This window comes from Cryptomeria japonica, chromosome 2, assembly GCF_030272615.1.
Source record: "Cryptomeria japonica chromosome 2, Sugi_1.0, whole genome shotgun sequence".
Taxonomy (NCBI): Eukaryota; Viridiplantae; Streptophyta; class Pinopsida; order Cupressales; family Cupressaceae; genus Cryptomeria; species Cryptomeria japonica.
The window spans coordinates 171,467,074-171,539,162 of NC_081406.1; the positions used below are offsets into that span (position 1 = coordinate 171,467,074).

The 72,089-nt window shown below is 35.4% G+C and overlaps 1 protein-coding gene across 1 annotated transcript; it reads left to right on the forward strand.

The window, feature by feature from the left end:
• Nucleotides 1-24,798: 24,798 nt before the first annotated feature.
• LOC131065939 (ankyrin repeat-containing protein ITN1) lies at nucleotides 24,799-37,976 on the forward strand. Its single transcript, XM_058000539.2, has 3 exons — nucleotides 24,799-25,619; nucleotides 34,263-34,675; nucleotides 37,048-37,976. Exons 1-3 carry the CDS (start codon nucleotides 25,088-25,090, stop codon nucleotides 37,930-37,932), a joined length of 1,830 nt encoding a protein of 609 aa, XP_057856522.2. The 5' UTR covers nucleotides 24,799-25,087; the 3' UTR covers nucleotides 37,933-37,976.
• Nucleotides 37,977-72,089: the final 34,113 nt, after the last annotated feature.

The following is a 72,089-nucleotide window of genomic DNA, read 5'->3' on the forward strand; positions in this document are numbered from 1 at the left end:
ATAATAAAAAGGAGGAAAATATTTATATAATTTTGTGGTGATAAAAGACATGATATCTATAATTCTTCCAAATTGAATAGCTCTATAATAACATGTTGGCACCAATGATTAGACAATGAATAATTTTCTAGTCGAAATGTAACCTATGATGCTAAAGAAGGTATGAATAACTAAAATAGAGGAGAAAACAAATCAAATATAGAAAGTGAATGTAGAAAAGGAGAATCCTCATTGACAAAAGGAAATTTAAAATTAATACAAAGGAGAAAAAAAAAAAAAAAAAGGGAAAACTCAAGAAAAATAGAGAAAGATAACTTCAGTAGAACGTTACTAGGGTTGGATTAATAGAAACATATCCTAGGAGAACCTTATGAAGGTGAAGATGAAAAAATAATATTTAGTTAAAGGGGGGACATGATTCGGTGATAAGGAATTCCAAAGAGATAATTAATAAAAATAGGTTTGTATACTAAAAAGAATTGGTGAAATTTGTAGAATAAGAAGAGGTTGGGGTTCAATGGTTGGATAGGATGAAGTTGGATAATATTCAAAGAAACTCATGAAAGATAGAACTAAGTATTTTTTTAACAAAGAGGAGTAATGAAAATTTAATTAGTTTAGTCAATTCTAGGCTTGGATTAAGGAGAAAACTTGAAGGTATTAATGTTCTTTGTAGAATTATGTGTTTCCTAAGAAGTGGCCATTGTCAAAAAATAGAGGCATCAAGGTTAAAAAGATTACATTAAAGTGATCTATCACCTATAACACAAGGCGGTAGAAAGTGTTATAAAAGTTGGATATTTATGCAAGATATTTTGATAGCAAAGCTTTGGAAAATATTCATAATAGATACCCTCTTGATATTACAATTAAAAAGAACATAAGAGATATATGATAGAGGGCATTAATAATAGAAGATAAAATCCAAAACATCCTCATTTATGCCTTGATTATAGTACATCGTTGATGAAATTGACCTACAATCCTATATTGACTTGAATGTGTTCCATGAAAAGATAAGTGAGATAAAGAAAGAAACCCATATAATAGGTAGCTAAAGAGTAGAAACATTTTAAGATTTTTTCATTAATGAAGTAGGGAAAGGATTAGCTATAAATTGAACATCAAAGTAGTACTTAATGCACATTGATCTATAAAGGATTGAATGTGTATGTTAGGATCACTTATGTAATTAAATACATACATATGTCAATGTTTAGCATGATGAAATACAACTCTTGTGGATGATTTATTATGGCCTAATATATTATTTTGTGGAGTAGGTTTAAGGTTCCATCCCCCAAGGTATAAGATAGTGAGATAATAGATAATTAGCATTAAAATTATTAGCATTTATTGAACTAGATGGTAAATGATAGATATAGGGGATAGGCTAGGAATATGAGGGTAAGAGACGTTATTTATTTTGTTATATGATAAAAGTATGTCAAGGGTAGGATAGGATGAAGGGTGACAATAGAGGGTGACAATAGTGGAAAGAGAGAATGAAGCAAGACAAGTGAAGGGTAAGGGTTAAGAGGATGACACATAGGGGTAGGAGATAAAGTGGTTTCTTAAAAGAATAGGATCATAGTTAAATGGAGAGAGAGAGAGAGAGAGAGAGAGAGAGAGAGAGAGAGAGAGAGAGAGAGAGAGAGAGAGAGAGAGAGAGAGAGAGAGAGAGAGAGAGAGAGAGAGAGAGAGAGAGAGAGCATAGGTTGGATGAGTAGACATGAAAATTTAGGTGGAGGAATATTGAGTGACAAGAAAAATAAAAGACGTTGGGTAGAAGAGAGGGATGAAGGTATGAGAACTATATTGTAAAGGGACATGAGTGTGGATTTAATATGTACGATATATCTTAAAGTGATGATGATATTTGTTAAGGAGTGTGCAAGTAGTCTAATTTTGATATAATGATGTTAGCACACCTGTAGATTATAACCATGCCTAGTTTTATAGGCATTATTTGTTAAGGAGTGTGCAAGTAGTCTAGTTTTGATATAAGGATGTTGGTACACCTGTAGATTGCAACCATGCCTATATTACCTACATTATTTTAGGAAAAAGGTAGAATAGATAACAACAATCAAAGAATGCTAAAAATTTAAAAGAAATAAAGAATAGAATAAGGATGGATAATTCCTTGTAAATGGATAATTCACATCCCTTGTCTATGCTTCCACATTTTGCATAAATGTCTATTAGGGTAGTTCTAACCACAACATCTAATATTGATCTATCCTTTATGATTTGAAGGATTTCTATATCATGATGTCCTAAAGCTCCAATTTTGGTACAAGCTATGAGGATGCTAGAAAAGGTTGCAAAGTTTGGCTTTACACCTACCAATTACATTTTCTTGAATGTTCCTAAAGAATGTTGAAAATTTGATTTTGTGTATAATATTCAATGGGTGCATTCCATGAGTACACTTTTATTTTAGACATTCTATCAAATATTTTCACATAATTTTGCATATCATGTGATCATGGTATTCCATGAGACCACATTTCTTCGAGGTATTTTATCAAATAGTTTATGTTTCTTGTTTATGCTTCCCAATTATCCATATATGTCTATTAGAGAATTTCAAATGATAATATTTGACAAATATCTGGGCACTTTCTTTAAGCTTTTATGGATGTTCATACATATGATAAAGTCTCTCTAACTTTTATCTTTTGATTGATTGCATACCTTGTTCCAAAGCTCCATTTTGGCATAGGAAGGGAGGATGTTGGAAAAGGTTTTGGATTATGTGTTTACACCTACCAATTGCATTTTCTTGAAATTTTTTGAATCCTATTCAACAAATCCCTTTTGTGTATATCCTATAATCATGACATTCCATGAGATCACATTTATTTGAGGTATCCTAGATAGAATAGTTTGTGTGGATATATATGCACTAAACTTATCACAAACAATGTCTTATATACGCTACAATAATCATATTTGATAAGAGGCTATCCCATTTTTTATGTGATCAAACACCTTATTACAATAGCGCGGGAACAATGACAAGTTTGAATTTGAACATGAGTTTCCTTATGCCTAGGAATTGCTTGCTAATTGGGTGACTCTAATGGCAACTATTTAGGAGGAGTGACTCTATATTCTAGGTTGCATATGCAAAGGGGAAGTCCATACCATTAAGTATTTGTGATTGCAATTTTTTTTACCAAACCCTAGGAGGAGAGTATTCTCCAAGTAGAGTAAGAAGTGAGTGAGCAATGAATTTTATGAAAATTAAAACTTCGGCCAAAGTGTCGTATTTGTCACTCTTTAATGTATGGTTGTGGAATCTTTAATAGCCATGTGGACCCGTGAGCTACGAATCCAATGCATCATTACTTTGTTACATTAGCAATATATTTCATCTCATCAATTGCTAAGGTATGCTCATGAGAGATAATAGTAGGTATAAAAAATAACACTTGAGAATATTGAAGAGGTTTAACTAGGTGTTTAATATAAGAGGTCAGTTGAAGCCCCTGTTCTTTTAGCTTATGCTTGGTCTAATTTCTTATTCATTTTACAAATGATGGAAGTAATGATAGATAGAGTATTCTCAATTTATAATTGTCTTATCTATACTCCCAAATTAACCTTCAACACTTGATAATCAGATGGTCGGAGATCTCTAAATCTTTATCCACAATTAGAGTACCAATTTTTTTATCCTTGACTATGGTGTATTAGTATAAATTAATAAATAACTATATTTTTATTTTCTTGAGGTGGTTTATATAACATTGTTGAAATTGTTTGCAAATCCATTACTAAAGATTTAGAAACCTTCTTTATTTTCTTGGTAGTGATATTAGGCCATGTTAAAAATTCAGCAAGAGATGAATCGACTTCTTTTGACTCTTTCCCCTATTCTTGGCATCTTGAACATATTGCACATAAGTTTGTAGGGGAGTAGAAGAAATATGTGGGAGCTATATGCAAACATTAGAAATTAGATGAACCAATTTCCTAACTTTGCAATTGTAGTTGTATCCTCTAGAGATAGACATTTCTTTATATTTTCTCTATCAATTTGATCAAATAGAACATAACATTTTTATCATTTTTTAAAATGTTTTTGTCTTGCCTAGTTAAGGATAGGATTCATAAACCTTTTTTTTCTTAGGGCAATAATTCCAACTTTAACTAGTCCAAGGTAAGGAGCTTTCCTTGTTATAAGATAAACTAGATATGAAGTCATATAGAAATTTTGGCATCTTGAACTTGCAACAATGTCTTATGTAAGGTGTCACTAATCAGATTTTCCTAATTATTTATTTCTTTATTTTCAAGGATGATAGTCACAAATTTGAACATCCAAAGTTAAAAATTTCTTAACATATTTAAAATGGATTGAAAATTGTTAATTTATGTTTGAAAATTAATCTTGATTGGCAACCTTAAATCATAAGTTAGGATCCAAGTTAAGTCTAGGTGCCTTCAACAATAGTTAGTGCATTATACTTTGCATGATGAGAAATTTGAAATGTCTCCTCAATCCACTCTTGCATGATATCTAGGAACACTTACAGACCATCTTTAAAGTAAAGATTTAAGGTTTTCAAACATTTGGTCTGTTTTTACAGACCATCCTTGGATATTTTTGCAATCCGTGAAGATAACCCAAACTCCATTTTGTTAATAGCATGCAATCAAGAGCGTTCAGATGAGAACACATTTCTTTGAGGCATTCTGTCAATCAATTCGCGTGCCTTATCTAAGCTTTAAATGGATACCCATACCCTGTTTCAAAGCTCCCATTTTAGCACAGGCAGAGAGTACGTTGGCAAATAAGACTGATCGGAATGGAAGCCTGTTTGCTGCATTGACTGCGTTGTGAGAATGCCCATCTCTTCTGTCCGCTGCATAAAGAAGGAAAGGCTGTGAAAATATCACAATGACGAGGTACTCCATGACAGCTGCGAGGTAGATGAGAGTGCTCTCTCCGTTCGCTTTATTCTATGCAATGAAGCACGCGGGAACAGTGTTCAAATTCAAAATTCAAAATCTTAACAGTGATTGTTTCCTAAACGGAAACGGATGGAAATGAACTGTCAGGGCTAAGCAGTCAAAGCTTAGTGTGTGTTGTTTAAGGGTGGCCGTTCCAAAGCTCCCACACAGCCGCACGGGGCTGGAAAACATGGTGGTTAGCTTAACATCAGACAATTTGCATTTGTTTGACAATTGCAAATCGACGTGAGATCACATTCCGTTAGGCATTCTGTCAAACAGTTCACATGTCATGTCTATGCTTCCACATTTTGCCACCAAAACCAAAAGAGTCAGCTCAAATATATGCTGGAAAAGAATGATATAAATTAGAGAAAGGCTTGTGGCTTGATCTTTGACCTAGATAAATTTCCACTTCCAGACATATTTTCTGGTGCAAGCGTTGCAATAACCCAACGAGAGCGTAGATATTTAAGAGGTTTGGGCACTGACTCAAAGTTAAGAATCCAACAAAAACTAAAAAACATTAAAAATTTGTTAAAAATAAAGTAAAAGTCTTTTTGGATGACGTGGAAATCAAAATTTGTTAAAAATAAACTGAAAGTCTTCTGGGTGATGTCCATTGGGTGAATTTTTTTGCTGATTTTTAAAGGATTTCTGAAGAACATGTTGAAGTATCTGGATTTCAAATATATTGGAGTAGTATTGAGGATTTTATTTTCAAATTAGCATTTCTGCCCAATGTGTTTAGGAAACATATATTTCTTATATATGAGTGAATTTATTTTCAATTTTAAAAGTTTTTTTTCAAGAAAACAGTGAAATTTCTATAGTAATTTTTTTTAGAGAAATTAGAGTAGAATAAAATAATTAATTATAAACATAGGGTTTTCAACAAATTTATTTTGGAGATTATAAATAAGCTAATTTCTTGGATATTTTTCTTGGTAATTGTAGTCTAATTTTTGGTAAGTTGCAATAAATTTTTTAAGTGATTTAAATTTATTTGTGTGATTTATTACAGAATTGTTGTTTTAGAATTTCACAACAAAAAGTAGCACAAAAATAAAGAAAATAAAAATAACAAGAAGTAGAAGAGCAAGAACAAGAGAAAGAAAGAAACAAGAACACAAAGAAGAAGAACAAGAGAAAAGAACAATACCAAAAAAGAGCAAGAACAAGAAGCAACAAAAGAAGAAGAAGAAATGGAAGAAGAAAAAAGAGATTAAGAAGAAGAAAAAGAAATTTAACCTAGCATTGAGGACATTTTGCTTTTGTAAAGAGGGGATAATGGTATGCCCCTAATCCTATAGTGTGTATTGTGTTATGAGTAGTCGCTTTGTGGCTACCTTAACTCTTAAATAAGTTACATAAGCATTATTATAATTATATATATATATATATATATATATATATATATATATATATATATATATATATATGTTACCCTAGGAGTTATATATAAGTATCTAATTCAACCTAGGTGACATCCAAGGCATGAGTATGGTATATATAAGAGGTATAGGTTAGTTGTTATCATAATGTTGAGTATTGTGTTCTTGGTGAAGTGTTGGTGTAAATAAATATTCATTTTGGATATTATTACACTTACTTAAGTTAACTTAGGATAATGCATCTTTTCGTAGTTTGGATTTGAGACACTTAGGGAAGTGTGCACATAGGGATAGAGCTTGTAGGAGAAATTCCACCTTTTGTGGTCTTATTTTGTTGTTACACTCCACATTCGGTGGGTCATCCACCTCTTGTGGAATATTATATTATTTCTCCTACCTACCCTTAGTATTTCTTACCTACCCTTGTTTCTCATTGAGCCACATGTCATATTTGTGTGCTCATACATCCATATGGCCTTGTCTATATAAGCAGGCCTATATTCATTGTATTGGTTAATCTAGTTGATCATTTGTATATTGATGAGAATACAGGTTTTTTCTTGTCATTCTATTGTCTCTTTTATGCTTTTCATTGTGCCCTTGATCTTGGCAAAATCCTACATGGTATCAGAACTATTGGGGCTTCATTGATCGATTTTTGGAGACATCGTGGAAGGCTTCTATTTTCAGATTTGGGGATCTTCATTTTTTGGGGGCGTCATACAGCAATTTGGACATCACCGTTGAATCCGGGAGGCCATTTCCATAAATTTTGACTATACAGTCGACCTATTTTGGTGAGAAAATTTGTTTTCCCCATTTTGGCAATTATCGTACGGATTTCAAAAAAAAAATTCGAAATTTTGAAAAAATCATCAAAAAAATTAAAAATTAAATTTAAAAAAAAAGGTTTTTTTGCTGGTTTTTGGGAGCTCCGCAGACCCCCCGTACCCCATACCCGCGTGTCCTGCGTTGCAGGGCCGTACTCTGTCGTCTGCAGGTCCACGTCGCCCGCACCAGTACCCATCGGTCTCTGCTCGCTGCCGCCGCCACCTCCGACGTCCTTAGCTCCGACCCCATCCTCCCGTCGGCCGCCTCGGCTGCCGTCCTCTCGTCGGCCACGTCACCTGCCGCCGCCGCCTCCCGCCGGTCTCTACACGCTGCCGGCTTCCCTCAACTTCCGGCTCGCCTCCGGCAACCTCGGCCCGCCGGCGTTACTAAAATCGACGAATCCGCGTCCGCCACGTGGCAAGCGGCCACTAGCCCACGATCAACCTCCGTAAACATGGGTCATCACACATGTCAACAAATCCGTACGGTACGGCCTGCACAGTCATCTGCCCAGTCAGCAGTCTGTACAGTACGGACGCCCAGTCAATAGAGAGGTGAAGTTTTTGCGACGGTCATACGACCGTCAAATTTAACACAGTGAATTGCTGACGTCAGCACCACATCAGCATTTTTTGAAAATTTTTTGACCCCTCTCCATTGGGCTTTTCAGTTTTGCAGTCCAACTTTGAAAGGCCATATCTTACTCATTTTTGCTCCTTTTTGGTGCAATTTTTTTTTAAATGGGCTAAAATTTCGTGATCTTCGCAGTGGTGTGGTTATTTTCTGATTTTGGTGCATAGGTTTTTCAGAATTTTCATATTCTCTCAGCTATACCTGTCTAATCTTCAATTTTGCAACTTCAAAGGCCTCATTTGAGCTCATACGACCTCCTTTTCAGGTGCCATTTTTTTTTCAAGTGCTTATTTTTTCGTCTACTTTCATAATCTATGATCAGATTTCAGAGATTTTGAGTGGAAATTGTACTTTCAGATATTGGTCTTATTTGGCCTATTAGGTACTTGTAAATTGTTTGGATCTTAGTTAGATCTCTTGCATTATCAGTTTGAGACTCTTTTGGCCTTATTGAAGCAGTTGTAAAATTGTAATCAAAAGTCCACTTTGCCATTTTTTGCAAGTGGCCCATTGTATACGCACTACTTATAAAGTGCCAAATCATCACTTTTGGGGGGGGTTCTTTGATTGAATGAATTTGGGGGGGTGTCTTGTGTGATTGTGCCTCTCTTTGTGCTCTTTCCATTTTTGTTGTAATGAGTCCTAATAAATTTCCACCTTTAACTCCACATAATTATGCATCCTGGAAAATTAAAGTATGGAGTAAATTAATGGAAAAGGGTCTCACACACTACATAGATGGAACAATAATAGCACCACCTGATCCTAAGGCTAATCCAATTGCTCAATTAGAATGGCTCACAAAGAATTGCATGGCTCTTGGAACCTTATGCAAGTATGTATCAGATGACCTCATTTTTCACATTGAGAAGTGTAAAACAATCAAAGAGGCTTGGGATATGTTTCAGAAATTGTATGGACAAGTTGATGAAATCAGAGGCTATCAGATTGACAATGAGCTCACCAACTTGGATCCCAAGAGTTTTGATACAATCCAAGATTATGTCACCAAAGCAAATGAGCTAAGAGTAAAGCTTAAAGATTGTGGAATTGACAAAAAAGATGCTCAATTGATATTCAACTTGTTGGATAAGCTTGCACTAGAATATGCAACATTTATGTCTAGCTTCCAAACTCATCGTTTGATAGTGGGGAGTTCTTATGTTATGCCTTCATTTGATGCTTTCACAGAAATGTTGATATTGGAACAATCTAAGTTGTTGAACATGGGGTTTCTCAAGTCTTCAAAGTCCAAGGCTTTGGTGGCTAATCAAGGGAATCAAGGAAGTCAAGGCAAAGATTCCAACAAGAAGAAGAAGCGATCTAAGTCTAAGCCACACCAGGAAAAAGGACAATCATCCTCTCCATCATAAGGCGATTTTTCATCCTCTTCCAAGAAGGGGACAACACCTAAGAAGGATAAACCAACTTGTGCATATTGCAAGAAGTATGGTCATGATGAGCATCGATGCCACACAAAGCAAGTTGATGAGTTAACCAATCTTCTCACGAAAAACAACATCAACTTGCCATCCGCCTACACAAAGAAGGATTCATCTCCTTCCTCTTCCTCACAGTCTAAGGGAAAAGGGCAAGCATTTGTGGCTACAACAGGTTCTTCACAGCAATGGATACTTGACTCGGGTGCCTCATATCACATGGGTTCTACAAAGGAGCAGTTTTCTTCATTGGAGCCATCTAAGGTACCTCACATTTACATAGGTGATGATACACAGGTAGAGGTTGAAGGGAAAGGTTCAGTTGACATGGATGATGGAACATTTGAAAATGTTCTCTATGTTCCTAACTTGTCTACCAACCTTCTCTCCATCTACCAAATCACTCACTATGGGAATGGGAAAAAGGTTGAGTTTACACCAGATTTAGTTGTGGTAAAGGAACTTGATGATGATGCATTGGTAGCAGTGGGACAAGTCAATGACAACTCAAGGCTTTATTCATTCTCCCACTTTGTGCCAAGTTCACCTTCTAGGGCCTTGCTTACTCATTCAAATTCAGAAAGTAAGCTATGGCATGAGCGGTTTGGTCACCTCAACTACCGCTATCTTCAACAGCTAAGCACTAAAGACATGGTCACAGGTCTACCTCGAATCAGTTTTTCAGAGGGTGTATGTTCAGGTTGTTCCATGGGCAAGCATCCCGAAGGGAAGTTTGATAAAGGGAAAGGTTGGAGAGCTTTGGAAGTTCTTCAACTTGTTCACAGCGATGTAGCAGGTCCATTTCCAGCACCTTTATTTAGTAAGGCCCGCTATATTCTTACCTTCATTGATGACTACTCCTGCTTCACTTAGGTCTACTTTCTCATTCATAAGAGTGAAGTATTTGACAGATTTCAGGACTTCAAGACTCGTGTGGAGAAGCAATCAGGGAAAGTGGTCAAGATTCTATTGAAATGTGGCAACCGATCAGCAAAGTACTGTACACTCAACACGTATCCTCGTCGGGGTCCGGGCCGCCCCCGAGAAAAAAAAAATTGTCGTTTTTTGTTGATGAAAACCGACATTGTAATAAAACCCTAAAAAGGCCAACTTTGTTTGTTGCCCTAAAAATGCATGTTATAAGCGGCTGGGATGCTTAAGGCATTGTAAGGTTGATGTACTGTTTTTGCTGGATAATAAGAAAGATTGGACGGCTGTGTATTGTGGACATAACCCATTATGGGTGAACCACATTAAATCTCTGTGTTATCTGTGTCTTGTTTTATTTCTTTATCTTTTGTATTTAAATCTGCATATAATTGTTAGTTCATATTTGCTTCGGATCTGATTGAAACCCTAACAATTGGTATCAGAGCGAGGTTTTCTATAAATTGGTAGGACTTTCAGATTTGAGTGGGAGCAATGGAGGATTCCAAATTCAAGGTCAAAAAGTTTAAGGACCAGAATTATTAGTTATGGAAAATGCAGATGGAGGATTACCTGTATCAAAAGGATTTGTGGCGGCCATTGGAAGAAAAGGCAAAGAAACCGACCACAATATCAAATGAAAATTGGGACATTTTAGATAGAAAGGCACTGGGATCCATTCGATTGTGCCTTGCGTCATTTGTAGCATTCAATATAACAGAAGCAAAAATGACTGTAGATTTGATGGCATCATTGGCTAAGTTGTATGAGAAACCCTCGACTTCGAATAAGGTATTTCTTATGAAACATTTGTTTAATTTGAAAATGAGTGAAGGAGGATCTGTAGCAGAGCACTTAAATGAATTTAATACAATTACCAGTCAATTGTCTTCGGTAAAAACTACCTTTGCAGAAGAGGTTAGGGCTCTCTTGATTTTATGTTCTTTGCCAGAAAGCTGGAATAGCTTGGTTATGGCTGTAAGTAACTCTGTCTCTGGTAAAAATACTTTGGTATTTGATGATATTGTTGGTGTTATCCTAAGCGAGGAAATGCAAAGGAAAAGCACAGGTGAGACTCCAACATCATCGGGTAGTGTTTTGAATGTGGAGAACAGAGGAAGATCAAAGGAAAGAGGAAAAGGCCCTGGGAATGAGAAGTCACGAGGGAAGTCAAAGAAAGGACGCTCTCAATCTAGAGGAAAGAAAGATTGCTAGTACTACGGAAAGCCTGGTCATCTAAAGAAAGACTGTTGGTCTTGGAAAAACAAAGAAGGAGACAAAAATGAAAATGACAGTAAGGAAGTTAATATTGCAAGTAATACTTTACAAGATGCTTTAATCTTATGTTTGGATAATGTTAATGATTCCTGGGTAATAGATTATGGGGCTTCATTTCATGCTACACCCCATAGAAAATATTTTCTAGATTATGTTCAAGGTGATTTTGGACAGGTATATTTGGGTGATGATGAGCCATGTCAATTGTTGGAAAAGGAAAGATAAAGATCAAGTTACAAAATGGTAATAACTGGTTTCTGCAGGAGGTAAGACATGTTCCTAATTTAAGAAGAAATTTAATTTCTACAGGGCAACTAGGTAGTGAAGGTTGCATAGTTACCTTCTCAGACAGTATGTGGAAGGTCACTAAAGGATCATTAGTAGTAGCTAAAGGTGCGAAAGTAGGCACATTATATCTATGTACTGGTAACACTTACTCTACCTTAGCTGCTACAGATAAAGTTACTGCAAAGACAACAACAATAAATGTTGCAAGAACAGATTCGATAATGTGGCACCATAGGCTTAGGCACATGAGTGAGAAAGGGATGAAAATCCTTCACTCCAAAAATCTATTGCCAGGACTAAAGAAGATTGATTTAGAGTTCTGTGAAAACTGTGTTTATGGTAAACAGAAAAGAGTCAGATTTCTCAAGGTTGGGAAAGAGAAAAAGAGTGAGAAGTTAGAGCTTGTACATTCAGATGTATGGGGATCGGCTCAGGTATCATCTCTTGGTAGCTCTTGTTATTATGTTATTTTTATTGATGACTCAACTAGAAAAACATGGGTATATTTCCTAAAACAAAAATCAGATGTTTTTTAAACTTTTAAGAAATAGAAATCTTTGGTTGAGAATGAGACAGGAAAAAAGTTGAAGTGTCTCAAATCGGATAATGGAGGTGAGTATTGCAGCAAAGCATTTGAAGATTATTGTTCCTTAAATGGGATTCGAAAGCAGAAGATAGTTCCAGGAACTCCATAGGAAAATGGTGTGTCAGAGAGAATGAATAGGACCATCATGGAATGTGCGAGGAGCATGAGATTGCATGTTGGATTGCCCTTACATTTTTGGGTAGATGTTGTACATACTGTTGTCTATTTAATAAATAGAGGACCTTCAACCCCTTTGGATGGTGGTATTCTAGAGGAGGCATGGACTGGTAAAAAGGTAAATTATTCTTTTCTAAAAACTTTTGGTTGCGAAGCTCTTGTCCATGTTGATAAAGAAAACATAACCAAGCTTGATGCTAAATCTCAGAAATGTACCTTCATTGGATATGGGATAGATGAATATGGCTATCGGTTATGGGATTTTGAAAATAAGAAAATAATTAGAAGTAGAGATGTTTTATTCAATGAGAAGGTTATGTATAAAGAACAGATGCAGGAAAAGAAGCATGAACAGGACAAACAAGAATATGTGGTGTTGGATGAGATTCCTAAAAATGAAATGCCACAGGTACTTGATGCTCAGCAACAACAGATTGTCCCACAAATTCCTGCAAGTTTTAGATGTTCTATGAGGACAAGTAGACCCCCTGAAAGATTTTCTCCTTCTTTATATTCTATTTTATTAATGAATTCTGGTGAACTAGAAGAATATGAAGAAGCAATGCAGGTGGATGCCAAACAACAGTGGCAGCTAGGCATAAAAGAGGAGATGGACTCCTTGATGAAAAATAAGACTTGGGACTTAGTCCCTTTACCTACAGAAAAAAGAGCCTTGCCCAACAAATGGGTTTATTGGCTGAAGGAGGAGGAAGGAGGTCAGAAAAGATATAAGGCCAGACTTGTGGTAAAAGGTTTTGCACAGAAAAAGGGTATAGATTATGATGAAATATTTTCTCCAGTTGTAAAAATGACTTCAATTAGAACTATACTTAGTCTCGTGGCTGCAGATGATTTACATCTTGAACAATTAGATGTCAAAATAGCTTTTCTCCATGGAGATTTGGAGGAGGAAATTTACATGTTGCAACCATAGGGATATGAGGTCAAAGGTAAGGAGAACTTGGTGTGCAGGTTGAAGAAAAGTCTGTATGGCCTAAAGCAAGCACCCCGACAATGGTATTTAAAATTTGATAGTTTCATGGTTGAACACGGTTATCATAGATGTCATTCTGATCATTGTGTATATTTTAAGAGATTTGATAATGGCAGTTATATTATCCTGTTGCTTTATGTTGATGACATGCTCGTTGCTGGATCTAACATGCAACATATAAATGATCTTAAACAAAAATTAGCCAAGTCATTTGCTATGAAGGATTTGGGTGCAGCTAAGCAAATTCTCGGTATGAGGATTACACGGGACAGGAAAAATAGAACCTTGAATTTGTCCCAAAGTGAGTATATAAAGAAGGTGTTGAAAAGATTTAACATGCAGGATGCAAAAGCAGTTAGTACACCTTGGCTAGCCATTTCAAATTGACTAAGGAGATGTGCCCAAAGGCACAGGAAGAGGTTAATAAAATGTCTAACATCTCGTATTCATCAGTTGTTGGCAGTCTGATGTATGCAATGGTATGCACAAGGCCAGATATTGCACATGTAGTGGGAGTTGTGAGCAGGTTTATGAGTAATCCGGGTATGAAACATTGGAATTCTGTGAAATGGATTCTTTGGTATTTGAAAGGAACTACTACGAAGGCATTATGTTTCAAAGGATCTAATGCTGCTCTAAGTGGATTTATTGACTCTGATCTGGCGGGTGATATTGATTCACAGAGAAGTACTACAAGGTATGTTTTTACTATAGGGGGAACTGCAGTCAGTTGGATTTCTAGGCTGCAAAAGGTTGTTGCACTTTCAACCACTGAAGGTGAGTATGTTGCTGCTACAAAAGCCAGCAAAGAGATGATTTGGTTGCAATGTTTTCTAAAGGAATTGGGTCAGACACAAGAGGATAGCCCATTGTATACTGATAGCCAGAGTTCCATTCATCTTGCAAAGAACTATATTTTTCATTCAAGGACAAAGCACATTCAGCTCAAGTACCACTTCATCCGAACTATTTTGGAGGAGGGTCAGTTACGGCTTGAGAAGATTCACACAAGTGAGAATCCTGTTGATATGTTCACAAAGGCAATTCCACAGGAGAAGCTGATTTCTTCATCAGTTTCTGTTGGTCTTCTTGATTGATAATTGTGGAATTTATACCAGTCAAGTCCTAGTGTTTTATCCAGCGAATGTTGCATGTACAGTGGTGTCGTGTAGTATCAGTCTCCAAGTGGGAGATTGTTCGGTGTGGACCCTGATCAGTCTCCAAGTGGGAGATTGTTGAAATGTGGCGACTGATCAGCAAAGTACTGTGCACTCAGCACGTATCCTCACCGGGGTCCGGGGCCGGGCAGGGGTTCGGGGGCGGTAGCCCCCGAGAAAAGCGAGGGTTCGAGGGCGGTAGCCCCCGAGAAATTTTTTTTGCCGTTTTTCGTTGATGAAAACCGACATTGTAATAAAACCCTAAAAAGGCCGACTTTGTTTGTTGCCCTAAAAACGCATGTTATAAGCGGTTGGGATGCTTAAGGCATTGTAAGGTTGATATACTGTTTTTGCTAGATAATAAGAAAGATTGGACGACTGTGTATGGTGGACGTAACCCATTCTGGGTGAACCACATTAAATCTCTGTGTTATCTGTGTCTTGTTTTATTTCTTTATCTTTTGTATCTAAATCTGCATGTAATTGTTAGTTCATATTTGCTTCGGATCTGATTGAAACCCTAACAGATTCTTCACACAGATAATGGAAGGGAATATTTGAACAAAAGACTTGAGGATTTTTGTATATTTGAGGGGATTGATCTTCAGCATTCTGTTGCATACACTCCACAGCAGAACAGGGTTGCAGAATGCAAGAATAGAACTCTCAAAGAAATGGCTAGCTGTATGATACATGCATGTTCTCTTGATCCCGCCTTTTGGGCAGAGGCTATCAGTTGTGCCACACACATCCAGAATCGGGTTCCTCCAAAAGCTTTGCAAGGTATTACTCCTTTTGAAGCTTGGGCTGGTAGGAAACCGATTGTGAGACATTTCAAAGTCCTTGGGTGTTTAGCATGGGCTTGCATACCTCCGCAGAAACGCAAGGCATTAGAACCTTAGAGTCGGCCTTGCATATTTGTTGGATATCGTGAGGGTGTTAAGGCATACAGATTGATGGATCCAGAGACACATGAGGTATTCATTGAGAGGAGTGTTCACTTTGAGGAAAGCTCTCCTAGCTTAGCCTCTCTACCTCCTCCACCTTCCTCCATTGTGGATAGTGATGTTAGTGATTCAGATGATGAGACTCCCTCAACTCCGACTCATAGGGTTACACCTCTGCAAGGTCCACTTGCAGTTGAGGAGCCTCGTTCTCCACCTCCACCTAGACCTCGTTGGGCTCGACAGACACTTAAGTCCGCGGGTTCTCTTGTTGGGGATCCTTTAGATACACAGAGAACTCGATCACAACATCAGGATCTTCCACATGCATTCATTGCTACCGCTTCCGATCCATAGACATTTAGGGAAGCATCAGGGGTTCCTAAATGGGACCAAGCTATGGAGGAAGAATATAGTTCCTTGATTAGGAACAACACATGGGATCTAGTCCATCTCCCTAAGGGGAGAAAGATGGTTCGATGTAAGTGGATCTATCGGACCAAGTTTGTAGCGGATGGTAGTGTGGATAAGTATAAGGCTCGGCTTGTTGCAAAAGGTTTTTCTCAGGTTGCAGGTGTTGACTATACTGAGACCTTTGCACCTGTAGCCAAGATGAACTCCATTCGTTTGACACTTGCTATTGTTACAGCTCATGGTTGGGTTGTACATCAGATGGATGTGAAGAGTGCTTTTCTTCATGGTGATCTTGATGAGGATATTTATATGGAACAGCCACAGGGTTTCATCCAAGATACTTCCTTGGTTTACAGACTAAAGAAATCTCTCTATGGCCTTGCCTTAAGCAGGCCCCCAGGGCTTGGTACGCCAAGATGGATTCCTTTCTTCTCTCCGCAGGGTTCACCAGGTGTCATTCCGATCCGAATGTCTACATTTTGCGACAGGATGACTCTCACTTGATACTTGTGCTCTATGTTGATGACTTGATCATTACAGGGAGTACTTCATCCATCATTAGCAGGGTCAAATCTGCTTTGCATGACAGATTTGCTACGACTGACTTGGGTCTTTTGCACTACTTTCTCGGGATAGAGATTTCACAGTCACCTTCCGGGATTACTCTATCGCAGCCCAAGTATGCTCTTGATCTACTTGCACGCTTTCATATGGTTGATTGTAAGCCTGCCCCGACTCCCTTTCTTTTAGGAGTCAAGCTTGAGGCTCAGTGTTCTTCTCCACCCATTGATGCCACTTTGTATCGTCAGCTTGTGGGTAGTCTCATCTACTTGACTCATACACACCTTGATATTTCATTTGTCGTTGGCATGGTTTCCTGCTTCATGCAAGAACCATATGAGCTTCATTAGAAAGCCGCCAAACGCATCCTTCATTACATCCAGGGTACACATCACTATGGGATTCACTATGCAGCAGGCACAGGACTTCGCTTGGTTGGTTACATAGACTCCGATTGGGTTGGCGATCTTGTTGATCGTAAGTCTACTTCTAGTTACAATTTTCACCTTGGTTCGGGCCCCATTTGTTGGCAGAGCAAGAAGCAACATGCTATTGCTCTCTCTTCGACTGAGGCTAAGTATCGAGGCGCTGTTAATGCAGCGACTAAGACCATTTGGCTCCAGCAGATTCTCACAGAGTTTGGATTCACCACTCCACGATCAACAGTTCTACATTGCGACAATCAGAGTGCTATTGCAATCTTGAAGAACCCGGTCCAGCACCAGTGGACCAAACACATCAAGATTCATATGCACTATATCTGAGAGCTCATCCAAGAGCAGGTCATTGATTTGCAGTATTGTCCTACAACAGAGTAGGTTGCTGACATATGCACCAAACCTTTCACCGAGAGTAAGTTCCAACAGTTGCGAGCTCTCTTGGGGGTGCGGGATGTGTCATTAGGGGGGGTCACCTGACTTCTCCTTCCTCTCTTATGGGGGGGACTTTTTCCTCCTTGAGGTTTTGTCCTTCTTCTTTGAAAGTCTTTTGTACATTCATCTCTCTTTTGGGGGGGAGTTTTTTCCCTTTGGGTTTTCTCCCTTTCTCCGTTTGTGAGAGATTGCATTGCATAGTTTTGCTTGCATTTGCATATTGTACATGGGTACCTATCATGGCCTAGTAGTCGGGACCCATCTTGCATTGTTGACTTGAGTCTTCATTCCCCTAAGTTGCACTTAAGGGGGGGTGTTGGTGTAAATAAATATTCATTTTGGATATTATTACACTTACTTAAGTTAACTTAGGATAATGCATCTCTTTGTAGTTTGGATTTGAGACACTTAGGGAAGTGTGCACATAGGGATAGAGCTTATAGGAGAAATTCCACCTTTTGTGGTCTTATTTTGCTGTTACACTCCACATTCGGTGGGTCATCCACCTCTTGTGGAATATTATATTATTTCTCCTGCCTACCCTTAGTATTTCTTACCTACCCTTGTTTCTCATTGAGCCACATATCATATTTGTGTGCTCATACATCCATATGGCCTTGCCTATATAAGCAAGCCTATATTCATTGTACTGGTTAATCCAGTTGATCATTTGTATATTGATGAGAATACAGTTTTGTTCTTGTCATTCTATTGTCTCTTTTATGCTTTTTATTGTGCCCTTGATCTTGGCAAAATCCTACATGAAGACTATTGGAGATATCCTCCTTAAAGTGGATTAAGGAGGTTGCCCCCTTGAAGTGACATATTATTAAGTATTTGCAACATATTTCCTATTATATTCTTCTTGTGCAAGTGATTTGGTTGCACATTGGGAAAGTGCTGACTAGTTACATGTGCACCATCATCATGATTGTTTGGAGGTTGGAAGTAACTTCATTAGATTGGTGCTTTGTGGTCCCTAAATACAAAGTCGTTCTTTCAAAAGGAGGTATATTATGGTGTTCATTTTTCATTGCTCTCAAGTTGTCACAAAGGTTGTCTTCTACATGCATTAGAGTAATGGGTGGAAAAGATAGTCCAAAATATGCAACTTCTTCTATTTTTAGGGAATGCTAGGGAATTGTTCATTGATAGTTTGTGTTGTTATCTATTGGTTGTAGTCAATGATGTTTTTGGTGATGGTCTTAAATGATTGTAGCAAATTCTTTCTAACCAATTTCTTTATCATATTTTACATATTTGATTAATAACTTGATATACAACTTATTTCAAATAATAGAAAATTCTATAATACCTTACTATTATCTCTAAAATATTATTGTATTATCAATTATATAAAACCAACTAAATAACTTTTTTAAATAAATTAATATATCTTAATCAATAACAAATAACTTTTATCATATTTTACATAATTGATTAATAACTTGATATACAACTTATTTCAAATAATAGAAAATTCGATAAAACCTCACTATTATCTCTAAAATATTATTGTATAACAATTATATTAACAATTATATAAAACCAACTAAATTACTTTTTCAAATAAATTAATATATCTTAATCAATAACAAATAACAAATATTAACTGCTACATAACACTTGTTATTAATTAAGTCTTTCTTAAAGATTGTTCAAGCTTTTCTTTGTTCTCTATGAACTAAATTATTAAATAAATTAAAAAAAAATAAAAATAGTACTTATAATTAAAAGGAAAAGACGGGTGGTCTAATGCATTCCCCCTATCACGAAAGCACATTAGTTGCAAATAAAAAATAAAAATTATAAAATTATAAAACCTAGGCAATCATATTATACCATAATAACAATGATAAGTTTAATAATTACAGTGTGCATTATAGACCAATTATTATTAATTTAATGCTTCCCGTTTACCGATACGACAAACATGCTAACGTGGCATGATACTCCAACGTGGCGTGTGTTTAAAGAGCACTCTACAACATGACCTCTTACTTTTTAAAGAAATAAAGAAAAGCATCATAGAACATGGTAGCCCTTCTATAATGTCTGATAAAGCTCCCAATTTTGTCGGATATGCCGAAAGCCCACCACAAACACTCAACCCCCATTCAGTCAAACAACCACAAAGAGTAAACACTTACATACGTAAAACGTAATTCCACGTGGCTTCCGTCATCAATATAGACCAGACTTTCGTAGAAGCTGCGGGGCTGCAGCTGGAGCCCTCGGCGACGTCATATGTCCTTGGGCTCTCATTAAATTCCAAAATCTCTACTTAAATTATTGCACGCACAATCTACCATAAAATAGTATTTTATTCATTTATGGGAACAATATTCGTTGCGGCACTTCCATTAAGTGCAGTGCGAAGCCGCTGGGAAGGTGCGTGCTTAGAATATTTGGGGCATTCGTCCAAACAATGACAACGCACGTGGAAGATCTTTCAGTGTGGGTCCTGCTTTGACCGGCGTGGCCCGTCAGTTGGAAACTGGAAGACGGCTCAAGCTGAGAAGACGAGTAAACATTTGCAATCTCTGTTAGGTATGTGATTTTTACGGAATATTTGTCTTTGACCTGCAAGCTGCTGACTTGTGGTGTAACATTTTCCTAATTTATGGCTTTTAATTAAATTCTCCTATTTTATAGCTTTGGAAAACAATCAATGTCGCGAAAGTTATTAAGTAGGTATACATTTCTGGTATTGACTTAAATTCGGTAAAAATAATAGGTTGAAGTATACGAGATTATATATGGAAGTTGTGCAATAATAAACACGTTTAAATAGACAGGTAAGGAGTAGAGAAAATTAGAGCATGCGTAATTAAAATAGAGATATAATGTAGGATATATAGCATGATTGCTAGTTGAAATGATCAATAAAGTTTTTTTAAGTTGTTATTTTTGTAAAGTTGAATGTAACCGGGTCAATAGTAAATATGTTTTTGAAATAATAATATTTTGTCTTATTGATACAATTTTTGTTGTGACAAGTGTTGCTAATAGATGATGGAGCTTCAGAGTCATTAGAAATCTTGTCAAGTTTTTTAGTCATGTTCTAGTGTTTTCTTTAAGTGCTTTTAGTTGTAGATGAAGTGTATTCATTTTCTTCTCCAAACCCTTGTTGACTTTGAGATGCTCTTGCATAATCATTGAAAGGTTTATCATTTGGAGAGAGAGGTTAGAGTAGAGCACTTGCATTCAAATTCATTCAAATTCATGAGGATTGTTAGAGATAGGCATTTGAAATAACAAGAGTTGAGGACTATATATGATTTATAACAAATTGCATTTAAGCATTTGTTTGATGATGAAATTATATAAATTATTTTTATGCTTAAGGTAATTAGAAAGGGATTGTTTTTATATTTCTGTACACCTCTGTAAATCTAAACAAGTTTGTGTCGTGTTTATAATAGAACAACATTGCAAACAATATACTATGCTATTATCATTGCATTTTAAGAGTGAAAAAGAAACAAATCAATTAAACTTTTTTAAAAATATTTAGTGTCAAGCGATAAACTCAACGCAAGTAAGTAATTTGCCCTACGTAAATGAGTTGTTACGATAATTGAAATGTACAAGAACACTTTTTGAAATAACAAAAAAGAATAAAGACAATTCAACCTTTGTCTACAATTTGATGCCATGTGGTTGAAGATTGACACTCAATCATCTAAAATGTGCTTTGATATCAAATTTCATTATGGAATACTTTGATGAATGACTAATTAACCCTTGATCTACTTAGGATTGAACACAAGCATGTTATGTGCTTGTAGAAGTGAACCCTACTCAAAAACTTAACCTATACATGTGAAAATGATCTATGAAGTTCTAGTCCCTTAAAACTTTTGCCTTGCCTCTGAGGATTTAAAACTATAAAACAAGCAATGTACACCTTTAGAAGTTTCCCAAGGAAAGATCGCCTCCTTATATATGTGAAACCCATAGATTTAATTTTAAGTGAGATGATGAGATAATAATACATTGTGGTTCTTCTAAAGTGATGATGTGAATTAGAGTAAGAGCTTGCGGAACATCAAACTAAAGAGCGTTAGGACCTTGTTCTTTTTTACAACACCATATCATGTAGTTTGAAATGTTTCACATTTAAGTTGACAAGTAACAATTAATTAATAAGAGGTTATCTTAGGCTCGATTCAATAATTAGATTTAAAATTTTGGTGATCATTTGTACATTATAAATATGATTTAGGTTCATTTATATACCCATGGTTTTGACATGAGATAAGGGAATGACAAAGTGAGGATTAGGAATGGCCCTTGGAGATAGGTGCAAACAAAATTAGGTTTGGGCCGAGTGATTTGTCAAATCTTCTATATAAATATGTCATTATGTACACTAATTGTTGCATAAAAATAATCTTGGCAAAATGAACCTAAACAAATGGGAAATTTATATAAGGTATACAATTTACACCATTATAAAGAGACATGTTTACTAAGAGTATAACAATTTTTTTATCAATTAGCAAGGGATCTATAAGAACCTTTGCCAAAGAACCAAAAGAAATTAAAAAAATGGTTATAATGATTTTAAAAAACCTACTATAGGAGTAAATATACCAAGCCAAAAGCTACTATCATCAAAAGCCAAAATTGATAAACCCAAAATATGTCACCAACATAGACTAAAAAGAGGCATCACTAATCTTCACATAAAAACCTCGACTATCGATTCCACTAGTTGGATCCATTCCCTAATTGTTTGAGTTGGTCTGGTCACCACTTCCTCTCAAATGCCCTAACTAAATACAAAGATAGGCTCTTACATAGGTAGAGTTAATGGATGTGAATTCTACCTTGAGAAATAATTTCAAATGTTTTTAACCTACACAAACCTACCCTTCACCCAAAATGGTAGAATAAAGGTACTTAATACCTTGGGCACCCACAACAATGGGTATCAATAAGACTATCCACTTCTATGCACAAATCTCACCATGAGGTTTTAAGCTCCTAAAAATTCTATGTGCATGGTCATAATTTTGAATGATTTCATATTTTTGTGGCTTTATAGTGACTCATCCAAATCCTCGCCAACCAATTTCATATCCTGAAATTGGGAAAGAATGAAATCTAGAAATAATCATATAAATAATACCATGGATTTTGGAAATTTGTTGTCTTTAAAGCGGGGAAGAGTCATTGAAGCACAAATATAATTTTTTCATGGGAATAATTACCATCATTTTATTAAATATAGTATTCCTTGATGGAGGCCTTTGATTGACTTTATAACTAACTTTATTGATGTTAGAAGGGTTCAATTACCTTCTTCACAAGGCTAAAAACAATAAAATATAGGAAACAAAAAAAATAAGTAGATGCATTTTTTTACGACCCCCTCCCCCCAAATAGGGCTCTGTAAGCTTCACAAAGTTGATGAACCATGTTTGCAAATAGAAATCCCAAATAATGGGGTGTAACTCCACTAGTCAAGAAGCATAGTGCCAAACCTCACAGACACCAAATAAACCACAAAAATCATAAAGAAAGAATATACCAACCACCAAGGGCACCTCATCATAAATAAAATCTTTTCAAACAAGTTGCAAGCCAATACAATTCAATAAGATCATATTATGTAATCATCAATCAAGTGCACATTGATATTAAACATGAGCCACCACCTCCACCCACCAATTAAGATTAAAACATTGTCCTTCCATGCATGACCTAAAAAATAAAATACAACCCAAAAAATATTAATATGTTGCATTATTACAAAAGACCACACGTTATATGAAGGCTTAATCAATCAACTTTTTCAAGCCCCCGCCAAGAATTAGCATGCTCATTAAAAAAGGTTTGAGAAAAGTTCTTGATTTATACATTAATTCGTAAGAAATTCTACCACCAAATTGGATTCTTGATAACAATGAGAGTACAAAATTTTACTAAAAGAATTAAACAAACACTCATCCAATAAATGTCAATTCTTCAAATACAAGTAGGAATCATTGTGGGGACCCCAAAACACAATCAAACCATTAGTCTTGTATAACCAAGGGAAGAGGCTAAAGCAATACATGTAATAATAATTTCTCATAATTAGATTTAATTTCATGGAATAGAGAAACACCACTTACAAAATGATCATACGAATTTAAAATCATCATCCCATCCCTAGCTCGACCAAGGTCATCTTGGGTCACTCCATCAAAATTAAATTTGAAGAAGCCATCTAAATTTTTCATCTAAGTTATATTTTTTCTACTAGCTTAGGGTTATAACATGTTCTTATGTTCATTTGATTTTTGAAATTATTCTAGATATGATACAAGACAAAAGTTTATGTGTTATCTTGTAATTGAAAAACCTTCATGAACAACTTAAGGCGCTTGAAGGAAAAAGTGAGATCATGGTTGAAAAGTTTGGTAAAATTGCTAAAGACTTCAAAACCCAAATTTTTGTTAGTGAAATATTTCACAATGAAGGTCATATCAAAAGAGCAAATTACTCATAGTTAAGGAATGAAGGTAATATCAAAAGAGCAAATTACTCACAGTTAAGGAATGCATAGGCTATTATCAACTGCATTGCTAATTGTGTGAGGATAGAGGTTAAGTAACCTATTGTTAATGATTTTGGTATTTAGCTACCTTTGTAAATCTTTTTTGACTTGATTATGTCATGTATCCAACATTATATCTCTATTTTGTTGTTTGGGCCTTGTTGCCTTGTTCTAGTTTCCTTCACTTCCTACCTATCTCTTAGAATGCATTTTATTTTTATTTGCTTTTGCACAACTACTATATGTAATTATAAACAATTGTAATATACTACTTTTACCAACTTTAAGCCAATATAAAAGAAAAATCTCTTTTAAACTACCAAGTAAGTACTTATCATCTAAACATGACTCTTTTTATATAAGAACCACTTGATTACATATATCAATATTTTTTCTTTTTTTAAATAGAATACAACATTGTGAATAAAGATACATCAAAATCAAACACCATTCAAATAGAAAAAACCGCACTAACATAATTATCCAAAAGTCAAAAACCTAATCACAAGTTTTTTAAATATAATTAAATAACATAACACCCTTAATTAAAGTCAACCAATTAAATGAAAATGTTTAATTAGGCTTTACTTTAACCTATCTCAAAACTTTTAAAAAACTTTTGAAACCTTTGGTCTTAAAAGTTTTGAAGAATCAAAATCCCTTCTTGGAATTTCAATCGTTATCCATTTTTTAAGGTGCCCGTCCATCTTTATTGTCAAACAATTCCGAGGAAGGTTGCTTTCCACGTTTAGCATAAGAATAATAAAAACTTGAATGAAAACAAAAAATGCTACACCTAACTTTCTCAGAAATAGGTACTCTTTTTTATTCACAGTTTTTAAACTCTACAAAAAATGCCCGATTTCTCTTAACAGCGTGAAGATGCCTATTTTATAAGCTCAACAAATTCCAGGTAACGGACCGTCATATGACCGCAGAGCAAAGCGACTGTTCGTTCTGTGGAAGTAAAGCTTTCCGTCACTTGTCAGGGACCAAACCCTCTCAGCCAATTCCTATGTATTGTACTCTTTTGGTATACTGTGTGGCCTGTGGTCATGAGCCTCAGTGAATGAATAAATGATTCCCAACATGAGCCCCCAGGATAATATGAGCACCAACAGCACCATGGTAGCGAGGGTTTATCCAGAGCAAAGCCAGCAGCCTTCATCTGCAGGTCAATGTTCTCAATCAATTTCGATTGAAATGGCGGAAGGGAGCGGGGCGGGTTCGAGTCCACGACCTGTGGACGAAAATAGCGCGGGCCGGACACTGGTGCTGTCGAATTCAGGGAATCGAATGGAGGAGGGCGGCAACAGAAAGCTGTATGTGAAGCAGGTGACTGGAAGGCACAACGATACGGACTTGCACCTGGCGGTGAAGGGTGGGAAGCTGGAGCGTGTGAAGGAGCTGCTGAATGGTTGTGATGATCCGGCGAGCCTGGTGAGTGAGGTGAATGAGCTGGGGGAAACTCCAGTTTACGTTGCTGCGGAGCGTGGATACTTGGAGGTTTTGGAGGAGCTTCTTCTATTCGCCAATCCAGAGACGCTTGTCAAGAAAAGTCATTCAGGTTATGATGCTTTCCATATCGCGGCCAAGCAAGGTCACTCAGGTAATAATTTACTTGTTAAATTATGTTTTCTACAATTTTGTTGCAAGGGTTTGGGAAAAAATAGTGTTTTTTTTTCATGGATCATCAGGGATTGGAACGTAGGATCTCTCATTAGGATGGTAGCTACTGCCATCTTTGCTCTTGAGGAAAAGAATTGCAAATAGTTATGCAAATTATTGTTATTTTTTATGGAAAATCAGATTGGAGAGAGTACTATTATACAAATAATTGTTATTTTCAACTGATTAGCTAGGACTGGAACCTTGGACCTCCCATTAGTATAATAGCTACAGGCTTTTTCTATGTGAATCATTGTTATTTTCCACAGATCAGCTAAAAGTGAAATCTGGAACAACCTATTAGCCCGATGACCGAGGATTCCTTTGGGAACCAAGGAATGTATTCTAATGTATCGTCATTATTTTTCGTGGACCACTGAAGTCTTGAACTGAAGATCTCCCCTTGGAATAACCACGTATCATCCCTTTTTTATCCAGAGTGGATTATTGCCCAAATAATCACCTTTTTGAGATAGTCAGGGTGATATGCTTTACGAATGTTACCCTGGTCAAAGGCCAGACATGGATTTGTAAATGGCCAAGTCATCTGTGAGTAGCCTGCATCTTATATAGTTGGCTGACTGTTTTTACCGTTTTTTAGTAATCTATTAGAATGCTGTTGGTTCTAAGATTATTTTGCTTTGAATCCTTGACTCTAGCTGGTAGAACCCATCCAATACACGCTAGAGCAGATGCCTAGCATGAATATCGTACTAAATTGATCGTCTCGTAGAGGGGCTATCGGATATTTTTCTGCATTGCTGGGTAGGAAACATAGGAACATTAAGCAAATATTCTGGTAATTTGCAATTCTTAAATGATTAAGGACTACTGCTCAGATAACTAGGTGGCTTTTCTTTTGCATCAGTTTCTCAAGAAATGGTTAATTGCATATTTGGTTTCGGACTCAACTCAGCAGCCCAAAATTTTGACTCAGATTTGAGAAAAAAGCCAGCACAAACTCGGGAAAGAAAAACCTCATAATTACTCAAAAAAGGAAATCAATGCATTTAGAGAACTTAAAAGTCTAATTTGAATATCATTTTGTCATAAATGCAAACATTACACCTGTCATATGATCCTCAAACACTCAAAATTTAAAATTTTTGTTGCTATATTTGTTATGTTGAGGTGCTACAAGAGTCTAAGCTTAGGATCCGGGAGTCTTGGGTCAGAATTTGACCGAGTACTTGGCCAGACTCAAGCTTGGGAGCCCTGGTCGACTTGCTTCGGCTTGTGAGTTGGGAGAGTCTTGCCGACAGGGCACCATGTATGCTGTGTTCGGACATGGCTTCGATCCTGGAAGTACTCAGGCCATACTCGGTTGTTCCTGCAGCCAATTTAAAAGAAAGACATTTTTAGTGAAAAAAAATGAAAATTTAAAAACAAAGAAACCTAAACTAACCCTAAAAGTGACTACTCAACTACATGGACAACACTAACAACAAACACATGGACAGCACTAACAACAAACACAAAAGAGAAAACAGTTCCTACCTTTCATTGTGCGCTCACCCAAAAAATCCATTGCCACTCATTTCTCAAGGCTGCTAACTTAATTTGTGAACAAACATTGTGTTTTTGCTATTCCTATGTCTTTGGAAGTATTAGATAGCTGCCAAGAAGATCAGGGAGATTGAAACAAGGAGAATTTCTAATCAAGGTAATATTTTTTAAAATGTTCTTCCAAGCTTGAGAGGTTTTGTTATTTCTTTAATAACGGCTGGTTATTCTTTTTAATATCATGTTCTATTTTTTCAAGAAGAAATAGTTACCTAAGTTTTTTTTTTTAATAATCTTTAATAATTTCCTTTTCTGAACATCGTATTATTTTTAAAATGTGTAGAAACAGGTATATTCTAGAGTGGTAGGAATTCGAGCTGTGTAGGCCAAGGGTTGGCTAGGGGTTTCAAACTGGACCCTTATTCAGTGATAAGAGATTTCCACAATCCATAATATAGAGAGATTTGCTGTTTCTGGATAAATTTGTGTTAATATTTATTATTTTTTAACACAATTTAATCCAGAAACAGCATCTCTCTCTGACCCTTATTCATTATGTTGGCAACATGCCATGATCATTGAGTATGTTCCTAGAGGCAAGAGTTATTTTGGGGGCTGTAACAAGTATATGAGCTGCCTTAGCCGGCTGAAAGCCCATTTGTTTGCAGTTGCTGGCCAAGGATTTAGATGCTGTGGTGGGCTGACCAAATATGGGTTGGCAAAAGGACAAATTTTTGTGTATATGAAAGAGTAACAGGAAGAATACAGCGTGGCTGAGAGATCTGGATCAAAGTGTCATCCTATAAGGCCATCCTCAACTCCGATAGTGGCTGTCATCATTTCTCCAAGAAAATATTTCACAAGCCACCTTTAATGCCATCCTCAACTCCAATAATGGCTGCTGTGCACTTATTCATAGTGATATTGTTTTCTTTTGAAAACAATAGTTTAGTTTTCTTTTTGTACAAAAGAATGCAGGAATTAGCCTCATTAGAAAGAACATTCCAAAATGAGGCAAGGAACAATGTTGATGAGCTCATTGCACATTGTGTTTATGACATTATGTCAATGGGCTTCCTATTAAACTTGTAAGATCACCATATTGTCAGGGAATGGTGAGGGGGATTATAAAATGTATGCACAATATAGGTTCCCACTTTGAAAATGTACATACCGCCTTATTGGCCTTGGAAATAATTCTTTTAGAAACTTAATTGTATCACATGAAGAATCCATGGGTCAAAACTCCAACATTATTGTTAGATGAAAAGATTTTAAAAACATGCCCCCTATAATTGTCATTGGTATATCCCCTAAATGGGTAACGCTTTTGAGGGGTAGGTCATTGCCAACATCCTTATAGAGTTTGCTGAGGTGGCAGGGCCTCAAAATATTGTACGAGGCATAACAAACAATGCTGAAAACTTCAATATACTTTTTCTACTCAGTTTAATGCTGAGTAAACTGGTGTGCATGGTCCTTTTTCTACTCAGTTAAATGCAACCAGTTGGCAGCCAAAAAGTCAGAGGAACTTTTGCATGTTCTTTCCAACCTGTGCCTCATTTCACACAAGCAAGTCGAATACAAAGAGATGACAAGGCATTGGAATGTAGTGTCAAAGCATACTAACTTGGATATCTCTATTGTACAACTTTCCTTGGTCTCTATCAATGATGAGGGGCATGAGGCTGCTATACAGGACATGCATAGTGGACCTAGTGAGAGTGGCATTGTCATTGCTTGTGGTTCTCATGAACCAATGCTCTTGATGAAGAGTATTAAGATGATCTATATTGTCTTTCCAGGTGCAATTGCATGTTTGACCACTTCGTATTGCTATATTTTGAATATATGTATTATATTGATTTATCTTTAATATTTTACGTTGAATTCAGTTATCAATGTGTTTAGTATATAGTTTTGCATAAATTATGGCTATTTTTTATATATTTAATAATTTATATAAATCTGTACAGTTGTACCTAGCTGTACTGAACTTGGGTCTAAAAAAATTAGTGAACTGCCTGGATTCTAAACTGGCAATTTAATAAAAATGTTGAATAATTATCCATGTATCTTGGTCATCAAGGCAGATAAAGGGAATAGAATGGTAGCGATGACTGACACCAATTATGTGAAATTTCACTAAGATGGAAGACCACTTGCAGACTACTAAAATCTACAGGAAGCTGGAAAATAATCCAGTTTCAAAGACTTTAAAGTGGGTGGCCAGAGCTATAGAAATTTTTTCCTTGGATGATAGCTTGAAAAGAGAATGCTACCAAACAAAGAACTTGAAGAAACTACTAGCTCTTTTTTGTAGTCTCTATTTCAGAATTATCAAAGAGAAATGAACCTAATTTTACCAACCATTATATTGCACTGCAGAGATTAGTGAAAAAAAGGGCAACATGAGTGACAGTGATCACCAGTGAGTGGGATTCTTGGAAGTTGCCAAGGACAGAGTAATATACTTGAACAATGAAGATATTGTGTTTTGGGCTCAATTTTACCCTTGTCAAACCTAGGACATAGGCTTCTAGTTCTGACCATGTCATGGCAAAGTACATGCACAGAGCAAAAAGTGTTGGATTTAGAGTAGTTAAGATGAATGCAGTCCTAAGTGGGATAAAGATGCGGCTAGAAGAGTGATGAAGGAGAGGAAGAATAACTAAATCTAAGAGAGAGGATGCTGAAAGCAGACTAGTCTTATTGCTGAAATTCAGAATTTCTTAATGAGTAATGAAAATTGCAAAGCATGAAAATAAATCGAGACATGCCTTCTACTGACCAATCTAATACTCTTTTATGCTTTTTAATGAACATAACTATAATACACTGCAACTGAGATTAATTGCTGATATGTACTGCAGAAATAAACCATGTGTACAAAAAATTGAACTCACACGCTTGCTCACACACACATAAAATGAAATGGATGAGATAGACAAGCAATTTTGCCGAGTAAGTGGGCACTTTCACAACTACTCTCTCACATACATAAAATGTAATGGAGGAGATAGACAGGCAATCTTGCCTGGTAAGTGGGCACTTTCTCTCAACAACTGCAGTTTACCCCCTCAGCCCTCTACCCAAATTTGTTTAGAATGATATGTTTCAGTTATTCATAAAACACTATTGCAGACGTCATGCAGCAATTAGAGATTGCTGCAGGACAATAGATTTCTGTGCTACAAGGAATCAGCAACTTCCTATGCTCCTGTTTTCATTCTTTCCTATGCCCTATATGTACATTGTGTAGCATGTTGACTTTATCTATGATGAGGAAAACCAAAAATTACAATGGTAGTCCTCAGATCTGATTTTGTGGAACAATTTATAAATAGGAAAAGGTAATCCTTGCACTTAGTTACATTGTAAAGAAACAGTTTGTTCACCTATCATATGGTGATTGGAGGACAAGCTGGAGGTGTTTGGGTGCGTGCTTGAGGATGACAGATAGTCACTTCAAACTGTTTTCCATCATTGCCCTTTTCACTGTGCAGTCCTGTGGCAGGCTGGAAGATGCTGTCATGTCCCCTTTTTTGAATTAGAGTCATGTAGAAGAACTCTAGCCTATCCTCATTTCCTGTAAGCTAAAGGATAAAGCGAGGGGAATGATGAATAATATTATTATAAGTTGGGCCCAGTGATTTCTATTTGAGGGGCAACTTATTAATATTATTATAATTCATTTAAAAAGTGTTTTGAAACGCTTAATAATAAAAATTAAAAAGTATTTTTTAAATACTTTGAAGGGAGATTTTAATCCTAGGGCCCATTTTGGAAAGTTTTAAAACATTGGTACTTGGCTTCATTTGGCATTCTTCACTTTGGAGCATTTGTGTTTGAATTCACAACCAAGAACGATAAAGTTTGGCTGTTTGGAGGTCTTGGAGGATGAAAACCCTTGTGGACTCCACTTTGGAATTGGGGATGAAAACCTGTGTTTCCATCTAGAGCATCCTCGCACAGTGGTTGCATTGGAGCTGATTTCGGAGAATTCGTGGTTTGTGTCAAGTTTTCCAGATTTGGGTGATTGGATTGGCAAGCCAATTGTGTGGCATCATCAATTCAATATTAGTTTGGAGTTTGGCATTGGTGTTGCTGCTGGTCATCATAATTTGATTGCTACATTTATAGAGGGATTTGATGTGCTAGTGTATGCTGCTCCCTTCATGGAACCAAATAATTACTTTTCTGAGTTGCAGGGATCTTCCAAGGGCACTGTACAGATTTAAGGAGTCCCATAAGGACTGCCACATTTCCTTTACCTAGTGCAGCATTTCACATTTGGTAGAAGGCATTCCTACACATTACAGGGGTTGATTGTAGCATTTACAAGGAGGCTGATTGCAGCCTACAGTGATTTTCAAGGTGTCTGATTACTTTTCTGAGTAGCCAATTGTGTTCAGAGAGCTGTCCCTGCTATCTAAATGTCTTTAACTGCCTGCTGCCAACATTCACAGTCATCCAGTTTCAGTCGAAGGGTCCAGTTTCAGTCCAAGGGCCTGAATTATAAATGTCTTTTGAGCTTACCAGTGCTGCGTCATACAGGTGTATCGAAATTTCTTTCACAACTATGACAGGGGAACCACGAACCACAGTGAAGACTAATCGCAGAATTTGTGGGCTTAATTAAACTTACAGGTCTGATCGCAGCGTACAAACTATACTTTGGACTGAAATATCTGCTGTTGAAGTGTAAGTGTATAATTTTATTCATTGTGCAGAATCTAGGGTTTGTATATCAACTCCTGATTTGATGAAATACAATTCTGATCTAATAAAAAAGTTGTTGAGAATTTGGAATACTTGCTTTCCATTTTCGCAGTTGCAGTTTTATTTAATTTGTTTTAAACTATCAGATAAATACAAAAACCATATATTTCAATATATTCTAGATCGGGACATTACAGATGTTCTGTAGCAAGCTGAAGACAATAATATGACATCTGGCGAAGCCCAAAAAACTCTTCTTCTTGTGGATGCTGAAACTAGCGTATGAGCTCCCCTGCTAACAAAAATAGAATTACCGATCCTTATTATATCATAGCAGCTATGTAGAGACTTTCTGCAAAAAAATGCAGGGCACAAGTGTTGATGTCACAGTCAAGTGGCTAGCCATGTACAGAACTTTCAGCAAGCAATTTAAATATCCTACCATTTCCTTTTCTAAATCTGATCAGTTCTATTCATATTTTTGAGGAAATTATATCATAGCAGCACAGTTAATTTTGGAGCAAAATGGATGGGAAAGAAATGTTAAAAAAGGATGGACAAAAGTGAATTATATCACAATATGCTGAAACTGTACCATTTTAGGTTTCATTGTATTACACTACAAAACAGTCTGTTGTAAATGTGAGAAGATTTTAATAAATTCGTGAGATCAGTTTTTGAGTTTTTTTAAACATTTTGATCTTGATGGGCTAGAAAATCATTGTTTGCAAGACCAAGTTTCTTTAACTTCTTTACTTTGTTATTTGGTATCACGTTAACAAAGAAGGAAGCCTCATATAAAAGATAGGGATTTCTTCCATGTATGATATTTCGTATTCATCTCTTGCAAAAATTGGGAGATCTTTCTCCAGTACAACCTGCTAAACGTGAGCTTATTAACAATGCTTAAGACATTTTTTAGTGGGATGAATTGGTAAGAGATATTGTCAGTTTATAATTATGAAGCTATTAACTACTGGAAAAAGGGTTATTAAAAGTTGCTGCATAAAAATAAATAACATCTCGAGCATAAAGCATTGAAATTTGACAATCTATAAGTGCACTATACCTGTGAAATGGCATGAATACAAAATGAAATGAGATGGTAATCGTATTGGCATTGCCTTAAGTGTGGATGACAGAAAAGATGAGAACGTTACATTAATGTAACGTGGAAATCAAAATTGTGTAAGTTTTTGTTTCTAGCTAAAATAGGTTGATAATTCTGATCATAATATTTTAATGGAGTGGCTCCCATAATTGGAATTTGGAAGCACGGGTTCTGTACAAAGGTACATTTAGAGGCAGGTGATCTCATGTTAAAAGTATTCCCATGGGCATTTAACAACAAAATAATGGAAACATGATGTTGCATTTTAGTGAAATATCTTTATACACACAAATTTCTCTTTAGTCATCTTAGAAGCAACTTTCAGGCTCTTTTTTCTATTTAGTATTTTATAGCAAAAATCTATAATATATGGATTGGAAGTTGTCTAAATTTATTTATTTTATTTGTCAAATAAGAGGTGTCAATCATAATTATTTGTTTTACTTAGTGATTCTTTGGCAGCTAAATCCTTGCAAAAAAAATTTCGCAAAAAATACACAATATTGAGAAAAATGTTATATATGTACAAAATATTTAATGGTTCTGTTTTACTTTTTATTTTTTTCTTAGTATACACAGAGAGAACTGGCTGAGACTCACCGAGTGTCATAACTAGTTGTTTCCATCAATATCACCACTTATACGGTACTGAGTGCTATCAAAATCTAAACATTTCAAATTTATTATTGCTGGAATATAACTCAACACCATAAGCTATTTGTGTTTTATCCCATATAGTGTGGTTTTTCGGTTCCTAATTAGAATCTATAATGCCAATAACGTGATGGTATTTTGGTTTACTTTTGATGGTTTATCAAACAATTGAATTATTGATGTAATGTGGAATTAAATGTCTGAATTTCTACCCCTTCAACCAAAATTTGTGATTTGAAATAAAATTTATGGCTACCTTCTAAACTTTTTGATGGAATCTTTATAAAGATATCAAAATTTGATTGACTTTTCCTGTACTCCTTTATGTCTATGATCACATTTCATCTTTGCAAGTGCAAGTTTGAGTACAGTTATAATTTTAATATTTTCTGCTTCCATAATACCATAACTTGAAAATGTTTTTCAATAGCCTTTCATGTTCATATACATTTGGGTGGATATTAGAGAAAGATTGAAACAATCTGCTTTTTTCGATGAGCTACAGAATTGAGTTGTCTTTAGGGTGTCATAATGAATTGGGATATATGTAATTTCAACTTAACTGGAAGACAAACTCACTTGTGTCTTTTGCAGGTGTTGTGAAAGAGTTACTGAAACATAAATCCAGTCTTTGTATGACTTGTGATTTGTCAAATGCCACCCCTCTTATTTCTGCTGCATCTAAGGGGCATTCTGAAGTGGTTCAGGAACTGTTATCCACTGATCGTCAGTTGATGGATATCTCCAAAAGTAATGGCAAGAATGCTCTTCATTTGGCAGCAAGAGCTGGTTATGTTGATATTGTCAAAGCACTGTTGGACAAGGATCAACAGATGGCCCGGAAACAAGATAAAAAAGGACAGACAGCATTGCATATGGCTGCAAAAGGAGCAACTTGCCTGGAAGTGGTGAAAGAGCTTCTAACTGTTGATCCAGCTATAGTTATGCTACCTGATAGGAATGGGAATACTGCTTTGCATGTTGCTACAAGGAAGAAGCGAGTGGAGGTAATGCTTTTTATGCAAATTTGTATTATTTCCAGTAACTTTAATGTGTCTATTTTGATTCTCATATGCTCTACCCTAAATTTTGGTTAGAAAAACTGATCTCATTTTGTTCCTCTTAAAATGAAATCCTGTACGCAGAGGAATATTTTATAATTTTCTAGTCAGTAAAAATACTGCTATTGCCAGTGGTGAAATATTTCCATGAAATCCTATTTCGAAGATCTAGATATCTATAACCATCTTGGTTTACAGAAGTCCATACCTTTTTGTTTTTTTAACATAAAGTTGTGTTATGCAATAGACATTGCCAGTTTTTAAGTAAACTGCTATTTGAAGAATAGTGCAGAAATTTGCATATTCTTTTTCTAATTTCTGATAGTTGTCGCATGCAGAATCTAAAGAAAAATGGATTTAGAGTGCTTTGAAAATCTTTATAGAAAAGATTGATGGGATTTGCCTAACTTGCTCCTCTGAGACTTCGCAGATAGGCAGTGATTTGTGCATCAACCTTTTATTGTGATTAATTCATGATTTTGTTCCTGTTGGGGACTGTTGCTGGAACATATATAAAGAGAGATATAAAATGTGCATTTTGGAAAGGCCACATTCTGTCATCAAAAGTTGAGCTGTGATTGCGGGGCAGCATACTTTTCCCATAATTTTAATAACAGCTTGACATACGAAAGACTAATTAAATGAGTTCTGTCATGAAAAGTTCAGCTGTGATTGCGGGGTAGCATACTTTTCCCAGAATTTTAATAACAGCTTGACACACGAAAGACTAATTAAATGAGGCATTTCCAATATTCATGAAAATACGTTTTGGCACTTGCTTGAGAAACAACAAACTTTCCACTTAATTCAAATGCCTGCACAAAGTGCCTTGGGAAATGATAATTGCAAAAGCCAAACTACTGTGTAAAGATGCTTGAATTATGAATGGCATAGCCAAAAGCATAAATGATTTGAATGCAGGCATGCCTTTTGTCCAAGGGTTGACAGCAGTTAAGCTGCAATGCATTATCCAGCATGTCATTGATGAAGTGCAGATTCACTTTGCAAGGCACTGAAGTCTGGAGGGATTGATTGATGGTTAACAATACAAACAAGACAAGCAACTGAGGAAATATGCAAGGAGGTACATACCGATGACATTCTAATGCCATAATTAGGTATTAAGCAGCACCCTTTGTTGACTACGTGACCATACCTAGGTAAACTATATCTGGTGAGTTAGTTAAAATAGAATTTATAAGTCAGATTACCTAACAATACAAAACAAGACAAAGCTAGCAACTGAGGAGATATGCAAGGAGGTACACACTGATAATATTATAATGCCATAACTAGGTTTTAAGCAGTACCCTTTGTTGACGAAGTGGCCATTTCTGGTTACTGCAATGTCAGATTACCAGGTAAACTATAGCGGGTAAATTAGTTAAAATAGAATTCACAAGGAATCTTGTGAGATATTATGAATTCCATATGTAGCTTTATTTTTAACACGAACAAACATAGTGAACTGTAAAGCCATGCATAAAGCACCCCTGATCATTTAACATACGCCGTCAACTTGGTGTAATCTTAATGTCTGATGAGTGAGGTCATGTATGTTGAATTGGACTGCAGTCAGTTACATTAATGAAAATTCTATTACAGTTTATGTTTCCTACTAATATTAGTCAGCAAATGCAAAGTTATAGGAGTTGCCCACTTATAATGAAACTTGCTGTGGAAATTATTATGTTGAAATCTTTGGCTACTTATAGTTCTCATGTTTCTCAATTAAAACAAAACAATATTTTTAGTTTTGACTATCAACTTGGGTGATGAGATTCATGGTGGAACTGGAATTTGTGATTTATTAGGAGATGCACTTTTTAGTGATCAACTAACTCAAAGTGGCCGTTAATTGGATTCTTAAAACCTTTATATGACATATCTCTCTCTAAGTAGACGATATACTAAACCTACAGAAAAAAATCTAAGATACAAATCAAGTTAGTACTAAGATTTTCCCAAATATGATCCTAAGTAAATTTATACCGAGAACCTGCTAGATCTTTGGAGATTTAGGTTGAACTTGCAAAATGTATATGCTAATGTTCCAAATTTTTATGTGCTTGAAGCCATGGTTAGCAGAATTATAGAGAATGGCTAACGTTTAATCTGTGGCAGTTTCAAGACACACACAATCATATGGAACATATTTTTTCTTTACCTTTTTAAATGTGTACATTTTGTTGGTAAATACTACTGGTTCTATGATGCAGCTTAGGGTTCATTTGAGTTTTATTTACCTAATGATGACGAAACATGCTTGTACTATATTTTACAAAAACTTAGATGACATTTTTTTATTTTGTATGCAGATTGTTAAAGAACTACTCTCATTAAGGGACATCAATGTGAATGCATTAAATAGGACGACAAAAACAGCCTTGGATTTTGCTGAAGATCTACAATCCTCAGAAGAAGCAGCTGAGATAATGGATGCTTTGGTTAATGCAGGTGCAGTTAAGGCCAAGAATCTGAATCAACCTAGAGATGAGCTAAAACAAACAGTTACTGCTATAAAACAGGATGTGCATCATCAACTCAAGCAGACTCGGAGGACTAATAAAAAAGTGAATGGTATTGCAAAAGAGTTGAGGAAGCTCCACCGAGAAGGTATTAACAATGCTACAAATTCTGTGACTGTTGTTGCTGTTCTGTTTGCTACTGTTGCGTTTGCAGCTATTTTCACAGTTCCAGGAGGTTTTGTAGGAGACAACAACAATCAACCATCACCCGGAACCCCCGCTCCTCCTAGTGAAGATAATGGAACAGCCGTTGTTGCACATTATTTTGCTTTTAAAATCTTTTTCATATTCAATGCAATTGCACTCTTCACATCCATAGCAGTTGTGGTGGTACAGATAACCTTAGTACCATGGGAGACAAAAGCCCAAAGACAGGTGGTTTTTGTCATTAACAAGTTAATGTGGTTAGCTTCTGTATGCACATCTGTAGCATTTCTTGCATCTGCATATATAATTGTTGGTCGTCAAGGGCAATGGATGGCAATCACAGTATCAGCAATAGGTGGTTTCATCATGGTGAGTGTTTTGGGCACCATGACATTTTATGTAGTAAAATTTCGAAGAAGCAGGTCATCACAAAGGAGACTCCGAAGAAATTCTTTGAGTCATTTATCAACATCCTCCCGTATAGATTTTTCAGAATCAGAACTGGATAATAAGATATATGCAATTTGAATGTATCAACTTTGCATAACAAATATATATGCATCCTTCAGTCATGCTACAGGCTCCATGGTTTGGCCCAATTATCTAAGAACAACAGTGAGAGTTGTTCCCGTCCATTATGTTTTATGTTGTCTTAATGCAATGCATGTGTTATAACTATGAGGTATAAACTATAAATTGTATGTCCATGTTACAAGGTTTGCGCAGCAAGGGCCATTGAGGGTCTTGCTTTAACTTAATGTATGTTGTGTTCCTATTAAAGTTGATTTTGACAATCTTAAAGAAAGCATTCAATAATGCTAACCGATTATTAAATTAACAATTTTCGTGTGTGGGTGCCTTTCAGAGAGTTTTCATTTGAGTTTTGCAGTATATCAATTTTATTTTTGTTCTTTAACAAAATGACATCCAGTAGTTTCCACACTGAGACATTCGTATAAGCTTTGGGTGGGTGTATTTAAAACTCTGTGGAACTCACATATAAATAGAACAAAGCATTTTAACTTGTCCTTGTTCTTTAACGAAACGCCAAAAACACAATCTTTGAGAAGAGCATGTTTACCATCATTTGTGATGAACAAATGTGCACGACTCTCAAATCCAATGCATTTGTGCAGAGATTTAACGCCACAATCTCTACCAATGGACTTTCTATGGAAAGTACACTAGTATACAGTATGACATCGATTCATTGTAAAATCTAGTTCTGTTATAGGGGAAAGGACCCAGTAGTCGTGCACCCTAACTTCACGCTTCTCAAAATCCTACTTGGAAATTTCGAATCACTCCGATTTTTTTACAGCAGCTTACTTGGCAAGTCCCCTGCTTATAACTAAGGTTTCAGGGCCACATCATCAAATATGATGCCACATCAGCATGCTTTTTGCCAAGGTGTCCAAAACAGCCCCAAAAAAAAGTGAGACCAATAGGCGTGCATTAGAGACCCCAATAGTTGTGCAGCCGATGTGGCATCACTTGATTGGTTACTTTTTACAATATTAGTACATTTCTTAACAACTATTGGTACATTTCAAACAACTGTTGGTACATTTCCTAACAAAAATTGATATTTTTTGTTTCAAACAATAGGTTTTATTTGTTCAATTTTTGGAACAAAAGGTATCAACAACCCTCACAACAATTGGAACGTGCTCAACTACTGGGTCCTTTCCCCTAGAGCGTAGGACAAAAAGGTTTTACGGAAGTACTTTTGAAAGTTAGAGCATTAGCATTGATAGCATTTGAAGTGTTCTAATACCTTTTTAAATGCAGAACAACAATAGGCAAGCTTGGAGTTAACGCTGCTTTTTTAATCAAAAACAATAAGAAAGCTTGTGGGGAGAGACGATTATAAATCCATTTAAGAGAGAGTGAAACTCTGTTACGAGGAATGCTTGAGCACAGTCCTTTACAATGAATTACTAGAGATGCAAATCATTCTTTTTCTATAAACTCAAAAACTATCCACGTTGCAAGTAGATATATTACAAAGCAAATCATTCTTTTTCTATAAACTCAAAAACTATCCACGTTGCAAGTAGATATATTACAAAGCAAACTAGCTTAGGGGAAATGGGCAAATGTCATCTTAGGATCAACCAGTTTGAAAGGAGATTTGACATTTGCATGAATTGTTGTGAGGGAATTGGCTTTAATATCAAATCCGGTATCTTTGTGAGTTTCATTAGCCTATAATATGTCTAATCTTAAGCTTACGGAAAGTTCATTTTATTTAGTGGAATTCAACGAAGAATCACCGCCAAAACTAGAGTCTTCCATGTGAATGGAAGGATCATGTGACATGAGCTTCTAATTGTATTCCTAAAGGGATGTTGACATCGAGGCATTATAGAAACAAATAATCATGGAGAGAGGAGGATGGCTCTTTGTTAATGTTCTAATCCTATTATGGTGTGTACTAGTAGCCACAATGGTATAATTTGCAAGGAAGGTAAGCAACGGTAAAGGATTCTTATCACATTCGATGTACGGAATCAATTAATCTACCTATGGGTTTGTTATTTGTATTTATTGGCTCTTACTAACATAGTAACTATCGGAGGAGGCAGCAATCATGCCCAAGAAGGCCCACATGTTGTGGCCAAGGGTTCCAATTCAAAGTATATTGTAACCATTATCAAACATGTTTCTTAGGTGTCTCCAAAAGGGCTAGTAGTTAAGTCCTAGGGCTAGTATAATTTATTTGGGTTATTGCTTTCCATTTAGGCCCTTATGGGGCATGCAATTTATCATTTCGGCTGTTTTGTTTGCTAAGAGAAAGATAGGGTTACTCACATCCCTAAAACACGGTTTGTGAAGAAAGCTCTTAGTGCTTTGACCAAAATCTAATGCTAAAATTTGTACACCCATATTCTATTTAGTTTTGTGTCTACGTTGATGTAATGTTTTAAATGCAATAATAAATTGACAAGTGGAACACCTTTGTGTTGGGTTTGGCACATTGCCTAATCCTTAATTATACTCATTATCGTTATTTACACACATCACCATCTATTTGTCATTTACCCATCTTTGCAATTTGTGAATAATCTACAACAATGAAGAAGTTCAAGGAATTGATTGATACAAGTTGCTAATGTTTGAACCACTAGCTTCTATATATTTTTCATTTGAGACTTCCATACCCATACCATATCTATTTAGTTTTGTGTCCACTTTGATGGAATGCCTCAAATGCAATAATAAATTGGTAAGTGCCAAACCGTTTGTTAGTTTGGCACATGACTCCATCCTTATTTATAACCACTATTATTATTTACATTCATCTCCATACATGCGTCATTCATTGCCATTTATCCATCTCTATTCACTTGCTATTCCATTTGTTTGTTTACTAAGAACGTTACTTGGTAAAAAGGCATTTATTTGTTTTTTTCATGTGAAGAAATAGAAAAGTGACAATGTTGCAATGTGCACGTGCACACACAAGTGTAATTGACATATATGATGAACACAAAAACTGAAAATGTAGTCTACACAAAAGTAAAGAGATGACACCATCTCAAGCTACAAAAGATGTTACAATGTGTACATACAAATGTGTAATCAGTACACATGACTACTAATTTGTTCACAAATCACCAAACATGTATAAAAGAGATGTGTAGGCTACACAAAAGTGGAGAGTTTACACCATCTCAAACTATGGAAGGGTGGCACATATCACAAATACAACACCACACACTAGTAGAAGACTATACTCAAGAAAGAAAACACAATATGATCCATTCTTTTTTATCATTTAAACAAAATGAAGTCATAGAGTAGATTAATGAGAAGGATGATTAGATCCCCTTTTCTTCGTATATAAAGCCATAAGATACATCTCCTATGTTTTCACCATTATATTCATTCATACATTCATTAACTCATTACCTTTATTACCTTTCATTAACATGTTTAATTAATATTCTTTCCTACATATAGTAACAAGATAAATAAGATCTAACAAAATGATGTCTACTTTTAATGGATCTCTATTGTTGCCCCCTCAACGAACTTTGAATGGTGCCACTACCTCCTCTATCCCATTCGTGTCTGCGTCCAACAAGAATGGAGTCATTTCCTCTATTTTGTTTGCATTTGCGTTCAACAGGAACATAGTTTTTGCCTCCTTTGTTTCGTTGGTGAGTAGTGTTCCCCCCTACATCTGTTGTGGGTGTCGAGGATGCCCAACCTTTGCATAGCCCTCCACCTGTGGGTGCTGGTGTTGTGGTTGCTCTTAGTGGTATTGTTGTTGCCATTGTTGTTGACGGTGGTCCTGTTAATGTGGGTGCTAAGGTTCCTCTTGGACTTTCTTCTACTCCTGGTGGACGAAGTTTTGCTCGAGTGGCCAGATCTGTTGCTCATCCTTCCAAAGGGAAATATCAACCCCTTCCTTGTGCCAAAACCTCTCCTATGGTGGTTTGTGTCCAAGATGTGGTAGAAAATGTTGGCTTTTATGAATGTTGTGCGTTGGTGTGCAAATTTGCTAGATTCTGGCCTTCTCTCCTCGACCTCCATTGTTGGGTGAGTGATTCTTGAAAGCCTTTGGTTGTTGGTAGCATTGAGCTTTACCCTTGTGCTATTAAAGGCTTTTTCATTGCTTCCTTTGTTTCTTCTCATAATCATGACATGGTGCTGGACAATTTGTGGGCTTGGGGAGTTAATTCTTTCTTTGTCAAACCCTGGACAAATTATTTTAACCCTCTTATTGATCCACTCAATGTGCATTTGGTATGGGTTCGCCTTCTTAATCTTCCCCTTTATTTTTGGGAGCATTTTTGTTATGAGGCCAGTGGTAACTCTATTGACCGATTCTTGAAGGTTGATGATCCCAAGACTACCATGGGTCATTCTATCTTCGCCCACATTCTAATCAACATTGACATCTCTATGCCTCTCCCTAGGGATGTGGTTTTTATGGTAGGGGATAGGCCATGGACTCAATCATTGGATTATGAGGGCCTCCCCTTTCACTATTGGAGATGCTTCTCAATAAGTCACTTAGCTTCAAATTGTTCTCTCTTATGCTACAAAGGATCTGCTACTTGGTGGAAAGACGCTATTGCTGATCACTTGACTATTAATGCTTATGATTCTGATGTTTTTTGATGACTTGTCTCAGGAGGATGATGACTCCTCCCGAGAAGAGGTTGTACTTCTTACTGTTGTTGAGGCCTTTGCTAGCCCTCTTATTGCTACTAATGTGGCCTCCTCTAGCCTTGAGGCTCCTTCACCTATTGGTCTTGTTCTATAGCATCGAGTTGCTCCTGATGTTGTTCGGTAGCAACAATTTGAACCTATTGTAGACAAAAACTTTGCGGGGATCTCCTTGCTTGATTCTTCTTATGACGTCCCTAATAATAGTATTGTCTAGACTGTTGTTTGTCACAGGCGGAAGGGTAAGTATTCCACCTTCCCACACCCCCCCTCCCCCCCAAAAAAAAACTCCTCTGTGTCAAGCTTTGGGTGTTTCTCTCCACTTTTGAGTCAGGTTTTTGGGCTATTTCTAGTTTGACAGGCTTTTAATAGTGGTTTTTTGGCTCGTTGTTAAAGGCCCATCTAGTCAGCACCCTTACTTTGTTGCCTTTTTGTTTTGCCGCCTACGAGTTGTTTGTATATAGGGACAATGCCCTTGTTTTGCTTCTTTTTAATATAAAAAACATAAATAGGATGTCAATGATGAACAAATTTGGGGCCCTCTTATCCACCAAAACAATTATTCAAATGAAGATAGATATAACACACTTCTATTGACCTCTTAACGAAACCTGATCATCACTATATGAGTAATAATACATAATACATTTACATAAACAAGCCAAAGGGATTGTAATCTTTCACATAGTATCGTAAGTCAATGAATGCAAAGATTTATCAACATTCTCTAATTTATCTAAACCAATGATACATGATCCTTTCTTTACTTGAAATCATTTAAGCTACAAGAGGGATACAATATTGAATCAAACATTATAATAATAAAATATTCATCCATAAACTTCACGTTTAGGATATCTTAGAACAATGATAAACCATTAGTAGACCTTATGAATAAATTTCATAAATTACAAGAGTGAAAAGACAATTTCATCTTTTAATTTTTTTTTGCCCCTATAGGAAGTATCCACCTTTTGCAGAAAGATTGTTCACTTGGATGATCATTAATATTGCCTTAGGGAGTCATATTTCACTACCTCACAGTCAACCAATCATTGTAGTGAATCATCTTTCACACTACCAAACAAGTTGCTAGTAAACAAAGAATAATTTTTGAAACAAGTAGCAAGTATGCATTGAGAAACAAAGTAAACTATTATAGTGAAAACATATGCCAATAGTGAATTAATCTAATTTATTGATTAAAGTAAGATGTGGCTAACCATTCAAATGACATGGAGAAGCATATAGGAATTCATATCAATAAAATAAAATTAAAAAACTTATAATAAACACAACACTATAATTTATACATGGAGAAACTCTTTTGGAAAAAAACTCCACCACTAAAGAGATGCTGAGCTTTTATTAATCAAGAATAAACCAATACATCAATAAAATCTACTCGATCTTCTTTAGTTTGAAATTATTCTAACAATATAACATTACTTCACTTGTAACCCATCATATAACAATTATCCCATGCCTCTAATATATAAAGAAAATAGAAACAAGAAATCATAATTGTTTACAAAAATAGTTACCAAGACCAGGGTTTAGAACTAAGCATCCCATTTCCCCACACAAAAATTTAATGCCCCATATTCATGAAAAGTATCTCTTAGATAGTAAATAATTCTCTTGAACAAGTTACCACTACTATTATGCAAGAGTAAGCCAAGTGCTTCATAAAAGCTCCATTTACAAGGTATGACTCTTCATATTCGAATATAACCTTTCATCTTCTATTTCCTTTTTTAGTGTCTTCATGCAACAAAAAGATATTAAACTCAAAAAATGATATTAAATAAACATTGTGCCCACCATACATGGGTATCCAATTTTGCCCATCTACATGTACTATGAAAATTACAACAATTATTTGTCTATCTACGCAATTAAATAAATTTTACATAGAGATTTTCTTGGTAGATATCACCTAATTCCAACATTCTCCCATTTGATGTTTACTTTGCAAAGAAACAAGAGAAACCTAAAAAAATGATTGTGTTGGGAGTGGCAAGATCCATAGTCTCTTTGGACCAATTGAGCCTATCATGCTCATTGGTTTCATAAAGAAATGCAAACCATTAACAAGAGAATCCGTCTTCTATATCATTACCTTACCCAGAAAAAGACTTTGAATATCAACTTATTTTAGGAACCATGCAATCAAAACCAATGCATGTGTATAACCTTTGTAACCAAACCTCCTCTTTGCAGGCATTTGCATGACAACCATGTACTTTGCTTCACTGTATATAGAGTAATCATGGATTGCTTCTTACTCATCTAACTGACACCTCTACCCAACAAAGAAAATCCATAACCATTAGACCTCCTACTAAGTCACCAACCTAAAATTTTGAATGATGAAGTCTAGCATGTCCAACATCATCAAATGTTTTTTTATTAAGAAAGTAGAAAAACAAGGGTGTTGACCCTTAATACAACGGCCCATAGGTGACAAAAGAGAGAAAACAAAACAAGGGCGCAAACCTCGAACAAAGCAAGTCAGATAGACGAACTAAAAAAAACCCTATCAAACCAACAATAACCCAAAACACAACTCAAGAATGGGGAGAAACACTCAAGCCTTGACAATGAGGGGTTTGGGGAGGGGGGGAAGACTTCCCCTTCCACCTGCGACAAACCACAATCCATGCAATACTATCATTGGGACCATCAAAAGAAAAATCAACTAAGGAGGACCTCGTGGAGTTTCTATCATCAACAACAACAAACTTTTTTTGTAGAATAGTAGTAGGTTGTTGTTGTAGAACAATATTAGGAGTAGATTCGATAGGAGTACATCTGAGTTGTAGAATAGGAGCAACAAGTGTGGGAGCCTCGGGGACAGAGGAAGCCACAACAGTAGTATTAAGAGGGTCAACATAAGCTTCAATAATAGTTAGAGTTACAACTTCATCCCGAGAGGAGACATCATCCTCTTGAGAGGAGCCAACATAATCTAAATAAGAAGCATTGACAGTTAAGTGATCATCAATAACATCTTTCCACCAAGTAGAAACAACTTTGTGATGTGGAAGAGAACAATCTGAAGCTAAATGATCCCTTGAGAAGCATTTCCGACAGCAAAAAGGAAGGCCCTCAAAATCCAATGTTTGAGTCCAAGGCCTTTTCCCAACCATATGAACCACATCCCCAGGGAGAGGCGAAGAGATGTCAATATCGATTAAAATGTGGGCAAAGGTAGAATGACCCATAGAAGACGTGGCATCATCAACCTTCAAAAAATGACCAATAGAGTTAGCAATGGCCTCATAACAAGAATGCTCCCAAAAATGAAGGGGAAGATTAGGAAGGTGAACCCAAATTGAACGCACATTAAGTGGTTTAGTAAGAGGGTTAAAAGAAGCCATCTAGGGTTTGACAAAGAGAGTGTTAACTCCCCAAGATCACAACTTGCCTAAGACTAGGTCACGATCATGAGAGGAAGCAATAAAAAATCCCTTAGCACAAGGAAAAAGTTCAATGCTATGAGAAACCAAAGGCTTCCAGGATTCACTCACCCAACGATGAAGGTCCAGGAGAAAAGGCCAAAACCTAGCAAATCTACACACCAATGCACAACATTGGTAGAAACTAGTATTATCAACAATAAATGTTATTCTTATTATAATATAATAATAAAATATTTCTTGCAAGTATTCAAATACCCTCTTATTATAATTGCAATGCTCTCTAACAAGGTTAGACATAAAGTTGCTAAGAACTCCCATTACTTTGCAATATCGTGTTTGAAACAAATTATTGCATTTATTAGATTACCAACAACACTAGCATAAGGAACATTATATATATCCTCAAATTCATCATCCAACTTTACACATTGTTCAAATAAAAGCCTAGTTCCTATAGGAAAATGAATACTTATTGGTTTATAGTCTATATAAAAAAATTGTTGTAAAATCGTATTAAGTAGTTACTCTAATTAAGGCAAATATTTATGTGAATCCAATCCTTGCCAATTTTTATTTTATAAACAAATTTTTACAACCCCTAACCCTTCATGTCAAATGTACTAGAAAGATGAGTTTAATCTCTCTAATTATTGTATTGTTTCAATAAATATTCCATTAGCATACAAGACAATGATTAATAACTAATCATCATTTAAAAAAAATAAACATAATGATCTTCCTTGATTTTACTAAAACCCAACTTCATTGCAAAAACATCAAACTTTTGATACCACATATGCATAAATTGCTTTAAATAAGACAATGACCATTTTAATTGCAAACAAAAAATTCCCTTTCCTTCACCACAAAATTGTTAGGTTATCACATAAATTTTCTCTTCAACATCTCCATGAAAAGTGCACTTTTAACATCCACTAGCTCTACTTTAAAATCACAATTAGTAGCAATAGAAATATATCTTTAGTCATATGAAACTATTACAGAGAAGAAGACCAGAGATGGTTGACCAAGGATTAGAATCGATCCGACTATACCATACTACCTTCTTTGACATACACAACATATTTAAAGGACCTAAGAGTTGCTAAGAGGAACACAATCGACAACCAAACGAGACATATAACTACCTGAGAGTGACAACAACTTAATTTGGATAATTAATACATTGTCAGACAACCAATATTATCAAACAGAACAATAGGCATTGTACACTGGCTACATTTGTCATCAGTACAAGATAAAAAAACACAGATAAAAAATTTGGTGGGATATGTTTTATCTATTGGGTTTTTTTGTCTTGTAGATCTCAACAACAAGAGAGCTCTTTTGAATCTACTTCTTTCTTTCTATTCTTAGATATGACATGTTCCTTGACATGTGTATTTTTTCCTTCTCAAATTTGTCTCAAAATGCATTGTCTTTATTTTCTTTTTCTTTGGTTGTTGTAGACCAAAAAATACTCTAAATTCTTTGAAAACCATATTTTTAGAGTAACAAATTTTCAAAATAAGAAGATTCAAAAGATTATAATCCCTAATGTTCTCACCACATTCAACAAATATACATTTCTAATCTTTGAGATATATTGGTAGAAATAATTATTATTGTGATGTATCATTGAAACCAATGTGATTTGGCTAATGGGCAATAATAAATATTTAGAATAATTAATAAAATCACCATTGAATTGACAATCTTTCTCTTTGTTTGAGAGGGATACCTCCCTCATAAGATGAGGTGTATTTTGGGATTTCTAGGTACTTATATTAGAAAGTACAAAAGAAAAGAAAAAGAAAAAATAATCAAATAAAACCTAAATGAAAAACGTAAAAAAACCACCTCCTTGAGAACAAATGAAGATAAATAGTGGACAAAGGACTTTAATAGAAAGTAGAGTTTAACCCTAGACTCATAACAACAATAAGAAAGATGAAGATTCAAATGATTATTACTTATCAAGAAACACACGAGAAAAGAAAGAGTACATACAAATTTGTGTATTAGACTTAAGAATGGCATAAATATCCATGGAGGGAGAGAACAATTTATAGGCCCTTCATCAAGTTCCTTCAAAACATAACACACTTTTAAGTTTTTCCTTAGAATTTTAATAAAGAGAGTCAACAAAGAAGGGACTTCACATTAGACTTAAGAATAACACAAAAATTACTAGAAGAATTTGAAGAAATAAATACTCCATAAATTCTCTTGTTTATTTGTAGATGGGCTCAAAATCCTATAAGATTCCCTGTACAATCTATTACATGCTTGTAGAAAAATTCTTCAATCACAATCCTTGATTTCATAACTAGCTATGTAACCCCTCACAATGATATGAATTCACATTTTACAAGGAAATGTTTCCCATTTTCTTGAAGCTACTCAAGGAAATATAAAGGAATTTATCATAACCCATGTATGATTGAACTACCAAAATGTGGTGAAATTTGATCGAATATTTGATTGTAAATGATCATTCTTCAAACCGTTTTGTCTAGCATATCATGAATATCATTTGTAGATGTTGTCTCTTGAAACAAATTATCTCCCTTTCTACTATTAGGTTACTTGTACAGTCATTGGAAAACAGAGAAGAAGAACACTTAATTCGAGTTCCAAATGAAACAAAAATTGATTTTTTTTTGTTTTGAGTTAATGATCTCCATTTAGAGAGTTTGTCTTATTTCTTCAAACTTGAACTTCCATTGTTTACCTATGACATTCCATGAATAATCAACACAACATCTAAATTATTTTAAATAGACACATGGATTTCATATTTTATACATTTATCCACGAGTCTTTTATATTTTATACATTTTATCCACGAGTCTTTAAGGTCATCCCATAATATCTACTACTAAATGTACTCCATGTAATACATTTAGTTTGTTAGATTTGTCTTAAATATCACAGTCCTACATTCATATAAGATCCAAAAATTAAGGGCTCCATTAGCTTGAGTCTTTAAATTCATCCCATGATATCTTCTACTAAATTTACTCCACCTAATAAATTAGGTTTTTCTAGGTATCACGGTCCTACATCCATATAGGATAATTCCATAAATTAAGGACTCCATTGGCTTGAGTCTTTTAAGATCATCCTATAATATCTATACTACTAAGTCTTTAAGGTCATCCCATAATATCTACTACTAAATGTACCTCATGTAATACATTTACCAAATGTACGCCATGCAATAGATTTAGTATCACTTCGAATTCCATGGCTAAACTAAATCGAGTACGATTTAATTCTTTATCCTATCAAGTGACCCACAAAAAACTTACATCTTGCAAACTTTCCTAGGAGAGACAATAACAGATAGTAGATTCAGTTCACTGATTGCATTAGCGAATCCTTGGGTTTCAAAGCACAATCCTGCATGCTTTCTATAAATAGCACCTTCCTTACCAGAAACACCATCAGCAACATTCCCAGTCCTTGGTCTACAAATAAAAAATCCAAGAACTGGAAGGATCCACCCTTCAGACCATCATTGGTTTCACCACAATCAAGAAGCGCCATAATTATGGCCAATTTTCTGATTCCATTACAACCAAACCTCCAAATCACATCTACATACTTATTCATCTACTGCAACTATGATTTCAGACAAATTCTTCTATTCATTAGGCTTTGATGGAAGCCCATACCTGGTCACAAAGCTCTAATGTCTGGTCCAGGAAGTGAGGCTGCTAATTCTACAACTACAAATTGCATTTTCTCAAAAATTCCTAAAACCATTTCAGCAAATCCACTTTGTACAATTTTGTGAGTTGCTCTCCGAGGCATTCATGTCAAGTGACTCTTGTCCCTGTCTATACTTCAACGTTTGCATACTATTTACAAACCATGACGTCCAGGAGACCACATTCCATATATGCTTTTGCCTGAGTGAGTACAGAAATCCAACTTCCTTCTACTTCGATGAATGCCCATTCTTTGTACATCTTCTACCAATTGCATTTGCCTCAAGTTTTTAAACCTCCATTTCGAACTACCCTACAAACCATGCCATTAAAGGTGTTCATGTTTTTTGGGGAATGCGGAAGTCTTGGGGAGGTTGGGAAGATTTGGCACTTTTCTATAAGTGCCTTTGAGTTCACATTCCCCTAGTTTATTTATTATTTAAAAAAAAAAATGTATTAATTTTTATATGTGAAAATATTACATAAAGATTTTCAAATAGCAAAAAATTTAAGGAGGTTTATCATAAATCTATTATTTTCAGGTTTTAGAAGAATTCACGAAATAAGAGTATTACTTAAGATCGAGAATGTAGTGAGACATTTGAAAAAACATGTTAGAATAAAGCTTTGAAATTATAGTTTCTAGATGAATATAAGAACTAAAACATTTCCAAACATCTGGTTTTCATAAGTACAAGAGGATAACACGTTCGAACAACTAAGTAAAAAGATAAACTATCAACCCGAATCATTTGAAATGCACTTTTAAAAGTAATTTGAAGATAGGAACATCTAGTCCATAACATTTCATTTATGATTAACCTTGAAGACACTCATTTAGCCAAACAATCAACAACACTATTCTCCTCTCAAGGAATATAAAAGAAACAGATGAAACCAAAACTTTATGACAAGTGAAGAATTTGCTCCACATACAAAGCCAACCTCCAAGAATACGTTATAATTTTATTTTATTTTAAAGAGAAGCCAAAATCATGGAGTCCATCTCACATATAACATTTTTCAACCTATTGAGCTGTAAGTGGCCTGTTTTGGCTTTTGCTATCAAAAGCTTTTTCTTGCCCAGTTGTATGTGGCTTTTTTGGCATGTCAAGTTATATAGGGTTAGCACCCTTGTTTTACTTCTTTTCATATCAAAAATGTTTTTCAACCTACTTCACAAGCTTCTCCATAGCCATAAGCATAGCCCAAGCCCCTAGTTGATTATTGATACTAATCCCCATAATTGAAGAGAAAAAGAAGCGAACTAACTCATCACTAACCCTCCCAACTCCACCAATCCTTAGAATACTTGAAATACCTCATGAAGAACCATCACTATTAATTTAAAAACAATTAATGGAGGATATCATTTATTGGCTCTATTCACCATATTTGAGGATTTAATCCTTAAACTAAAATTAGAAGGAATATTAGAATATACCCCAAATGTAACTTCTTTAAAATCAAACTGTCAAATGCAGATATGAAAAGTTTCATATAGCATTTAGCCCATAAAGTTTCTTTAAGTGAGTTCAAAATATTTTGCCAAATATACCCAACAAGACTCTAATAACCTAGGAATATTTGACAATTTCTCTCCAACCAAATAAATTCCAAATCATAGATTCTTTCCCAGCTCAACTTACTCTTGAAACCTCCTTGGCAAGAACAACACACAAGTATTTATCGCAAAGAAGTTTCACCAAGGTTGATTTTGTTGGTATTGCATGAAGATTGCATTGATGAAGTATAGTATTGTCATTGATGTCAATAGTAACCGGTAATGGAGATGTATTGCAATCGGTAATGATGCAGTAATACAACCGGTAGTAAAGAAGTGAAGGCAACCGGTATTGGTATTTTTATTGAAGCATAGATCAACCGGTAGTTGATAAGAAGAACCCTAACTGATGGAGCTTGGAGAATTGGTTATGATGATCTATGACCAAATGGTGATCGAAGATGAAGATGCCAAGTAAGCATGATGCACATGATGAGTTTCAAAGTGGATTTGGCACGTGAAGATAACCGTTTATCTTGGGAATGAGAAAATGTATAACATGAAGTGAAAAATGCGTGATAAGCTACAGGATCCAATGTGCAGTGATCCAGGAGCGATTGAAGTTGTCTAGAACAATGTGTAGTTGATTGTTATGTAATCCAACGATTATGATTGAACCGATATGCTTGTAATCTCTATGAGATTTGTAGGTTTTGTGTTGTGTTACTGACCTATTGTATTTTCTTATAAGGCCGATGAGTTGTTTTGTAATTGTGTTGGCAAATTTGGTTAAGTGTGGTAGTGTTTGTTGCCAGAAGGAGTGTCTGCAGAATGTTGTGAAGGTAGATAGGAACAAAAAAGGATTTGATTAAGCAAGGTAGTGCTATTACCAGATCAACAAAGAACTTGTTATTCTCTAACCATTACAATAGTTAAATCCCTTAACCGAGTAAGCTTTAACATGCTCGACATTGTTGAAATCCTCTTACCAGGTGATCCATTAGCTTGGATTTAAAATCCTCCACCAAGGTTACCTCTTATAGGGTATTGCCTTTAAAATGGTATTGTAGTCAATCCCTTAACCGGGTGGTCCTTAACCGGATCTGTTCTTAACAGGACATTATTGTATAAGCTTCTAATAAGGCTTGGCTCCTAACAGGGCGAACTTCAGAAGAGTTCAAAATACTTGTGGATATTCATCCCCACCGTGGTTTTTCCCATTTGGGTTTCCACGTAAAAAATCATTGTGTCAAGTGGTGAATGATTTTGTGGATGTGTTTTGATATGGTTGATATGATTAATTGGTAAACTCACTAGATATATTTAGATCATCGGAAGTGATCTGAAATGAGCTATTACTGTTATTAGTGAAGTGGTTTAATGTTTTGGTTAAATGGTATTTGAGTTTCAGATCTGTTGCATTGTGTCATTGATTTTTTGGTCAATCGGTAAAGTTTGATAGTGCAGTTGCAGTTTTTGATATAATGTCTAAACCGGTTAGTTTAGCAAGTTGTTTCTGAGTTGGAATTAAAGTTTGGTGAAAGTTTAGTTTATTTTCTATCTATTGATTCACCCCCCCTCTCAGCAGTTGACCGGATCCTTATAGTTTCATCATATTATCAATTGGTATAAGAGTATTTTAGGTCCTCTTGTGTTTAAGCCTAATAGCTTGAGGAAAAGATCTAGGAGAACATGATGGAGAAAGAAGGTCCAAAGTTCAATAAGGAAAACTACATAATCTAGAGTGATAGGATGAATATCTATATCAAGAGCTTAAGAAGTCAATATTGGGAGCATGTTGTTACTAAATATAACTTGCCTAATGGGATCCTGATAGATGATCAAAATAAGGAGCAACGAGAGAACAATCAAGCATTGGAGGCCATCACCAGTTCCTTGTCTAATTCAAAATATGTTGATGTTCATGGATTGGAGACTACATATGAAGTATGGAATAAATTGGAAGATATCTATAGCGGTGATGAGCATGTTAAGATTGCCAAAGAAGAGAGTCTTAGAGGTAAATTTGACGATATGCGGATGGCTAAATGAGAAAAAATTCAACAGTATGGTCAGAGGATCAAGGAGATAGTCGGTGAAATCAAAAGTGATGGAGGTACAGTGGATGATACCACTGTAGTTATCAAGGTGTTGAGAACCCTTCTATCGATCTACGCTATCCGAGTTGTAGCCATTCAGGAACTCAAGTCTATTGATAAAACAAATGTAACTCTTGACTCCATCATTGGTAAATTAACTGCATTTGAATTAAATGATTTTGATGGAAGTGTTCAGAGATCAGAATCTGCATTTAGAGCCTCAGTCTCAACCCCACCGGTAAGGAAAAGAAGAGAAGTGAGCTACAGTCATGAGTCTAGATCCAACAGAGAAGTAGATGATGAAGATAGTCTGATTGAGCTTGAAGCATTGTTGGCCAAGCGGTTACCCAAAGGTACTGGTAAGTACAGAGGTAAATTACCTTTGAAGTGTTTTTCATGTAACCGGATTTGACATATTGTAGCTAACTGTCCAAATGGAGATAATGAGAAAAAACATGAGAAGTATAGGAAGTATAAAGGCAAAGGTAAAAGAGATTGTCTTATTGCAGTGGATGGAGCAATTACAGATGAAGAATATGAGGAAGATACAAATGAGGACATTGTCTTTGTTTCAATTAAAGAAGAGATATCAGATTAGAAGGCATTGGTCTCTCGCATGGATAGTTCAGATGATTGGTTTACAGATAGTGGTTGTTCACACCACATGACTGATGACCAGAGTAAGTTTCTTACCTTGAGGTAATTTGATGAAGGTGTTGTGAGATTTGGGAATGACTCACCCTACATGGTGAAAAGGAAAGGATCCGTCTCTCTGAATGGTAAGAGCAGTGCAGATTATGTCTATTGGGTTGAAGGACTGAAACACAATCTTTTGAGTGTTGCTCAACTCAATGACAAAGGTTACCCACTAGAATTCAAGAATGGAGTGTGCAAGATTTATGGAAGCAAAGGTGAATTTATTGCAACCGACAAACAAACCAAAGGTAACTTGTTTCATTTAAACTCTAAAATCAACAGTTGTTTAATTGCAAAAGCAGAAGATAGTTGGCTTTGGCATTGGAGATTTTGTCATATAAATTTTGATAACATTGTAAGAGTTAGTAAGTCCAAATCAGTAAGAGGTTTGCCACAATTGGATAAACTGGTGAATGCTTTGTGCAAGAAATGTCAATTAGGGAAAATGGCATCCTCAACTTTCAAGAGAAAATATTTCTCAGTAGAACATTTGCTAGATTTGGTCCATACCGACCTTTGTGGACCAATGAGGACTAGGAGTAATCAAGGTGATCGGTACTTTATGATATTTATCAATGATTACTCAAGGATGATGTGGGTCACATTGTTGAAAGACAAGACATAAGTATTTAGCAAGTTTAAGGCATTCAGAGCCTTAGTTGAAAATGAAAGTGGAAAGAAGATTAAGTGCTTAAGAACTGATCAAGGTGGTGAATTTACTTCAAAGGAATTCACTAGATACTGTGAAGACAATGGAATCAAGAGGAACCTTTCTGCACCAAGAACACCACAACAGAATGGTATTGCAGAAAGGAACAACCGGTCAGTAGTTGAAGCTGCTAGGACTATGCTAATTCAAGAAGGTGTAGCTAAGAAATTCTAGAGAGAAGTTGTAAGCACAACTATTTACATAATGAACCAGATACTGGTTAAAAGAGGTAAGGACAAAAATCCCTATGAGTATTGGTATGGTAGAACACCTAATTTGTCAGTTACTTCAAAAAATTTGGTAGCATATGTTTTATCAAAGGAGATGATTATATTGGTAAGTTTGATGCCAAGAGTGATGAAGGCATATTTCTTGGTTACTCCACCAAGAGCAAAGCTTACAAGTGTTACAACAACTGGACTAAGAAGATCATTGAAAGTGTCAATGTCCGATTTGATGAGTTTCCTAAAAGTTCAGGTGAAACCAGCAAGGTGAAGGAAGAAGAAGAACCTTACACACTATTTTTGGAACCGGAACCGGTGAAGCCAGAAGTTTGGGAACAAAATAGAGAAGTCTCAGTTCAACTGGAACAAGAAGGTCCAACAAAAGATGAAGAAAGTGAAGAAGAAGAAGAACCTGTAAACCAAGATCATGTTATTCGAAGGTATGTTAGACTCAATCATAGCCCCGAATAGATTATCAGTGACATGAATGCAAATGTGCTAACAAGAACAAGGCTTAGAGAGAACTCTTGTATGATTTCCACCATTGAGCCTAGAACTGCAAAAGAAGCCTTTGGAGATGAACATTGGATCAAGGTAATGGAAGAAGAACTTGACCAGATAGAGAAGAACAATACATGGTCATTGGTACCCAGACTGGAGAACAAGAATCTAATAGGTAGAAAATGGGTATTCAAAAATAAACTGAATGAAGATGGAGTAGTGGTCAGAAATAAAGCCAGACTGGTATGCAAAGGATATGCACAAGAAGAAGGTGAAGACTATGGTGAGACATTTGCATGAGTTGCAAGATTGGAAGGAGTAAGGACTCTACTTACATTTACAACATACAGAGGATCCAAAGTATATCAGATGGATGTTAATTCAACATTCCTAAATGGAATATTGGAAGAGGAAGTCTACATTGAACAACCAGATGGTTATGCTTTAACTATAGAAAAGGACATGGTGTGCAAATTACATAAAGCATTATATGGATTGAAGAAAGCACCAAGAGCATGGTATGAAAGCTTGCACTCTCACTTGGTGAAGATAGGTTTTCAAAGAACCAGTGAAGACAATAATATATATCTCAAGGTAGAAGGAGATAAGATACTGGTACGTGAGGTATTTGTGGATGATATCATTTTTGGACGAAATGATGATATGTGTCATGATTTTCTAATGAGATGAAGAATGAGTTTGATATGTCACTAGTAGGTGAGATAAAAAAATTCATAGGTTTGCAAATCCAACAGATGAAGGAAGGTATTTTCATCACACAATCTAAATATTGGAAAGAAGTATTAAAGACTTTTGGAATGGGAGACTGTAAATCAGTTGGAATAATAATGGTTACAGGCTGTAAATTGTCCAAGGAAGATGATTCTGCATTAGTTGATGAAAAGGAGTATAGGTCCATGATAGGTAAACTACATTATGTTGTTCACAACAGACCGAACATTGCTCATGTAGTAGGATTGGTTGCTAGATTTCAAAAAATCCCAAAGGAGACACACATGGTTGCAACCAAAATAATTTTTAGATATCTGAAAGGCACAATTGATTATGGATTATGGTATCCATATGTAGGAGATTTTGATTTAGAAGTCTATACAGATGCAGACTAGGCATGCAATGTTGATGACATGAAGAGTACAACCGGAGTAGTATTTTTTCTTGGAGGAAAACTAGTGTCTTGGAGCAGAAAGAAACAAAGTTGTATCTCTCAATAAACTGTAGAAGATGAATATGTTGCAACTTATATGAATTGTACCCAAGCAATTTGGATGAAACACATTTTTGAAGGTTTCAAGTTGAAGATATCAGAACCGGTAAGGATTTTTTGTGATGAAACAAGTGCTATAAACATTTCTAAAAACCCGGTGGTGCATGCTAGGACAAAGCATATTGAGCCGAAGTATCATTTCCTGAGAGAGAAAGTGCAAAGTAAAGATGTGTCACTAGAGCATGTATCTACTAAAGAACAACTAGCAGATATCTTTACTAAACCTCTACCTAAGGCTACATTTGAATATCTTAGAGGTAAGTTAGGGGTTGTACCCCTACATGAAGTCAATTAAGCAGATGGGGAAGCCATCAATCCCAGAGCCTATTGAAAATCTTGAAGTAGGATTGGTGAAGAGTGGAGCTACTCCACAGGGGGAGAAAATAGTTGCATATCAGTGAAGCATGGAATGATTTACCTTCACTTTGGCATTGATGTCAAAAGGAGAGAAGAACTGTATATCATTGATAGCCAGATACCAGCTAAAGGCACGAAGATATAGTTGAAGGAGAGTATATGGAAAAATATAAACCAAGATTCCTATAACTGTGTATGTGCTTTACTCTCAATCATCACAAAGGGTATTGATATTTGTATTGCCATCAATGCCAAAGGGGGAGATTGTTGGCATTGCATGAAGATTGCATTGATGAAGTATAGTGTTGTCATGGATGTCAATAGTAACCGGTAATGGAGATGTATTGCAACCGGTATTGGTATTGTTATTGAAGCAAAGATCAATCGGTAACCCTAACCAATTGATAAGCAGAACCCTAACCGATAGAACTTGGAGAATCAGTTGTGATGATTTATGACCAAATGGTGATCGGAGATGAAGATGCCATGTAAGCATGATGCACATGATGAGTTTCAAAGTGAATTTGGCACGTGAAGATAACTGTTTATCTTGGGAATGAGAAAATGCGTAGCATGAAGTGAAAAACACGTGATGAGCTACAAGAACCAATGTACGGTGATCCAGGAGCAGTTGAAGTTGTTTAGAACAATGTGTAGTTGATTTCTATGTAATCCGATGGTTGTGATTGAACCGATATGTTTGTAATATCTATGAGATTTATAGGTTTTGTATTATATTACCAACCTATTGTATTTGCTTATAAGGTCGATGAGTTGTTATGCAATTGTGTTGGCAAATTTGGTTAAGTGTGGTAGTGTTTGTTGCCAAACCAGAAGGAGTGTCTATAGAATGTTGTGAAGCTAGATAGGAGAAGAAAGGGATCTAATTAAGCAAGGTAGTGCTATTACCAAATCAGCAAAGAACCTGTTGTTCTCTAACCATTACAATAGTTAAATCCCTTAACCGGGTAAGCTTTAACAGGCTTGGTGTTGTTGAAATCCTCTAACTAGGTGATCCATTAGCTTGGATTTGAAATCCTCCACCAAGATTACCTCTTACAGGGCATTCTCTTTAACAAGGTATTGTAGTTAATCCCTTAACCGAGTGGTCCTTAACCGGATTTGTTCTTAACATGACATTATTGTATAAGCTTCTAACAAGGCTTGGATCCTAATAGGGTGAAATTCAGAAGAGTTCAAAATACTTGTGGGTATTCATCCCCACCGTGGTTTTTCCCACTTGGGTTTTCACGTGAAAAATTATTGTGTCAAGTGGTGAATGATTTTGTGGATGTGTTTTGATATGGTTGATATGATTAACTGTTAAATCCACTTAGATATATTTAGATGACCGTAAGTGATCTGAAATGAGCTATTACTGTCATTAGTGAAGTGGTTTAATGTTTTGGTTAAATGGTATTTGAGTTTCAGATCTGTTGCATTGTATCATTAATATTTTGGTCAACTGGTAAAGTTTGACAGTGCAGTTGCAGTTGTTGATACAGTGTCTAAACCGGTTAGTTTAGCAAGCTGTTTATAAGTTGGAATTAAGTTTGGTGAAAGTTTAGTTTATTTTCTATCTACTGATTCACTCCCCCTCTCAGTAGTTGTCTGAATCCTTATAGTTTCATCATATTATCAAATTTTATTGTTGATATCATATCCAAAGAGGTTTAGTAGCCAAGGCTTGACTATTAACCTTAAAATTCCTAAGATCAAGGCCTGCATTTTGCTTATGTCTACAAACCTAAAGTCAACTAGTAGGCTTCCAATTATGAGAATCAAAATTATCTACCCAAAGAAATCTTTGGATAGAGACTAAAACTCCTTTGAAATAGTCTTAGGAGTAGAAGGGTAATCCCATAATATTGTGTCCCACTTCTAGGACATGCTAATATTCCTCTAAAATCACATATTTTTAAGAAAATATAATGATCTAAGCCTTGAAAGGTTCCATATAAAGGATTTTGATTGAAGAGGGTTAAGATAAAACCCCATTGGATAGAAACCTTCTAGCCTTAATCCATACTTAAAATGTAGTAGATTCTTTCCACTTGTCAAAATGTTAACATAAAACCACTTTTGCTTTATGTTTTGGGGGGTCAAATGAATTGAGTTAGAACTTATGTTTTGTAAGTATGTAGTCCTTATTATAAACTTTCCAAAAAGTATAATTTTGAATATATAATTTTATTATTATAGTTATTTTTAATTTCTTGTGAATTTACATTTTGCACCTGTAGTGTCATAAAATTGAGACCCTTAAAATTTGCGACCATATTAGGGTCTTCACGTTGGCGATTTGAATCCCCAAGCCTGATCGAAGACCCGAGACTTTCTCAACCCCCCAAAACTATCTTTTTCTGCCCTCCGCATTGCTTGAACCTGCTTCCTGTCCCGAGACAAGGGTAGAAGCACCACACCCTTGTCCTTACCCTATTTTGGGTCCCCCTCTATCCTATCTTTGCATAAAGCGGGAAAAACCTTCCCTGTGTCGACCTGTGACGAAAAATCAGTCAATTAACCCTAATTGACGAGTATATAAGTCGTATTTGTCCTCTAATTTTCATAAGTTGAAAAAAGTTCACTGAGTTCAATAAGTTCAATAAGTGATAAGATGGGCATGAGATCAAGCATTCAAGCGTTCAAGCATTCCTTTCCAACATTGAGCATTCTCAAATATTCCTTCAAGGCTAGGTGTTGCATTCAAGTCAAGGATTCAACCATTGAAGAGGATATCCCTTTCAACATTCAATTCAATACAAGAAAATCTATCTACATTCTATCTACAACCTCCCTTGAGGTTGCAGGTGCATGGCTGTGTTTGCAGATTTGGACTCCATTTACAGAGACGGAAAAACCCTTTTTGTTTCATAGATTTTTTGGAGGACCGTGGACACTTTCAGTACGGTCTTGACGAATTTTCCTCAAATTCGCAGGGCAACTTTGTCTTGACATATTATAACCAGATCCAGGTGCACAACTTCATCTAGCACTTCTATCTCGAGTTATAATCAGTTATTTGCTACTTTTACACTTAACATAGTTCAATAATTTTCCATTCTAAAAGAGGGGTTAGCTTGTCATTTCTATCCCATTATCAATTCATTTAGTATTCAATCTCTACCCTAAGAGATTGGATCTAGTGAATTCGCCCCTCTTTTAGATGTAATGTGGATAAGGTGTTTGAAGGGAAATCCACAATCAAACTTTCATCTCTCCTCGGAGGGAAGAAAAGCTTTCCTCTTGATCTCTCCATCATTCACCCTTTTTTACCATTACATTTTTGTGAACCCGACATCTTATGTGCTTTATTCTAAAAAATCATTGCATATTTTTCATTTACAAGTTTAATTTTTCTGTAAACTTAGTGGTTAATTCATTCAAAACCCTAGTTTTTAAAAGTGAAATTGAACTTGTGTTTTGCAAAAAATTGCTATCTATTGTTTTAGATCTGAACATTGCTTTGTTTGTCAAATTCAATTTCGTCATCAATTTGCAAATCAAATTCACAAAATTAAGAGGTTAATTGTCAAACCCCTAATTTTCAAAAATCATCTTGAAATTGTGCAAAAATTGAATTCCCATTTAATTTTTAGATTTGTGATTGTTTTCAGACTTATCTTCTATCCTACAATTCAAATTTTCAAATTCCCTCCTTTTTCAAAATTCAAAATTTCAGAAATTAAGTGGTTAGGTTCTCAAACCCTAATTTTCAAATTTAATTGGATTTTGTGCAAATTTCTATCACTTACAATCAATTTAGTTTTCTAAACACTTTTCAAGGTGTCCCTATCCATTAGGTTTGACCCTTTTCAAATTCTCAATTCAATTCCTCATTTTTTCAGAACCCTAATAGGGTCCTATTTTCCCATTCAAACCTTCATTTCACCTATCTAGAGATCGTAAAATTCACCATTTTTTGGGGGTTCTCTTTAAAATCATCGTAACTTTTATCCCTGACAATTTTGAAAAAATTTGGTCAGACCGTGTGCACTTTCAACATGGTCCTTGGCTTTTTTCTCAAAATTTTGGGAGACTATTATGACCGTATTTAACAACTTAAATCCAGAAAATTGGGTGATTTTGTTGATTTTTGATCCCTCTAAAAAAAAAAAAATTACCTTCAAATTTCAAGAAATTTTTAAAAATTAAGTGGTTAATTATACTCCGCCTTGATTTTAAAAATTCTAATTTTATCAATTTTAAAATTAAGTGGTATCCCATGCATTGGCCCTAATTTTAAAATCCAATTTCCTTTCATTTATCACAAAATTACTTTTGGAAATTGTGTCATTTTCTTCTTTCAACAAAGTTCAAATTGTTTAATCATTATTTTCCCAAATTTAGCATTATTCAATTTTTGTACACTTTGTTCTTCTTTTTTAAATTCAAAATTTTCCCTCTAATGCATGAGCTTCACCACTATTAGTCCTACCTATACTATCCCCGTTAGACGAAGCATTAGAATTAAGGCTTCCCAAGGTTTAATTACCGAGGAGATGGAGCAGAATTTGGGTGACTTATTCAATGAGGATCATGCTAATTCTTCCCATCCTAATCATGTCCCTATCTATCCAATTGATGAATCCCATGATGAACAAGAAGAAGATTTGACTAGGGTTTCTATAGATCAACTTTCAAAATTGGACAATCAATTTGATAACTTTCAACAATGGATGTCCCAAGAATACCCTAATAGTGAAGCTCTTCCATTAATTAAAGGCCTTAAACACATTATTCAAAGTGATATGAATGGAATTGATATATTGCGTTGCATTGCACATATTGTTGACTCTAATGTCATGCCTATAAAGAGTTGTGTTGAGAACTTAGGTTATTCACAACCTTCAAATCAAATCAATTCTTCTATTCCTTTGTCTACTCCAATGGCTAGTATTCCTACTTTCACTTCAAACATCATGGCTACATCAACCCAAAATGTCATCCATACAACCATTAGTCATGGGGGCAATCCATCTTCTTCATTTATCCTCCATCTTTACCTATGTTTTCAATAAGAATCCCTATTATCCCTCAACCAATAAATTTGACACAAGGGGGTAATTCATTCAACAATTTTATTCCTCCTTTAAGTGTTCCATTTCCTACTCATTCATCACCTATGCCTACTTATCACAATGTCCCACCACCTTATTCTCAATCCATACCTTCCTTCAATAATATTACACCACCTTCTCAATCAACCATGTCTAACATCAATTCTTCTACCGAAGCAACCATTAACAATCTTCCTCAAACTGTGTCTTCCTTACAACAACAGATTGCTTCCATGAGTAAATCCAAGTTTAGTGTGCCCACATTTGATGTTGCGATCCCACTTTCCCTTGATATTGTTAAAGTATTTCAACCTAAGCATGTTGAGCTCCCTCAATTGGAACTCTATAATGGAAAAGGTGATCCTCTCACACATGTTAAAACATTTCAAACCTTGTGTACCGATTTTTCTTATGATCAAAGATTACTTGAAAAATTGTTTACAAGAACTCTAAGAGATAAGGCTTTACTATGATATTTATATTTGCCTTCTTATTCTATACTTCTTTTCAACAATTAGCAAATGCTTTCATTCAACAATTTCAAAACAACGTTGGTCCTACAATCACTTTGATTGATTTAATGCATTGTAAACAAGGTGTTAAAGAAAAAGTGACTAATTTCATTGGTAGATATAAGAATTTGTGTGCTCAAATTTCTTTTTTTGTACCTGATAATGATATTCAAATAATTTTCATTTCTAATTTGCAAAAAGATATCATGCAAAATCTTCTTTTGTCTGAGTTTACTTCCTTTCTGTAGTTGTGTGCAACACTCCACAATTATCAACTGACTGTGAGTCAAATGGAGCAATCTACTCCTATGGCTCCAAGTGATAAGGGGGATAGTGCTCAACAATCATTTGTGAAGTTCAAGCCAACAAAAATCTTCATCAAGTTCAATGATACAATCAACAACAATGTGAATGCTACAACATGTGTGCCTCCTATTTCTAAATTCTTTAAAAGAGAAAGAAAATTTACTCCTTTGAATGAATTTTTACATAGTATTATATCTCAATTGTTACAAAGAAATGCTATCAAACTTCCTCCTATCAAACCAAGTGACCCATCTAAGCTTGTGTCCCCTTATTTTGATAGCAATTCCTTTTGTCAATTTCATCTTCAGCCTGGTCATGATACTGCGAAATGTTTTGCATTGAAAAGTAAGATTCAAGATTTGATTGATAATAATACTATATTCGTGGCATGTGTGAATGATAATGGAAACAAATTAGCAGCTCCTCTTAATCAAAATCTTAAGATTTTTACTGATCATTTTCCTTCTCATACCTCTAACGTGATTGAGGTTGAACATACCTCTTTCTCTCCTTCTGATCTTACTACCACAACTCCAAATTTGGTGAACATGGTAGAGAAATAAAAGATGCCTAAGGATCCTTGTATTACATTCAACCCTAGTGAGACCATTAGGGCACTCGATGGGCCTTCATACATAGTTGTGAAGGTTAAAAACATACCTTGTATCATGGTGCGCTTATTGATCCCTCTTGCATGGTTAATGTCATCATTGAGGAATATCTCTTCACTTTACTATTGCATAAACCGATCTATGATTACTCTAATGTGGTTGTGAAGTTATTTGATGGATTCTCTTGTCCTACCATTCGTTCTATCACCCTTCCTGTTGAAGTTCACACTAAATCTATGGATGCCCACTTTGCTATTATTCCTTCTTCCAAGCAATTCCATGTGAAGTTGGGCTACCCTTGGCTATCTTCCATGAAGGCTATTTCTTCTCCAATTCACAAGTGTTTGAAATTTCCCCATAATAGATAAATCATAACCATGAACCATAGCTTATTTCGCCCATCTGAAAGAAGCCCTAGTGTTCCTATTGATCTCTTTTGGCCAATTTCAATCTCTTCCACAAAGTAGCGATGCTATTTTCCAATCTTATAAAAAATGGAAGACTGATATGATCTTATCCTTGAGTCAACCTAGATCCCCAACACTTGACATTCCTATCCTTCTTGAAGATGAAATCCTTCCCCTAACGCATAGGACTAATCTTCCTCCTAAGGAAAATCCTCAACCTACTCCTATGGATGTGACTATGCCTTCTTCTATGAAGAACAACAATATTCCTCCTAAGGTTAGACCTGTACCACCTCCTCATGATGGACCTAATCTCCTTCCTACACCTAATATTCCTCCTTTATATGGTGCAATTCTACCTCTTTTCTCTTATAGAGAGAAGAGGCTTAGCTCTCCTCTTGTCCAGCCTACAAGACCTCAACCGAAACCTTCAACTATCAAAGAGGAGATTGTTCCTCCTTTCATAAATATCCCTCCTCCTTCTCAGTCTTTTGCTAAGACTTGACAAAATCATTGTGCGAGAGACCACTGATGATGGCATCATGGTCGAGCTCATGAAGTTGTTCCTCAAACTATTCAATCTCCCAAGATTCCAATAGTTGATATGATTCCCTTTTCTCCTAAGCAAGATGTTGAACCTACATCTCCAAATCATAAATTGTAAAAAACATATGATGGTTTTACTCCTATTAATGTTCGCCCTCCTCTGTCTATAAATCTTGATCAAGAAATGAGTGAAAATGTTATTCATGATGGCAATACAACTCCTAATGCTTCTGATAGGACTATGAATATGTTGATGTGGAGAAGCATTTATTAACTAAATTTTCACAAACCCTAATCCTAGCTCCTAGAATTGAACAAAGTGATTTAGCCCATGAGCATAGTCCTTGTTTGGATCTTGTGATATCTCTATCTGCTGTTCTTGATGTTGCTCCTTTGGTATGTTGTTCACCTTCTTGAAATAGTGATCAGCAAGATCAAGAGGCAGATGTCATGCTAGATTAGCAATATTAGCATTGTAGATCTTCTTTCTCTCTCCTTTCTTTCTCTTTTATGACTATTCTTCTATATGTATCCCTGTTCTTTTATTTTTCCATTAATGTCTACTTGAGGACGATGCAAAGCATTGAGATATCTTTTGGTCTCTTTCATGTTGACTCGAACGACATCCTCTCTTCCCTTTCTTCTAAGGTAGTGTCATTTCTTTGAGGAATGTCGATCATTATATCCACATATACATATATGATATACATGAGTTATCATACAACATACTGACCTTGAAGAAAGTGAAACTACCTCATGTTTTGTGCTCATTATCCTTCGGTTTATTCCTTGAATGGGGGCTAAATCCTTGTGATAACTTGCCCCCTCTCTCTTCTCTCTCTCTTGGGTGTATCCTACCTTAAATTAATCTCCCCCAATAAGGCACATGCGATCTCTTTAATGTGGGGGCATACACTCCACTCATATTTTCCTTCTTGATACTTAGAATGATTTAGTGAATGTATCTTTGCTTTATAATTTTGATATCTTCTTTTTCTTGACTCATAGTGAGGGGAACCTTGCTACTTGCAGTCATGGTTTTCTCTTCTTGATCTTCCCTTTTACTTTGTCAATTGATGTCGTAAGATCCTAAGTCCACTGGGGGCTTGGTGCATCTTGCCTCCTTGACGTGGTAGAAGTTTTTCAATCTTGTTTCCTTGTACTTTACTGACAGTATTGGCATGCGCTTATACTCCCGCTAAAGTGGGGGCTAAATGTAGTGTCATAAAATTGTGACCCTTGCTATTTGCAACCATATTAGGGTCTTCACATTGGTGATTCAAATCCCCAAGCCTAATCAAAGACCCAAGACTTGCTCAACCCCCAGAAACTGCCTTTTTTTGCTCTCCGTACTGCCTGAACCTGCTTCCTGTCCTGAGACAAGGGCAGGATAGGGGCGTGGTACCCCTTTCATCCTAGGACATGGGTGTGGTTCCCTTGTCCTTGTCCTATTTTGGGGGCCCCTCTGTCTTATCTTTGCATTGGACAATTTCATAAAGTGAGAAAAACCTTCCATATGTCGGCATGTGATGGAAAATCGGTCAATAAACCCTAATTGATGAGTATATAAGTCGCATTTGTCCTCTCATTTGCATAATTTGAAAAAATTTCAATGAGTTCAAGAAGTTCAATAATCAATAAGGTGGGCATGAGATCAAGCATTCAAGAGCATTCAAGTGTTCAAGCATTGAGCATTCCCAAGTCTCCTTCAAGGCTAGGTGTTGCATTCAAGTCAAGGATTCAACCATTGAAGAGGAGACCCCTTTCAAAATTCAATTCATTACAAGCAAATCTATCTACATTCTATCTACAACCTCCCTTGAGGTTGCAGGTGCGCGACTGTGTTTGTAGATTTGGACTCCATTTGCAGAGGCGAAAAATCCCTTTTTTGTTTCGCGGATTTTTTGGAAGATCGTGGACACATTCAACACAATCCTGACAACTTTTCCTCAAATTTGTAGGGCTTCTTTGTCTCAAGATATTATAACCAGATCCAGGTACACAACTTCATCTCACACTTCTATCTCGAGTTATAATCAATTCTTTGCTACTTTTACACTTAACATAATTCAATCATTTTCCATTCTAAAAGAGGGGTTAGCTTTACATTTCTATTCCATTATCAATTCATTTAGTATTCAATCTCTTCCCTAAGAGATTGGATCTAGTGAATCCCCCCCTTTTAAATTTAATGTGAATAAGGTGTTTGAAGGGAAATCCGCAGTGAAACTTTCATCTCTCCTCAGAGGGAAGAAAAGATTTCCTCTTAATCTCTCCATCATTCACTCTTTTTCACCATTACAACACCAAATATTAAGGCCTTTGTTTTAAACAAGTGGAAAATAGAAAAATAGAGAAAACATATAAAACATACATGTTCCTTATGTATTGATGTCCTCATTTCAACAAAAAAAAAGAATTTAATCAAATGCATACAAAAAATGTTACGCGAGATGACATACACCTCTATCCAAATTACAATTACCCTAACTCCAAAAATTAAAAAATACATGCAACAAAAAATATGAAAAAAAATCCATGCACTAGACATTGGTGTGAGAAATCTATATTTTGAAAATTAGAGATTATCCTTTCTACCAAAAACGTTATACATGAAGACATAAACATCACTTTTAAAAAATGTTATTAAAAGTTACATAAAAATATTTACAATTATTTCTAAAATTTTAAAATTAGTATATTTTAAGAATCTACACACAAAATCTCTTACAAATCACTAGGTTTCATCATCTTCAAATTCTCAATGGGTTAGATGTTATAGGCATCCAAAAGGAAGGGATTAAACTGGTTTAGATGGTTTAGATGTTATACTCTAAATTAATCCACTTTCTTTAAGAAAGGAAGAGAATTGATAAATAACTTCTTCACTAATTTCTTGAGATGAAGATAATTGAATACATTGAGAAGAGAAAATGGAGGAAATGGCATTATTTTGTCTACTACCCTTAATCTAGTTATGAAAAAAAAGTATTTGATCTCCCTCCTAGAGCCAAGTGATCTTAAAGTTCCATTTCTAAAATAACTCTTTTCGCAATTCCCATTCATGAAGCTCTTTGGCAAGAGAGAATTTCTCCAAAAAAAATTCTTTAGTTACATCTATTTTTTAAATTTGAAAAGTTGTTTCATCAAATTTTTTTTGCACTTGTTTCTTTTGCATTGGAAGATTACCAAAACCCAAATTTATTCCATTGTTTAAGTTTAAAATTAATAAATTAATATTTTTTTAAAAAGGAATACATTGCATTACCATAGGAGGGCTTGCCCTCCAGTCATCAAAATTCCATATTCTCTTTGATTTCCCAATAGAAAACCTAAAATTAGTTGAATGGTGATTTTTAAAGGAATTAAAAAAAGAGAGGAAGAAATTTAATGGGCTAATGATCAGAACCATACCAATACAAAATTTTAGATGAATTTATCAAAACTATCCTCATTCCATTTAGATGATACTAATATTGCAAGGTATGCGCCCTTGGTCTCCTTATGTTGTGCAGTGCAATGCTCGGGTTTGTGACATGGCTTAGTCGCCTTCTATGGATTCTCTAAGTTTAGTGGTTGTATCAAGCATTAACAGGTCGATATTTTGGTGCAATGGCAACCATACTTCTAACAAGTAGTATCAGATCTTGGGTCATAGGTTCACACCCCCTCGCTTCTGCTGGGGGGGATTGTTGCAAGGTGTGCACCCTTGGTCTCCTTGTGTTGTGTAGTGAAACACTCGGGTTTGTGACATGGCTTAACTGCCTCCTATGGACTCTATAAGTCTAGTGGTTGTATCAGGCATTAACAGGTCAATCTTTTGGTCCAAAGACAACCATACTTCTAACAACTAAAAACCCTATCCATATGCTCCAAAATAGAAGCAAAGGCACATATTCTATCGTTCCAAGCATAAATGCTTCCACTTGGTTTATTATCCACAAGATTAAGAAAATAAACATTTTCTCAAAATAAAGGAAAAGAAGAATCAAGTCTACTCAAGGCCCCAAGTTTTTTTATCAAGTGAAATAATAGAATTAAAATCCCTAGCCAAAATATTGAATTAACAAACTGAATATGTGACCACAAAAAACCTTACCTTCAAAATCCATAGGTGCATAAATATTAGATAATATATTTTGATTAATAAAATCAAAATATGTACCTACCAAAGATAAATAATGTATATACATTAACCAAGAGAATGGTGTAATTTGAGAAGGGTCTCACAAACAAGCTAAAGTGGTACTATTAAAGCCTTGTACACTCATACATTGACTGCCTTTCCACAACAAAACAAACATATTTTGGAGGTGCATTTTGATGAGGGTCCCATAAGCAAGCTAAACTATAGTTGACAAAGGTTAATTTCTTGAAGGAAAATAAATCTTTATGAATATGAATTTGGTCCAGAGATCTTGAACATCCTTTTGATGACTAAAGCTATTGAAACTCCTGGTATTCCATGAGATAACAATCATTTTTGAAGGAGAGAGAAGTGGGAATATAAAGTATGAATCACTCCAGTTTTAATTAATGTTCCCTTATAATTTACCCTTTATCCTAAATATTTTTCTTCTTTTTAATGGTCTTTTGTTGAAGGCCAAATGGAGTAGAATTTTTATTTTTATTATTAACACCATCTTTAACTCCAATATCATGAAGGGTCATGGATATAGCACAATTTGTAGATTCTTTAACTATAACATTATTCAAAACAAGAATCACAGTATTCAGATACATGCTAAATAAAATAGCTCCAATTTTTTTACCAAACCCTTCCTAAGGTAACAATTACACTTTAGATTGATTTTGGTTTTTTGGCAGTTGGATAAGGGAAGAACCAAGACGTAATAATTCCTAAATGATTGAGTTCTATTCAACAAAAGTATCTAAAGTATTTTTTACCAAAGTAGAATCAAAATCCTCAAAATATTATAGAATATCAAATTTATTATTTGAATTCTCCTTAGTTAAATTCATTTCTTGATGTATATTAGTGGACATCCTCTATTGAAAATATCACACAGGAATAAAACTATTTGAGCTGGGCATTTTAGTATCAATTAGGGCTTTCCATTTTGCATTTACAATTTCTTTGTCCATAGAAAAAATTACTAGGGAGAAAGAGCCTTAAAAACTCATTTTTGACAATTACTTGAAAGATGCTTATAATTATGACATAGACAACATTTGAAAGGAAGAGTTTCATAATCCACCTATTGGATCCAACTCATATTTCCCAAGGGTAATTGTATCAAAATTCTAGATCAAAACGGTGTCTTAAGTGACAATTTTTCTTCCAAAATTAGGGAAAAATAATCTTAGATGAGAAACTAAAGATATTTACACTCTAAATTTGAAGACATGACAAGAAAAAGAATCATAAATTGCATTGAATATACTTTCTAAACTAGTAATTTATTTTGAAAATGTGAAGATTAAGGGTTTAAAATAGGGGGAGCACATAAAGTGATCTTGTTTTTCTAATAAAAAAAGAACATAAGAACAATCTTTGGTGTGCTCTCCCTAAAATGTTAACTTTTTTTTTTTTTAATATTTCAAAAACTATTTTGATAAAAAATTAGCTAACACCATGTAGTTTATGCCAATTTTTTTGTTAAATTTTTTATTGAATATATAACTTTTTACCAGTTATCAAATGGAATTATCTTGAAAATTAAAAATTGAGTGTGCTCCTTCCTAAATTTTTGAAAACTAATTGATAGTTTTAATGTGTGTAGAATAAAGTTTAGATTGTAAAAAAATGGTTTTTTCAAATTTTGATGAACAAGTAAAAAGAAAACTAAAATTACCATACATAGGTTTTTTCTCAAAAAATGGAGACACTAGAAATTAAAAAAGTTAAATATGAAAACTTTAAACATATTTTAAATGTAGAAAAAAATACATGGTAAGAAAACTAAGAGAGATGTCAAAATTGTGGTTATTTTTTAACCTGACATTGAAAGACGTGTAAACCTAATGGAGAGCACATTCAAGATTTAGATGATTTTCATTATTTTTGTAAAAAACATATCTTAGGATGTTGACACACAAGTCCAAAATTTTAGGTTGGATGCCCAAGTCAAATCCATCTCTAAGGGTTGACAATGCACACTTCCATCCTTGAGAGCACTATTACAAAATTTAAAAATCCAAAACATGGAACTAAAAACACAATACCCTTTCCTACCTACTTTCTACTACTAATTTCCTCTTCAACCTTTCCATCAAACATAATTCCTCTCCCCTTATGTGGGTATGTGCATGGAAATAAAGATAAATGGAGGTCGAAAAGGAAAAAAAATAAATTCTTTTTTAAAATGATCTAAATATAAGTTCTGATAATTAATTTAAGATATTTACACTCAATTTATCAAAACTTGTTGAAGAAGTTGAGAAAATACAACTTTTGAGATCCCAAGAGCACCTGCAAGCAAAATACTTGTCACAAGAGAAGATTGGAGACAAAAACACAATAATGGCCTTGAAGAGAAAATTATCATTCAAAGAGGAAATTAGTTAAATGAAAAAGTACAATACAATCCTTATAAAAGGATAATAGCAACCCTAAAGAAACCCTAAAGGGATAATGTGTATTTAATACCTACAATATTATTAAATGCCTAAGTTTAGCTTAAGCGTAGAGTATAATAGACTAATAATTAAATAAATAATTATTAGCTAACACAAGATAACTCTAACACCCCCCCTTAAGATGAACTTAGGAAGTAGCTAAAAATCTAAATGCTTGAAGCAAAAAATGTAGCTACATGATGAAGGCAAAAAATTTGGGTCCCGACAACCAAGCCTGATGAGGTACCCAATCACAACTAAATCTCTATGAACCGGAGAAATAGAGAAAACCAAATAGGAAAAAAACTCTACTCCAAAAAGAGATGGAAAAAGCAAGTGAAGGACTGAAGAAGCCTTCAAACAAGAATGTTCCAAAATGATAGGCACAAGAGAGGAGCAGAAGAATCACTGTTCAACATGAAGAACATGCAAGCACTATCGAATAATAACTGTCGATTTGAAGAACCTCCACTAAAATAGAAGATGATCAGGTCGAGAACACTGTAATCTGCATGAGTGCCCTCAAATAACACTACTCGAATCATATGACAAACAAAGGAAAACAACTGAACTCGAAGATACAGATGGCATAAAACACCAAAGCTTGAAGAGTTGATCCAATGAACCACGGAAGAATTAGAATAATAGGAGAAACCCCCCATAATGCGGAAAAGGGTGAGGGACAAGTACACTGAAAAGGACAACCAACAAGAATTGCATGACGAAGAACCAAGAACATCAAAGGTGTAGAGAAAGTACAGTGTCATGGAAGGAACACTCACTTGACACACATCATGAGGCTAATGTCGTGGAAGGAACACTCATGTGAAAAAAGTAGATGGCAAAAGAAGGCAAACATCAACCCCCCCATAGCACTTTATAATGTAGTGCATGTACAATAAGGCACAAGATATGCAAGATCCCAAGTATACAATGCATAGTGGCACTTTATCTCAGTGCGTTTGCA

Excerpts from the sequence above, each read along its gene's own strand:
- LOC131065939 (XM_058000539.2), top strand. The coding sequence starts at position 25,088 with ATGATTCCCAACATGAGCCCCCAGGATAATATGAGCACCAACAGCACC. Across the intron at positions 25,620-34,262 it reads GGCCAAGCAAGGTCACTCAG|GTGTTGTGAAAGAGTTACTG; the intron begins GTAATAATTTAC and ends TGTCTTTTGCAG. Across the intron at positions 34,676-37,047 it reads CAAGGAAGAAGCGAGTGGAG|ATTGTTAAAGAACTACTCTC; the intron begins GTAATGCTTTTT and ends TTTTGTATGCAG.